This window comes from Bos javanicus, chromosome 3, assembly GCF_032452875.1.
Source record: "Bos javanicus breed banteng chromosome 3, ARS-OSU_banteng_1.0, whole genome shotgun sequence".
Taxonomy (NCBI): Eukaryota; Metazoa; Chordata; class Mammalia; order Artiodactyla; family Bovidae; genus Bos; species Bos javanicus.
Genome location: NC_083870.1, coordinates 107,641,218 through 107,713,306, shown reverse-complemented (window position 1 = coordinate 107,713,306; position 72,089 = coordinate 107,641,218).

The window sequence follows — 72,089 nt, the reverse complement described above, 5'->3', positions numbered from 1 at the left end:
CAAACCATCCAGGGACGCACCTGATTAATCATCTGTGGATAAAGTACATTACTGCAAGGTGCATGTTCTCACTGAAGTGCTTTCGACAAGACCCTGGGCACTTGGTGCAGAGGCTTTCAGGAAAGAAGCTGCTCAGAGGGAATCGAATATTTGGCCTTTCCTGTACCTCACTACTCCCTAAATCTAGAATGGAATGAAATGCCCTCAGGATCAGGGAAAAGAAAAGGTAGGCAGGCTTGACAGTTTAAGCCTCAGTGTGAGGCTGGGCAGATGTCAAGAAAGCTACCTGAACAGGTGACTCTGGGTGGGATGTCCTGTGGGACTCTATCCAGCCACAGGAAGTAGCGAGAGGTAGTGGGAAGGGGCAGGCTTTGGAGAAAGATGGGTTCAAATTCTGGTTCTTTCGTGTGTGTGAGTTTCAGATTCCTTTTCTTAAAATGGAGAGAACCCTATCCTACAGAGAGGTTGTGGGAATGAGCAGGCTTCTAAAATGGTTTCTAGCGAATCTGCCTCTTGGTGTTCATGTCCTCTATAGTCTTCCCCTGAGTGTATGCTGTACCTAAGTGACAAGCAGAATAGCTCAAAAGTGATGGGATGTTGCTTCCAGGATTAGGAGGCTGTGGCTTCCATTTTACCCCACTCTCTCCCTGCCTCATTTCCTTTGCTGTGAACTGCTCTATGGAGTTGTCCACACAGCCAAGAACGAGGGCAGCCTCCAGCCCATAGTCAGCATGGAACTGAGGCTCTCAGTGCAACAGCCCCCACGGAGCTGAATCTTGACAACAACCTTATAAAGGAGATTGGGAGCAGATCCTTCCCCAAGTCAAGCCTGAATCTGACTGCAGCTTGACCAGCACCTTAACTGCAGTTTTTCAGGGGGCCCAGCTGAGCCACATGGAGGTTCCCAACTCACAGAGACTATGAAATAGCAAGTGGTCATTGTTCTCAACCACAGCGTTCGGGAATAATCTGTTATGCAGCAAGAGGTAACGAATATCACTGTATCTTGGATCAGTAGCCAGTCTATACTATCATTAGCAGAGATGGATTCATTGCCTTCCAATCCATTTATAGGGAAGATGGTGGCATGAAGATTAGAGGACAGAGGGAAGGAAGGAGATGACATTTTCTAGGAAATCATGAACTAAGCAGAAACTAAAAAGAGAAGTAGAGCCAAATGCCAACTATTTTGTGACATGTGATCATCTCCAGACTCCCAAAATATTTCATTTGTGCTGTGATTATAGCCCCAGCACAGCGGGCTGTATGTTGTAAAGTTGCACCCTTCTCCCTGAATCCTGTCCTCAAAGAGAGGGGCCATGCTTTCATTTCCTTGGTTCATCATCACACCAAACACCATACTTTGCAAATAATGAAAATGAAACTAGCCCATAATTGTTCTTCCTCCTATTTTTTAAAAAACATTATTCTGGTAAGGTTTTTCTTTCCTATTAAAATGCTCCTCACCTTTCAAAATCCATCTCATATAAGTCAGAAAGAGAAAAACAAATACCATATGATATCGCTTATATGTAGAATGTAAAATATGGTGCAAACTAATATATCTACAAAATAGAAACAGATTCACAGTCATTGAAAACAAACTTGTGGCTGCCAAGAGGGAGGGGAAGACGGGAGGGACGGATTGGGAGTTTAGGGTTAGTAGATGCAAACCATTATGTATAGGATGAATAATAAACAAGGGCATCTGTGCAGCACAGGGAACTATATTCAATCTCCTGGGATAAACCATAATAGAAAAGAATAAAAAAAGGAATGTAAATATCTGTATAACTGAGTCACTTTACTATACAGCTGAAATTAATACAACATTGTAAACCAACAATTTTGTTGCTGTTGGTAGTCGTTCAGTTGTGTCCAACTCTTTGTGATCCCACAGACTGTAGCCTGCCAGGCTCCTCAGTCCGTGGAATTCTCCAGGCAAGAATTCTGAAGTGAGTAGCCATTCCCTTCTCCAGGGGATCTTCTTGACCCAGGGATTAAACCCAGATCTCCTGCATTGCAGGCAGATTCTTTACTGTCTGAGCCACCAGGCAAGCCAGCTATACTTCAATTTTAAATTTTTCAATGAAAAAATTGTAAACCAACAATACTTCAATAAAATTTTTAAACAAAATAAACCCAAACTCATTTCATAAATGTCCTTTTCTACATGGTCTCCCTGACTTCTAGCTTGTTTTTCAGTAATATTCACTCCCTCTGTGATGTTCTTAATAAACTATTTCTTCCTGCTATTAGTACTCACCTTATCTGGCTCTTGGTGAGAATTAGTGTGTTACAGCCGGCTCTCCCTCCAGATGGCAGTCTCCAGGCCAGCAGGGGTAATCTGTCTTACTCACCTTTGTGAGCTTCAGCGCCCACCCCAAGTTTGTGGTGGGTTCTCAGAACCAGTGGCTGAAAGAATATATTACTTCAAACAGTTTTCTAAGATTTGAACAAATGAATCTCTGAGAACAAGATGAAAGGGAAAGTCACAAGTTGTAACGTATTTTTCAAAGCTGCCAGGGCCCACAAGTCCCCTCCAACCCAATGAGATTTGCAGAGCTTGTGGGATCTTGCAAGTTTCTATTCCAGGCATGCTGCGGATCCCTGCTGGTATCAACCTCAGGACAAAGACAATGAAACTGTGAAGACTGCACCTACAATGAGAGGACACAGTGAGAGGATACAGACAGGCATTGTTAGAAACAATTCAACAGGGTACAATAAACACTCACTTCTGGGGTTCATTAATCAAGGCCAACCTATCCTCCCCTGGCCACCCTCCAACCCTCCACCGCCAACCCACCCTCACCCCTGCTCTGACACACCTGCCTCCAACAGGAATTGTTCCGCTCAAAACACAGGTATGTACCAAACAGAACAAAAGCCGCTAGAGATTTCACAATTTTCCTAGTTTTTTTTTCCCCATGCAATAGGTCAGGGACAGCCAAAGATGCCGTAAACAAGTGGAGAATGGAGACTGTCAGCGATGCTTCTCTGATAGCAACAGGCCATTGCTGCTGCTGCTGCTGCTGCTAAATCCCTTCAGTCGTGTCCGACTCTGTGCGACCCCATAGACGGCAGCCCACCAGGCTTCCCCGTCCCTGGGATTCTCCAGGCAAGAACACTGGAGTGGGTTGCCATTTCCTTCTCCAATGCATGAAAGTGAAAAGTCAAAGTGAAGTCGCTCAGTCGTGTCTGACTTTTCGCGACCCCATGGACTGCAGCCTACCAGGCTCCTCCGTCCATGGGATTTTTCTAGGCACAAATACTGGAATGGGGTGCCATTTCTGATAACTCCCACGGCCCATGCTGGGTGAGAGAATGCCTGTCATCTTGGCAACCCTTCCTCCCTGAGCGCAACCCCAGCTCCAGGATGGCTAAGCCCCAGGCTGAGGGAGGACCTGGCCTCTCCACCCCTAGTGTCCCAGTTCCTGGACACAGGGTCTATGCCTCTTTGGAGGCACCAAGTGAGCCACAGTTAGGTCTGGCTAGGAGCCTCAGGGCTTAAGGTACCCTCATCTAAAAGGCTAGTCAGCATTCCTCTATACCTGGGACTCGCGGGAATAACCCAAGCCGGCTGGGGATTGGTCAGCACCCGCCTGCTTGGTGGTGGTTGGTCAGCCCCTGTTCCTACTTGGTGGTGATTGGTCAGCACCCGCCTGCTTGGTGGTGGTTGGTCAGCCCCTGTTCCTACTTGGTGGTGATTGGTCAGCACCCGCCTGCTTGGTGGTGGTTGGTCAGCCCCTGTTCCTACTTGGTGGTGATTGGTCAGCACCCATCTGCTTAATGTGGTTTGCTCCAGTGGCTCTTACATCTCCTGCATTGACAAACAGGTTTTTAATCACTAGCACCTCCTGGGAAGCCCTACAGAACTTTAAGTGAACTTAAAGTGAAAGTCGCTCAGTCGTGTCCAACTCTATGCAATCCCATGGACTATACAGTCCATGGAATTCTCTAGGCCATAATAGTGGCGTGGGTAGCCTTCTCCCTTCTCCAGGGATCTTCCCAACCCAGGGATCGAACCCAGGTCTCCCACATTGCAGGTGGATTCTTTACCAGCTGAGCTACAAGGGAAGCCCTGAAAGTGAAAGTCACTCTGTTACAGTGTCCAGTTCTTTGCGACCCCATGGACTAGTCATGGAATTCTGTAGGCCAGAATACTGGGGTGGGTAGCCTTTCCCTTCTCAAGGGGCTCTTCCCAACCCAAGGATCGAACCCAGGTCTCCCGCACTGCAGATGGATTCTTTACCAGCTGAGCCACCCGGGAAGCACATTAGTATATTTTAAACGCTTATACTTAACAGATTATTGTAATGCATATGTGTTATAATGCAATGTAATCATGCTAGTCACAAAATAATCCCAAGGCTGTGGCGATATATTGATTCACAGTGCATTTCAGATAGGATGGCCCAGTAACAAGACACAGACTAAGGCTGCATAACAAACATCTTCCTCTTTTGGTTGTGTCCATGTTTCTCTGTGATTGGGTGAAAGTCTTCACCTGGAGATAATGTCAAAAGTTTAAACTTGTTGCTTTCTATGAATGAAGGTCTGGGAGCCAAATGGCCTTCTGGGTCTCCTGTGACTGGCCTTGAATTTCAACACTGTCTTAAAGGCAGAGAAGCAGTGCAGTGCAGTGGCTGAAAACGATATTTCCACAGCAATATTACATGGGCTTGAGTCTCAGTCCTGTTGCTTATTAGTTGTGTGATCTAGGGAAAATTACTTAAATGGTATTTACCTCAGTTTCCCCATCCATAATATAAGGATAATAATAGTACCTACCTCCTTGGTTTGCTGTGACTCTTAAATAATTTAATACATGAATCTGGCATTGTTACCTTGAAAAGCAGGGGTTTTAGGTTACAAAGAATAAAAGACATTCTAGACAAAAGAATTGGGTTACACAAAGCCACAGTGATGTGAAAATACAAGAAATATTAGGGGAGAAAAATGTTAGGGGAATTGAAAGTAACTGCTTGTAGCTGGATTATAGATTTCATGTGAGGTAGGGAAAGCCCAGGCTCAGACGGGGAAAAGCCTTGTGCACCAGGATAAAGACTTAGAGTGAATTCTTTAGGAAATGAGGGCATTGGTGAATGTTAAGCATGACCAAATGAATGGGGTCTCAGAATTATGTGACTTACACAGGCGGTACATGGAAGAGTTGGGACTCAAAAGTTGGTCTTCTGCTGCTTTTAAATCTTATGTTCTCTTCTTTTCTTGAAAATGAACTTGCTCTTCTACCTTACCACCCCATCCTCCCACACCACTCACACATACCACCATTCCATCCATCCCCTAGTGAGGCCAGACTGGATTTCCTCAGGAAACAGCTCCCCCTCCATTTTCAGCCATATGGTCCAGGCATTGTTACTGCCTCCACTTCAGGGACTCACACATGAGCCTGGTCCTGCCCATCAGTGTGGTACCCCCTAGAAACAATTCAAGCATCATCATCATCACCACCACCACCATCCATAGTATCTGAGCCCTTAGCATGTGCCAGGTGCTGTTATGAAAGATTTCTGTGTATTACCTCATTTCATCCTCATGACAACTATCGAGAGAAAGCGTGACTGTTTTTTTCTAAAGGCATTCTTACTCCAAAGTCCATCTGCTTTACTATTGTTGGCCCATTGGTCTGGAGGGAGATTGTTACCTCCCCAAGAGGCTGCTCAGGAGAAGCACTGGAACAAGCTACTCTCATATCACCTGGGTTACTCAGTCCCATTATTTAAAACAAATACAGAAACCAAGCCCATATTGTCCTTCCTTCTAAAATAAGTCAAACCTCAAATATATGAAATATATACTTCAGTTCAGTCCAGTCACTCAGTCATGTCCAACTCTTTGTGACCCCGTGGGTACATCAGGCCTCCCTGTCCATCACCAATTCCCAGAGCTTACTCAAATTCATGTCCATCGAGTTGGTGATGCCATCCAGCCATCTCATCCTCTGTCGTCCCCTTCTCCTCCTGCCTTCAATCTTTCCCAGCAACAGGGTCTCTTCCAATGAGTCAGTTCTTCGCATCAGGTGGCCAAAGTATTGGAATTTCAGCTTCAGCATCAATCCTTCCAATGAATATTCAGGACTTAATTCCTTTAGGATGGACTGGTTTGATCTCCTTGCAGTCCAAGGGACCCTCAAGAGTTTTCTCCAACTTCACAGTTCAAAAGCATTAGTTCTTCAGCGCTCAGCTTTCTATATAGTCCAACTCTCACATCCATACATGACTAATGGAAAAACCATAGCTTTGACTAGATGGACCTTTGTTGGCAAAGTAATGTCTCTGCTTTTTAATATGCTCTCTAGGTCGGTCATAGCTTTTCTTCCAAGAAGCAAGTGTCTTTTAATTTCCTGGCTGCAGTCACCATCTGCAGTGATTTTGGAGCCCAAGAAAATAAAGTCTGTCACTCCGTTGTTTGCCCATCTATTTGCCGTGAAGTGATGGGACTGGATGCCATGATCTTAGCATGAAGTGAAGGTGGAGTCGCTCAGTCGTGTCTGACTCTTTGCGACCCCATGGACTGTAACCTACCAGGCTCCTCCATCCATGGAATTTTCCAGGTAAGAATACTGGAGTGGGTTGCCATTTCCTTCTCCAGGGGAACTTCCTGACCCAGGGATCGAACCCAGGTGTCCCAAATCACAGGTAGATGCTTTACCATCTGAGCCACCAGGGAAGCCTAGTGATCTTAGCATGATCATGATCAAATATATGCTTACTATAGGAATTGTGAGAGTTGGACCATAAAGAAGGCTGAGCACCAAAGAAGTGCTTTTGAATGTGGTGCTGGAGAAGACTTTTGAGAGTTCCTTGGACAGCAAGGAGAACAAACCAGTCAACTCTAAAGGAAATAAACCCTGAATATTCATTGGAAAGACTAATGCTGAAGCTTCAATATTTTGATCACCTGATGCAAAGAGCTGACTCTGGAAAAAACCCTGATGCTGGGAAGGACTGAGGACAGGAGGTGACAGAGGATGAGATGCTTGGATGGCATCATTGACTCAATGGACATGAGTTTGAGCAAACTCTGAAAGACAGTGAAGGACAGGGAAGCCTGGAGTGCTGCAGTCCATGGAGTCATAAAGAAACAGACATTACTTAGCAGCTGAACAACATAGAAACTGAGGGACATACACACGTTTATTCCTCAAACATCCATCATTCCTCCTGGGCTGGTTTCCATGCACAGTCTTTATAAATACAAAGGTGAATAAGGCAAGAGTTCAGCCTAGGAGCAGCAGCACAGTCTAGTGGGAAGTCAGGCTCTGCAGTGGTTAGCTTTTGAGCAGCAGATCCAAACCCTACCCATGGGACTGTCTGTCAGATGCAGAGCTCCAGACTGGCTCCACTCTGGCTGCTCCCCAAATCAGAGTGAAGCAGCAGGGAAAGGGTGGGTAGCAGTCACGTGGGCAGGGTCATTGTGCCCTGATGTGCCATATGACTGGGACCCTACTGATAAGCTACTCTGACACTTTCTAATTTGCACCAAAAGCATGATGCATTTGGCTTACAAGCTGCACACTCCTTAAAATGAGATCCAAGTCCATATTCTACCTTGGAAATTAAGTATTACTTAGTGAATTTTTAAAGCCACATTCTTTATCAATTGCAGGAAATTTGGAGGGTGGGGAGAGGGGAACGCAAGGAGAAAATCAAAATCACCCATCACCCTACCACCCAGAGGCAACCACTGTTCACTTCCTTCCAATCCTTTCTATATACATTTTTAACACAGTTGAGATCATACTGTATAATCAATTTTGTATCTTGCTTTTCAGAAATGTGAATTTAAAAGTCAAGCACCCAAGAACCCCAGCTATCTCATCAACACTTCAGATGCCTCAGAAATGCATTGGAATTTTTAAAAATTGATTCTACAAATCTCCCCCCTCCACTTCTCTCCTGACCACGTGGGATTTGCAGCAGGATACACATGATATAGACACATCCCCTGAAGTGTAATAGATTTGAATTGCACACAAGTTGGTGAATGAATGTCTAAATAATTAGGAGGTTAATTAATCTAAAATAGAGAAGGATGAGAGAAATTTGAAGCTACAGATTCAATACAGAGCTCTGCAAGCCTGTCTTGCCAGTGAAAATATGGAGAGGTGAGAGACTGCAGCAATTGAAGACAGTAACAGAGCCAGTTACTCCAAAAGGTCAGATTTCTCAGGACCTGTCCACTGTGCTGTGAGGTGCTGGTGGTCAAGAGGTCTCTCAGTAGGCAAGATCAAGAACACAGATGCTAACACAGGACAATCTAGGCTCAAATTCAAGCTTTGCTGTGTATTAACTTTGTGACTTTGGGCAAATTATTTAATCTCTCAGAACCTGTCTTCTTTCTTATGTATAAACAGGGATGATGTTAATAGCATCCACCTCACAATGTTGTTGTTATAATCAGCTCAGTTCAGTTTAGTTCAGTCACTCAGTCATGTCCAACTCTTTGCAACCCCATGAACCGCAGCACACCAGGCCTCCCTGTCCATCACCAACTCCCAGAGTCCACCCAAACCCATGTCCATTGAGTCAGTGATGCCATCCAACCATCTCATCCTTTGTCATCCCCTTCTCCTCCTGCCCTCAATCTTTCCCAGCATCAGGGTCTTTTCAAATGAGTCAGCTCTTCTCATCAGGTGGCCAAAGTATTGGAGTTTCAGCTTCAACATCAGTCCTTCCAATGAACAGTCAGGACTGATCTCCTTTAGGATGGACTGGTTTGATCTCCTTGCAGTCCAAGGGACTCTCAAGAGTCTTCTCCAACACCACAGTTCAAAAGCATCAATTCTTCAGTGCTCAGCTTTCGTTATAGTCCAACTTTCACGTCCATACACAACTACTGGAAAAACCATAGCCTTGACTAGATGGACCTTTCTTGGCAAAGTAATGTCTCTGCTTTTCAATATGCTATCTAGGTTGGTCATAACTTTCCTTCCAAGGAGTAAGCGTCTTTTAATTTCATGGCTGCAATCACCATCTGCAGTGATTTTGGAGCCCAAAAAACTAAAGTCAGCCACTGTTTCCCCATCTATTTGCCATGAAGTGATGGGGCTGGATGCCATGATCTTCGTTTTCTGAATGTTGAGCTTTAAGCCAACTATTTCACTCTCCTCTTTCACTTTCATCAAGAGGCTTTTTAGTTCCTCTTCACTTTCTGTCATAAGGGTGGTGTCATCTGCATACTTGAGGTTATTGATATTTCTCCCAGCAATCTTGATTCCATCTTATGTTTCCTCCAGCCCAGTTTTTCTCATGATGTACTCTGCATATAAGTTAAATAAGCAGGATGACAATATACAGCCTTGATGTACTCCTTTTCCTATTTGGAACCAGTCTGTTGTTCCATGTCCAGTTCTAACTGTTGCTTCCTGACCTGCATACAGGTTTCTCAAGAGATAGGTCAGGTGGTCTGGTATTCCCATCTCTTTCAGAATTTTCCACAGTTTCTTGTGATCCACACAGTCAAAGGCTTTGGCATAGTCAATAAAGCAGAAGCAGATGTTTTTCTGGAACTCTCTTGCTTTTTCCATGATCCAGTGAATGTTGGCAATTTGATCTCTGGTTCCTTTGCCTTTTCTAAAACCAGCTTGAACATCTGGAAGTTCACAGTTCACGTATTGCTGAAGCCTTTCTATCATCACCCAGAACATAAAAACATACATGTTATAGTTGTATAATGCATGCCAACTCATTAGAAAAGACCCTGGTGCTGGGAAAGATTGAAGGCAGGAGGAGAAGGGGACAATAGAGGACGAGATGGTTGGATGGCCTCAGCGACTCAATGGACATGAGTTTGAGTAAGTTCCGGGAGATGGTAAAGGACAGGGAAGCTTGGCGTGCTACAGTCCATGGGGTCACAAAAAGTCGGACATGTCTAAGGGACTGAACAACAACCCATATATGTGTGTGTATAGATATGTATGCATGTATATTTCATTAAATCCAAGGAAAGCAGTCATTTTTTCCATTCTATTCTATTTCATTTCTGGAAATACTGATTGCGCCTCACTAAAATGATTTCATGACTCACTGTGGGGTTGCAGTACTTGGCAATTTGAAAAACACTGGCCTAACAGAAAGCACACAGATTTTGATGTTAAAAACAAAACCAAAGAACAAACAAAAAATCCTTGGAATCAAATCTCACCTCTGTCACTTACTACTATAGGGACAGTTTTTTGTTTGCTTAAAAAAAAAAAAAATCTGACCTTCAGTTTCCTCATCTGTAAAACGAAGACATTTTATGACTATCTTACCAGTATAATATGCTATGATACAGGACTTGGCACTCAGTAGGTACCTCATACCTTGTAGCTTTTGTGATTGATCTGCTTTGCGATGCAGACAGGACTCCAAGAGAAGCCTGCCCCCATTACCAATGCCTCTGGGACTTCCAAATGCAATTACCATGGGGCTTTGTCTTGAGGCTCCGTTTGGAAGCTGCTTCCGAGGTCTGTGATACTCTGACTTAACAGCACGCTTCCAAGTCCTGCTATTTGGATTTGATTTTTTAAAGTACTTCCTTTATTTTAATTCAGACCCCAGGGACCTGGAAAGTACACCACTGCTTTTTCCCAATAAAAATCAGGCCAGCAATAAGCATATTGCATTTGAAATGGTGAAGCTGGACGCGCCTTCAAAGGACACCGCATTAGGGCTTGGCTCACTCCCAGCCTGTGTTAGAGAGTCGATTTCCCTGGAGGAAACTCAGCCACGTTCTTGCAGGCTGGTGGGCTGAAAGAAACCTTGGCTCTAACTGTTTTACAACTGGGCCAGTGAGACACTAAGGGGAGAGAGAAGCTATCTGAGTGATGTCTATGGCAGGTTGGGATTCACATCCTACAACCCATCTGCCCTCCTAGAAGCCCTGAGCCAGAAGGGATCATCTACCTTCTTGGTCTCCCCAACCTGACCCCAGGAAGGCTCAGTATTCAACAAGCCTCAGTTATCAGAGACATTTTCATTCCTGGGGAGGACACACTCAAGGTGGCTATACTTATATAACAACTTCAGTAGAAAAAAAATTTTTTTATAGCATTTACTAGACGCCAGGCACCATTTAAATTGCCTCACACATCTTCACTCATTGAATTTTCACAGTCCTAGGAGGTAGACATTATTACCATTAACTTCATCTCAAGGTTTAAAAAACTAAAGTGCAAGGTGGATGGAGGGGGGCATTAGGTGATTTGCCCAAATTCTTCTGTCAGACCTGACATTTGAACCCAGGTAGACTGGCTCCTCATTGGAAAAGGCCCTGATGCTGGGAAAGACTGTAGACAAAAGGAGAAGCTGGTGGCAGAGGATGAGGTGGTTAGATAGCCTCACAAACTCAATGGACATGAACTTGAGCAAACTCTGGGAGACAATGGAGGGCAGAGAAGCCTGGCATGCTGCAGTCCATGGGGTCGCAAAAAGTTGGGCAGAACTTAGTGGCTGAACGACAACAGACTGGCTCAAGAGCCTGTGTCCTGAGTTAGCATTGCCCTTTAGTTATGATGAATAACTAAACTTTTGTGTGGATTCACCAGGAGCCAGGCACTGTCCTAAGCCCTTTAATTTTTTTTAAATTTTTTGAAATACAGTTGACTAACAATGTGTTAATTTCTGCTGTACAGCAAAGTGATTCAGTTATCCTTTTCATATCCTTTTCCTTTATGATTTATCACAGGGAATATAGTTTCGTGTACTATACAGTAGGACTTTGTTGTTTATCCATTCTGCATATAGCTAAACCCTTGATACGTATTCACTTAGTCAATCTTCACAACAACCTAATGAGTAGACGTGTTGTTATGCTTGTCTCCCGTGCAGCCCTATCCCTGTGCCCAGAGCTGCTGTACATCTCACGTCGTACGTCACATCCTTGGTACTTATTTACCTTCTAACTGGAAGTTTGGACCTTTTGACTGTCTCTATCCAATTTCCTCCTCCCTCCACCGACTTCTGGTGACCACAGATCTGAGGACCTGTACAGAACAGAAGTGAACTTATGACATGAAGATTCTTAAACCAGAAGAAAGAGAAGCAGTAATAAACATAAAATTTTATCAACAGTGTGATACCTTGATTTTACCTATCAGATTGGCAAGGAATAGAAGGGATGACAGTACTTAGGGTCGGAGAGGGTATATGGAAACCCACACGCTTATGCTCTGCTGGATTCAGTGTAGACTGCTACCACCTCTCTGGGCGATAATTTAGCAATGAGTATCACAATTTTTAAAATATGCGTACCATTTGATTCACCCAGTTCTTAAAATTTCATCTAAGGAAATAATTTAAATAGCATGCAAAGTTGTGTGTTCAAGGATATTCACTGCAATTTTTTTGGTAATAATGAAAATTAGAAACAATCAAATATGCAACAGTAGGTGGTTGGTTAAATAAAATGTGACAGTTCCATATAATGGAGTTCCATGCAGCTATTTATAAAACCAGTATAGATATATAAAAAGTTGAATGACATACTGCTTAGTTATAAAAGCAGTATACAAAAGAAAAAGATGTATGCATTTTATATACACATGACATACATATATATAGAAATGGTGAAAGATATTTTATCTGTGAGTCTAAAACTGGAAGCATCTAAACACTGGAACATAGGACACAGATGGAAGTTCTAAAATCTTTAGAATAGAAAGTTTTATTCTGAGTGCTTTTTTACAATTCTTCAAAAAATCCTATCCCTGTAATAATTAATGACAAGTTATAGACGATCCCTGACTTAGAGTGGTTTAACTTAGAATGTTTCAACTTTAGGGCGGTCTGATACACATTCAGTAGAAACCACATTTTGAATTTTGATCTTTTCACAGTCTAGAGATATGCAGTGCTATACTCTCTCATGCTGCTGCTGGGCAGTGCCAGCCAACTTCTGTCAGCCTCACCATCACAAGGGTTAACAACGGATATGCTTACGATCATTCTGTATCCTGTCCGCCATTCTGTTTTCACTTTCAGTATGCTGCTGCTGCTGCTAAGTCGCTTCAGTTGTGTCCAACTCTGTGCGACCCCATAGACGGCAACCCATCAGGCTCCCCTGTCCCTGGGATTCTCCAGGCGAGAGCACTGGAGTGGGTTGCCATTTCCTTCTCCAATGCATGAAAGTGAAAAGTGAAAGTGAAGTTGCTCAGTCGTGTCCGATTCTTAGTGACCCCATGGACTGCAGCCTACCGGGCTCCTCTGTCCATGGGATTTTCCAGGCAAGAGTACTGGAGTGGGGTGCCATATTCAATAAATCACATGAGATAGTCAACATTGTATGTAGCAATATAGGCTTTGTGTTAGATGATTTTGCTCAACTGTAGGCCAACAGAAGTGTTCTGAGGACTTCCAAAGTAGGCTAGGCCAAGCAACAATGTCCAGTAGGGTAGGCGAACTAAATGCATTTTAGGACTTCTCTGGTGATTCCGTCATTAAGAATCTGCCTGCCAATGCGGGGGACATGGGTTCTGTTCCCGTCCCAGGAAGATTCCGTGTGCTGTGGTGCAACTAAGCCCAAGTGCCACAACGACTGAGGCTGAAGCTCCAGTACTCTGGCCACCTGATGTGAAGAGCTGACTCATTGGAAAAGACCCTGATGCTGGGGAAGATTGAGGTCAGGAAGAGAAGTGGGCAATAGAGGATGAGATGGTTGGATGGCATCATTGACTCAATGGACATGAGTTTGAGCAAGCTCTGGGAGATAGTGAAGGACAAGGAAGCCTGGTGTGCTGCAGTCCATGGGGTCGCAAAGAGTCAGACACGACTTGTCAACCAAACTTGTGATATTTTCAATTTGCAGTGGTCTTATCAGGACACAAGCCCACTGTAAGTGGAGGAGGAGCTGTACTGTGATGCCCAGAGGCTGATGTGCATCACTTTTGGAACAGACTTGCTTGGACAGGGTGGAACACGTGGTCACAGGTAGATCAGAGGACTGTGATGGAGACCATTTTGCGTAGTGAGGATCCTGCCTCCTGGCGGAAGGTCACTTACTACCCAGCTGAAGAGTGTCCAGATGCCTCGAGTAAAAGGAAATTTGAAAGGAAAGATGTGTTAAGAACAAGCAGTTGCTGCTGATGTAACTTTTAAAAAAGAGCTGCAGTTCCTCAAAAGCTGTTACAGAAAACCCTAATGATATGTGATTTTTACCGCATCTATAGATCAGGAAGGATTTCCTTATACATAATAACTTGGTATGCTTTTTATTATTGTGTAACGCTTCTTAAAAAATGTTTTCCTAAAGAAAACAGTACAAAAATTCATAAAGAAAACAAAGTAGTGCCTTTACGTTATTAAATATATAGGTTTGTGTAGGTTTCTTCCCTCAGATTTTCAGGTAAAAGGAGACATTTTCAATGGATACAATTTGATGACATTTATAATCAATACAATACACTCACAGGGCATAATTATATTAAGTAATTTTTTACATTTAATTATTTCTTAGTAAATACTACGTATCATATCTTCCATTTTAATGTATTTTGCCATCACTGTGCTCCTTTGAAGTTAAGAATCTAAATCCCAGCAATGTTGTTAATGCAAAATAAATCACATTCAGCCCTTCTAGGTATCTAAGCTGTGTTGTTGTGTGTGTGTGTGTGCGCAGTGTGAAAATTTTAGCAGTAGTTGTCTGTGGGTGATTTAAATTATTTTGGATAATTTTCTCATAAGTATGTTTAAATCCTATTTCGAACCCTTACTCCTCTTGTGGCAGAAACATAATCTTATTCAGATCAAGTCACTGGGGCTTACAAATTACCAAGCCGCAGAGGCCTCTAGCCCACTGTTGTCGCTGTCTCTCTGGTCACTTGGTCACTTCTATACCTTCATTGCCCGAACTAGGGTGAACTCTGGGAGGCCCTCTCAGGCGCCGCCACCCATTTCCATGCACAGCCACCTCTAGTCAACTGCTTCCCACCCTGCAGGAAAATTCTCCCAGGTTCTGCTCAGAGGCAAGGCAAAAGAGATCTATGTCCTTGTATCCTCCAAGCTCAACAGGAGTGGCTGTCATCTCTGCCATTGTGATGCTCCACCTGGGGTCTGGGTGGGGCCCAGGCGGGGCGTAGGGGTCCTTCCACCTTCTGCTCACTCAACATGTTCGCTTTTTCTCTCTTCTCTCTGTTCCGCTTTCCCTTTGTCTTGGTCCAGAAAACGTTATCTAGTCAGAGAGGCGGATGCTGGCAGGAAAAACAAAACAAAAACTGATTCTGATCAATCACATATGTTCCTAAATCATTTTTTATTTTTGTAAGTAGAACCTGAAGAATTTCACTCTCTTGTTCTGATTATATGCTATGTCTTGTTCTGATTATATGCTGTGTTACGTGTCTTATTATACATGTATTTAGTTAACTCAATTTCCATAAATAAGTTATCTACATAGAAAACAATGGAGCTTATGCTCAATGTACTTTTAGCTTGTGTAACTATTGTGTTATTCTTATAATTATTATAAAATGATGCGTGAATGATAATTGAGTACTTTTTTCCTCCCTTTTCCTACCCAGCATTCATCTTCTATTAACTCTGCAGACCCTCAAAACAACTCTCAAAGTAAGTGCTTCTAAAATTTCCACAATGAAAATAAGGAAACTGACTCAAAGAGAGATTATATAACCTGCCTGAAGCCAAACAGCTTGTTAGTAAAAGAGCCAGAATTCAAACCCAGGAGTCAGGCCACATGGTCTATGTCTCTCCAGACACTGCAAAATTTAACCTAAAATTAGCGAATGACATTGTGTGCCAACAGAGGTGAAGCATCACCTGGCAACTTTAACAGGTTCAAGCCTGGGAGTGGAACTCAGGTCTTCTGACTCCACAGCTCTCCTTTTTCCTGGGTGTCTCTGCTTTCTGAGACTGACAATGCTGATGACTTTGCCAACTAAGACCAGTGCAAAACTAACCGTCACTTCCAGACAAAATGTCTGGAAAAGCTTTGCTCTGATCTGTGAGTCTAGTCCCTAGTGGAACTGTCATTGCTTAAGATTCTTAATAGACACTGTATCCGGTCCAGCTCTCAGGTTCAAAAAAATAACTGCTCAAGTACAAGACTGGGAAGGGGAAATTTAGCCACAGACAATGAGAAATTCCCGGTAGGGGTTTGGACTGTACTGGAGCCAAGAATGAGTCAACATTCTAGATGTGGGTTCCCTGATGCTCTGGGGCTGTATTCATGCCAGATTCCCAGTGTCTCAAACAAGGGACCCGAGGGTCCTGTGTTTATCTGTCTTACCTGCGCCTACACTCACTTTCTCTGTGCTTCAAAGTGGCCACAATCACTGGAGCCCTTGAGCACTCCAAGCCCAATGGGGAGAGGGTTGAGCCATGTCACAGGAGAACAGGGAAGGATCATACATCATTCAGGGGACATATCGTTTGCAAAACTCTGAAGGGCCATCATGAGAAAGAATGGGAACACTTGGCCTGTGGGGTCTAAAAGAGCAAACCTGGAGCTAAGAGGCAAGAAAGAGAGCGAGAAAGAGAGAGAAGAACCCAAATAAGATATTTAAATGCTCAAGCTATGGAGTTAGACAGCCTGGATTTGAATCACCACTTAGCTGTTACTTAACCCCTCTGTGTGTCAGCTTCCTTGTCTGTAAAATAAGAATAATAAAATCATCTACCTCACAGAGTTCTTCAGAGGATTATATGAGATAATCCATGTAAAGTGCTTAGCATTTGGCATATGGAAGTGCTCTAGAAATTCTATCTGCAGAAATTATTATTATCACAGTGGTACTCTTATTGTCAGGGTGATTGAACACTGCGGCACACTGTCTTAGGTAGTAACAAGCACTGAATGTGTGTAAACACACATTCAAAGACTGACCACATGATGAAGATGCATAATTTAGAGGCAAGCCTTCAGGTTCAGGGAGAACTAAAACATCTCCTGGGCTCTGGATGTTTCCTCTTTTTAGTCCACTCAGATTGCTATAATCAAAATACCACAGACTGGATGACTTAATAAACAAAGGAATTTATTTGTCACAGTTCTGGAGGCCAGGAGTCCAAGATCGAGGCACTGGCACGCTAGTATCCTCATATAGTAGAATGGATGAGGGATCTCTCCAGGGTCTCTTTTATAAGGGCACTAATCCCATTCACAGAGGCTCCACCCTCAAGACCTAATCACCTTCCAAAGGCCCAAAACTTCCAAATACCATCACACCAGGGGTTAGATTTCAACATATGAGTTTGGGGAATGCAAAAAATATCTGGTCTCTAGCACCCCTACTCCCATTTCTGAAACCCTGGGAGCAGCCTCACATGCCTGATGATATTGTTTCAGTGAGAGTTGCCAAGTCAGTCACCAGGAACAACCTGGCCTTGGTCCAGCAGAGATGAACAGAGAAGGCTCATTCCCTGGCAGTGACCTCCGGAGGTAATGATAGCAAAGCACTCAGTAAGCACCATCACTCTGCCCAAACAAGGTGCAACAGTGAGCTCCTAAATACCCTGGGAGTGCCCTGAAGAAATGCAAACAGAAGCATTGAGCCAATGATCTGGCTGCTGAAGATCCTGCTAGCCTTGGAGTCTTAGGCTCATATCTGTGAAAAGCTAGGGAGTGAGCACAAACTTAATGTTGAAATCTGGAGGAGGGTAATCCTGGACTGATAAGGAGGGGATGAGGGGATTGGGGGAAAGTGCCCCCTGAGTGGGAGGGGCTTAGAGAGGACGGTTTCTCTGGACCAGGTTTCTGGAAGGTGCCCATCTCACCCTCACCATGCAGGTCTCAGTCCTCAGCAGAGAACTTTAAATGTTTGCAGAGAGGATCTCAGTGAGACAATGGGAGTCCAGGGCAGCCTTCCTAGAGTGCATCACAAGCAATGCAACTGGCTGCACTGTGCCAAGAGACTGTGAGGGAGGACGTATTCTTCTCACTTTATCAGGGCAGCTTCCGTAGGATGTGAGGCTGGCCCAGGACAATTTTAGGACCAGCAACAGGAGCCTGCAACTACGGTGATATACAACCTTGCAGCCAAAACATTTTCATCCGTTAATGATCAACTAGTTAATTAATTAAATGATATTTACCGACTACCTATTGTGATTACTAACGTGTCAACTTGACTGGGCCACTGGCTGTACAGACATTTGGTCAAACATGATTCTGGGTATGTCTATGAGGGTGCTTGGAGGTAAGATCAATATTTGAATTGGTGGACTGAACAAGGCAGATGACTCTCCCTAACAAAGGAGTGCCACACTGTGCTAAGTGGCTTCAGTCATGTCTGACTGTTTGTGATCATGTGGACTGTAACACACCAGGCTCCTCTGTCCATGGAATTCTCCAGGCAAGAATACTGGAGTCAGTTGCTGTGCCCTCCTCCAAGAGATCTTCACAGAGTGTATACAGATGCCTTCACATGAATACAGATACATATAGAATTTTTAGGATTCTTTAAGATTTGAGTCTTTGACCAAAATAGAGTCCTGACCTTTAGGCCTGCTGGGGTCCTGGATTCACGTGACTCCTCAGACAGAGCCCATGCAAGAAGAATGCTTCTGCACCTCTGCAGACAAGACTAGAGAAAGACTCCCAGTCAAGGTTTCTTTCTGCTTGGTAAGGAGCACAATAGACCTGAGCTCTGGATCAAACCTGCCTGGGCAAGAAGACTAGTCATCAGGCCTGTGGGTGACTCAGGCCTTTGTGGCTCCTCATACATGGGGCCATTGTAAGAGCTGCCTTCCTAGTTTCTGCCAAATCTCCAAAGTCCAGGTGTTGGGATTTCTCAGGCCGGCTCATGGTCTCTGTCCATTGTCCTGACCTGGCTCCCTGAGCCAACAGTAGACTTTATTTTACAAACACTTATGGAACTATCGTGGACTGGAACTGTATTAGGCATGAGGAATTCAAACATAAATAAAATACAAGCTTTTTCACAAAGTCCTGGACTATGGTTTTTCCAGTGGTCATGTATGGATGTGAGAGTTGGACTATAAAGAAATCTGAGCACTGAAAAATTGATGCTTTTGAACTGTGGTGTTGGAGAAGACTCTTGAGAGTCCCTTGGACAGCAAGGAGATCCAACCAATCCATCCTAAAGGATATCAGTCCTGCGTGTTCATTGGAAGGACTGATGTTGAAGCTGAAACTTCAATACTTTGGCCACGTGATGCGAAGAGCTGACTCATTTGAAAAGACCCTGATGCTGGGAAAGCCTGAGGGCAGGAGGAGAAGGGGACAACAGAAGATGAGATGGTTGGATGGCATCACCAACTCAATGGACATGAGTTTGGGTGAATTCCAGGAGTTGGTGATGGACAGGGAGGCCTGGCGTGGTACAGTCCATGGGGTCGCAAAGAGTTGGACATGACTGAGTGACTGAACTGAACTGAACACTAACTTTAATCCATTCATATGTGACTGATCATTTCCTGAAATCAGATCTTTTTCTTTTTTTTTTGTAAATTAATTAATTTATTTTAATTGGAGACTAATTACTTTACAATATTGTAGTGGTTTTTGCCATACATTGACATGACTCAGCCATGGGTGTACATGTGTTCCCCATCCTGAACCCCCTTCCCCCCTCCCTCCCAATTCCATCCCATCCCTCTGGGTCATCCCAGTACACCAGCCCTGAGCACCCTGTCTCGTGCATTGGACCTGGACTGGTGATCTGTTTCACATATGATAATATACATGTTTCAATGCTATTCTCTCAAATCATCCCACACTCACCTTCTCCCACAGAGTCCAAAAGTCTGTTCTTTACATCTGTGCCTCTTTTGCTGTCTCACATATAGGGTCATCATTACCATCTTTCTAAATTCCATATATATGTGTTAATATACTGTATTGGTGTTTTTCTTTCTAACTTACTTCACTCTGTATAATAGGCTCCAGTTTCATCCACCTCATTAGAACTGATTCAAATGTATTCTTTTTAATGGTTGAGTAATATTCCATTGTGTATATGTACCACAGCTTTCTTATCCGTTTGTCTGCCGATGGACATCTAGGTTGCTTTCAGGTCCTGGCTATTGTAAACAGTGCTGTGATGAACATTGGGGTACACGTGTCTCTATCAATTCTGGTTTCCTCGATGTGTATGCCCAGTAGTGGGATTGCTGGGTCGTATGGCAGTTCTATTTCCAGTTTTTTAAGGAATCTCCACACTGTTCTCCATAGTGGTTGTACTAGTTTGCATTCCCACCAACAGTGTAAGAGGGTTCCCTTTTCTCCACACTCTCTCCAGCATTTATTGCTTGTAGACTTTTTGATAGCAGCCATTCTGACTGGTGTGAGATGGTACCTCACTGTGGTTTTGATTTGCATTTCTCTGATAATGAGTGATGTTGAGCATCTTTTCATGTGTTTGTTAGCCATCTGTATGTCTTCTTTGGAGAAATGTCTGTTTAGTTCTTTGGCCCATTTTTTGATTGGGTCGTTTATTTTTCTGGAATTGAGCTGCAGGAGTTGCTTGTATATTTTGAGATTAATTCTTTCTCAGTTGCTTCATTTGCTATTATTTTCTCCCATTCTGAAGGCTGTCTTTTCTCCTTGCTTATAGTTTCCTTCGTTGCACAAAAGCTTTTAAGTTTAATTAGGTCCCATTTATTTATTTTTGCTTTTATTTCCATTACTCTGGGAGGTAAGTCATAGAGGATCCTGCTGTGATTTATGTCAGAGAGTGTTTTGCCTATGTTTTCCTCTAGGAGTTTTGTAGTTTCTGGTCTTACATTTAGATCTTTAATCCATTTTGAGTTTATTTTTGTGTATGGTGTTAGAAAGTGTTCAGGTGTCATTCTTTTAAAGTGGTTGACCAGTTTTCCCAGCACCACTTGTTAAAGAGATTGTCTTCTCCATTGTATATTCTTGCCTCCTTTGTCAAAGATAAGGTGTCCATAGGTGCATGAATTTATCTCTGGGCTTTCCATTTTGTTCCATTGGTCTATATTTGTCTTTGTGCCAGTGCCATACTGTCTTGATGACTGTAGCTTTGTAGTATAGTCTGAAGTCAGGCAGGTTGATTCCTCCAGTTCCATTCGTCTTTCTCAAGATTGCTTTGGCTATTCGAGGTTTTTTGTATTTCCATACAAATTGTGAAATTATTTGTTCTAGTTCTCTGAAAAATACTGTTGGTAGCTTGATAGGGATTGCATTGAATCTATAGATTGCTTTGGGTAGTATACTCATTTTCACTATATTGATTCTTCCAATCCAGAAACATGGTATATGTCTCCATATATTTGTGTCTTTGATTTCTTTCATCAGTGTTTTACAGTTTTCTATATATAGGTCTTTGATTCTTTAGGTAGATTTATCCCTAAGTATTTTATTCTTTTCGTTGCAATGGTGGATGGAATTGTTCCCTTAATTTCTCTTCCTGTTTTCTCATTGTTATTATATAGGAATGGAAGGGATTTCTGTGTGTTAATTTTATATCCTGCAACTTTACTATATTCATGGATTAGCTGTAGTAATTTTCTGGTGGAGTCTTTAGGGTTTTCTATGTAGAGGATCATGTCATCTGCAAACAGTGAGAGTTTTACTTCTTCTTTTCCAATCTGGATTCCCTTTATTTCTTTTTCTTCTCTGATTGCTGTGGCTAAAACTTCCAAAACTATGTTGAATAGTAGTAGTGAGAGTGGGCACCCTTGTCTTGTTCCTGACTTTAGGGGAAATGCTTTCAATTTTTCACCATAGAGGATAATGTTTGCTGTGGGTTTATTATATACGGTTTTTATTATGTTGAGGTATGTTCCTTCTATGCCTGTTTTCTGAAAGGTTTTTATCATAAATGGATGGTGAATTTTGTCAAATGCTTTCTCTGTATCTATTGAGATAATCATGTGGTTTTTATCTTTCAATTTGTTAATGTGGTGTGACACATTGATTGATTTGTGAATATTAAAGAATCCTTGCATCCCTGGGATAAAGCCTACTTGGTCATGATATATGATCTTTTTAATATGTTGTTGGATTCTGTTTGCTAGAATTTTGTTAAGGATTTTTGCATCTATGTTCACCAGTGATATTGGCCTGTAGTTTTCTTTTTTTGTGGCATCTTTGTCTGGTTTTGTTATTAGGGTGATGGTGGCCTCATAGAATGAGTTTGGAAGTTTACCTTCCTCTGCAATTTTCTGGAAGAGTTTGAGTAGGATAGATGTTAGCTCTTCTCTAAATTTTTGGTAGAATTCAGCTGTGAAGCTGTCTGGTCCTGGGCTTTTGTTTGTTGGAAGACTTCTGATTGCAGTTTTGATTTCTGCGCTTGTGATGGGTCTGTTAAATTTTCTATTTCTTCCTGGTTCAGTTTTGGAAATTTATACTTTACTAAGAATTTGTCCATTTCTTCCAAGTTGTCCGTTTCAGTGGCATATAGCTGCTGATAGTAGTCTTTTATGATCCTTTGTATTTCTGTGTTGTCTGTTATGATTTCTCCATTTTCATTTCTAATTTTGTTGATTTGATTTTTCTCCCTATTTTTCTTGATGAGTCTGGCTAATGGTTTGTCTATTTTATGTGTCTTCTCAGAGAACTATCTTTTAGCTTTGTTGATTTTTGCTATGGTCTTTTTTGTTTCTTTTTCATTTATTTCTGCCCTAATTTTAAGGATGTCTTTCCTTCTACTAACCCTGGGGTTCTTCATTTCTTTTTTTTCTAGCTGCTTTAGGTGTAGAGTTAGGTTATTTATTTGATTTTTCTCTTGTTTCTTGAGGTAAGCATATATTGCTATAAATCTTCCCCTTAGCACTGCTTTTACTGAATCCCATAGACATTGGGTTGTTGTGTTTTTATTTTCATTTGTTTCTATGCATATTTTGATTTCTTCTGTGATTTGTTGGTTATTCAGAAGCATGTTGTTTAGCCTCCCTATGTTTGTATTTTTAATAGTTTTTCTTCCTGTAGTTGACATCTAATCTTACTGCATTGTGATCGGAAAAGATGCTTGAAATGATTTCAATTTTTTTGAATTTCCTATCCTGGAGAAGTTTCCATGTGCACTTGAGAAAATGTGAAATTCATTGTTTTGGAGTGAAATGTCCCATAGATATCAATTAGGTCTGACTGGTCCATTGTATCATTTAAAGTTTGTGTTTCCTTGCTAATTTTCTGTTTAGTTCATCTATCCATAGATGTTAGTCAGATTTTTTTAAGTGATCACCAATCCCACTCTTTCCTGCCCTTCCATAAGTAAGTTTGAAACCAACAAAGATATAAGACATAAGATACATATGGAAATCAAAATATTATCTTTGAAGGTGATTTGAAGAACATGCCTTTAGACTTGTGGCCACAGGTAGGCTTCCCAACACTATACTTCAGGTATCAGTTTACCCATTCAGTAACTGGGATGACCACAGTGTACTTGCTGCCCAGGGCAAGGCTTGCCTGGGAAACTTACTACCCAGTGCACACTAAGTCATTTCAGTTATATCTGACTCTTTGCGACCTCATGGACTGTAGCCTGCCAGGCTCCCTCTGTCCATGGGATTCTCCAGGCAAGAATACTGGAGTAGGTTGCCATGCCCTTCTCCAGGGGATCTTCCTGACCCAGGTATCAAAACTGTATTTCTTATGTCTCCTGCATTGACAGGTGGGTTCTTTACCACTAGCATCACCTGAGAAGCCCCTACCACTTGCTCACCATCAGGAAGAACATATTTAAGACCTACTACCACCCAGTACTAGGTCCCAAATATGTCATGCCTGAAGGTGGATCCAAGAAAATACAGAGATGGCTGAGCTGAGCATGCTCACTCAGTTCCTTTTCTGAAACTTGCCCATCAGATAAAACTTCCTCCTCCAGGGACTAGTTAATAAAGGTGCATAAAGGCCAGAGTGTTACTTCTGCTGACACTCCTGAACTTAAAGACATGGGATGAAGGGAATGAATGTTCTCTAGACACTTGGTACTTGCTGAAGCTCTAAGATTAAATTATATGAAGATGGATGTCATCATCTGCTAGGGCTGCTATAACAAAATACCATAGATTGAGTGGCTTAAACAACAGACATTATTTCTCATAGTTCAGAAGGTTGGGAAATCCAAGATCAAGGTGCTGATATCTTCAGTTCCTGGAGAAAGCTCTTCTTGACCTTAGACAGTCACCTTCTCACAATGTACTCACATGTTGGAGAGAGAGAGCTCTGGTCTTCCTTTTTCTTCTTATAAGGGCACTAATCCCATCATGGAGACCCCACCCTCATGAATTCACCTAAATCTAATTACTTCCCAGAGGTTCCACCTCCTTAATACCTCCACATTAGGGGCTAGGGCTTCAACATATTAATGTGGGGAGAACAAAAACATTCAGCCCATAACACTGAACAAGGGACAAGAAGGCTCCTGCTTTCCATGGAAACCACAATAAAAAGAGCATTGGATCTGGTGTCCAGATATCTAAGTTTAAATCCTGACTATATCATTTACTAACCAAGCACGCGTGGAAGCTCAATCATGTCTGACTCTTTGCGACCAGAGTCTGACATGACTCTGGACTGGGCTCCACCAGGTTCTGCTATCCATGGAATTTTCTAGACAAGAATACTGGAATGGGTTGCCATTTCCTCCTTCAGGGAATCTTCCTGACCCAGGAATCCAACTTGTGTCTCTTGGGTCTCCTGCATTGGCAGGTGGATCCTTAACCACTGTCCCACCCCAGAAGCCCCTACTATCCAGGCAACTTTGAGCAAATCATCTTACCTCTGGAGACCATACACCTGTCCTCTGAGAAACAGGGATAATGATGTTCAGTCTTCTGCAGAAGGTTGTTGGGAGGATCAGTTTGAGTTTGGATACAGACAGATGAAAGGGGGTTGTAGCTGTTATTGTTGTTATTTCAGTGTCTTCTAGCCTCAGTATCCTTTGTCCTGAGAAGGGGAGTGCAGTACATGAGCCTGCCTGCCTTGAAGTCTTATCTGAACATCATTTTGAACTACTTGAAGAAAGGAGACAACTTCCACCCACAAGGTCTGTCTTTTCTGTTTTATAAGGTCTCTCATGAGCTTGTTCAAGACCAAACCGCTGGACTGGATGTTGCAGTTCTCTAGCTTTGCAACAATCTCTAAGCCCTTGAGTGGCTCAGAGAAGACACTAAACTAAAGCACTTTTGGTCTTTTTCTTCTGATCTACTTCCTAAACTGCACTACACTACACCATACACACACATGCACACACCAGAGAATCCATTTCAACTCTAATGGCTTAGTTGCTTTTCAAGTACAGAGAGAATTTATAAACAATTCTTTAGAAGCTAAAGGAAGAAGAAAATATCTTGTATTCTGCTCAGAATGGATTTTTTAAAAAATCTGAGTTAAGGTTTCTCTTCCTCTGAGATACGTTATGATTATGATTTCTCTCTTCTTTTCTCCCAATGGTTTCAAGCGCATCAAATACCCTATGTAGATCTTGATGGTGCTGCTTGCTGATATCTGGTTCTCCTTCCAGACACATCATAGGATTGCCTTTCCTGACTCCTTGTGGCTGGATGCCACCAGGGGGACAGCCCTCATCAACATGTGGTCAGCAAAATGTGCTGCTTCTGGACCAGATTATTTGACTGTTTAGATGTCACTCAAGTCCTCCAGAGCTCTATCCTGTGGTGGTGACGGGCAATGTTCAAGATGGTGGCTACTCCATCATGTAGATCAAGTCCCTCAAGAGGAGACATGAAGCAGAGCCTCCCGCTGACCAATAAGCAGCATGTTGATGAGTAAGAAAGTAACCTATTGTCATAAGTCATTAGAATCTAAGAGTTGTTTGTTACTGCAGCTTAACTAGCCTATTTTATCAGATCTACCCCTAACAAATGAAAAACCGAGTGTCCTGATGTTGTTCTATGCGCTTAAGAGTCCAAGTTGGCCATCATCAGAGACTGGAAATGTCCTAGCTCTATGTTGTCCACTGCATGGTCTGGCTTCAAAAGAAGACCCTGCTTCCCAGAGAACTGATTTAGCCTTTGCATTAAACATCAGGCTGCTTCCTCTACCGCATGGCAGGTTTTCATCTCCTCTGAATAATTTTTTAGCAACTTGAGAAACTGCAATCCAAACATATAGTATTTTTGGCTGGAAATTAAAACACGTCACTTTTAAAACATAAGCAGCATGCCCTGAATGTTTATGGTGAAAAGCTCACTCCTGGCCAGACTGCAAAGCTCACATTACCGAGAGGCAAACCCTGGAGCATGCTAGCAGTTTGCCTCCCAGTTCGTCCTTCCTACACAGCGCGATGACTGTGAATCATTTCTCCTCTGGCACATGGACTCCCAGGCTTTCTCTCTGCTTCAGATCTGAGAGCGACTGGCCAGAATTTCCCCTTGCTGTAAGGGGACAGCTGCAGCAATGAAGAGACAGGTTTCTGTCTCCTGCACTGCCCAGGTGATGAGCTGATGCTGCCAGTTCTAAGAAGTTTCAAAGACACCCCACTGAAGGCTCAGCCACCGAGCTTCTGGTTGGGAGAGCTACCTTATTCCTTTGTTTGCACATCCATTTATTTAGGCAGCATTAGTTAACACCTGCCATGTGCCAGTTCGCCGGGAAAGGTGTGGGGAGGGACCCAAAGACAAAGACAGCATCACTCTGCTTCTTAGGAGACTGTAACCCAACATTTGAGGCATCTTGCTAACACAGGTTGTAAGAGAGAGACCATATTCAATGGAAATTTAGAGGCAGGTGATGTGGCAGAGGCTCCATAAAGGGAAAGGGAAAGACAGGACATTTTGGACTGTCTGTTACTTACCTTTCATCACTCGACTTCTACCACCCCCTATTGGGCTGGTGTTTCATGCATCACATGTGAACACTGAACTTCAGAGACATTAAGGGCTTCTTCCAAAGTCAAGTTGGAAGAATCACATTTCACTGGCAGTTTCCTCTGACTCCAAAACTGGCCTCTGTTGAATAATTTACACCTCTTTAAGCCACAATTTACCCTTCTATATAATGAAGATAGAATAAAAGACCAATCTCCTAGAGTTGTGTTGAGGATTAAATGAGATAATTCATGAAAATAAAGTTCTTAGTCTGGCACATGTGCCCATAACTGTTAGAATAATAGTATTCTATGGGCATCTGATCTATTACAGATACTTGGCTGGTTCTCACAAATATTATTCTTATCTTCCTTTTAGGGATAAGGAGAGTGAAGCTCAGATAAATTAAAAACTTGTTTAAAGAAAAATTGAAAAAAGAAAGTGAAGTAGCTTAGTTGTGTCCAACTCTTTGGGACCCCATGGTCTGTAGCCTAGCGTGCTCCTCCATCCATGGGATTTTCCAGGCAAGAGTACTGGAGTGGGTTGCCATTTCCTTCTCCAGAGGATCTTCCTGACCCAGGGATCGAACCTGGGTCTCCCACATTGTAGGTAGGCACTTTACCGTCTGAGCCACCAGGGAAGCCTTGCATAAAATCACCTAATTGATAGGTGATTGTGCTGGGGTTAAGACTGAGATCTGTCTGACTAGAACATCAATGCTCTTTCTGACATGCCAGGTGTCTTCCAAAGCTAAGTCAGAAGACCAGACGTCCCCAGGGAATGGATGGCATCCATCACTACTTTACGTGTTGGATAAGACTCAAGAGATTAGTCTTTGCATTGCTCCAGCAATGGGGATTTTACCAACCCTATGACCTGGGCAATCTATTTAACCTCACTGAGACCTTTTTCCCCCATCCATAAAATGAGGATAAATAATAAGACCTGCCTCTGTTGAGAGGATTAAATAAGATAATGCATATGAAGTGCTTAGCAAGATGCCTTTCACACAGAAAAATCTCAGTGATGTAAATATTGATGATGATTGTGATAATAATGGTGATGATGATAATCTGGCATCACTGACACAGCCCAGGTGACGCACTCATAGGAGCTGCCACAGAAAAGGGGCAGTGGCATTTACTCCAAGACTATTGCCTGGGCCTGCACATACTTCTGGCTAAACAAAGACTGTTTATGATGCAACAAGTGGAGGAGCTGTAGAGAATGATGAGACCTACCAGAATTAGCTTGCTAAGAACATGCATTTTCAAGGCATTGCTTCTTTATGTGACTTCTTAAAATGTTGGTTGGCGACAAAGCCAGAATTCTCTTATCAAAATGAAATCTGCAGAATACAATTTTCAGCTCAAACAATGTGGTTTATACAAAGCGCCACCCTTTCAAGTCAGATGAGGAAATATAAAACTGTTCTATAATGGATATATTGTTTGCACACAAAAAACCATATGAATCCATGTTTCATGCCAGGCCTCATTTGGCATCTTCAGTAAAAGGGGAAAACTCTTTTTTCTCCAAAGGAAGCCCCTAAAGGAGACCTCAGCACCATCTCAACTGTCCCCTTGGCTTCTCCCAAAATGTCAGAGACCACACCTACCTCTTTACTCACTGGGATGCCAGGTTGCCAGGAGACAGAGACCTGCACTGATCACCAGTGTCCTTTTCATTAAACTGAGATGACTATGGCATTGTTCCCTTCAGCAGTGAATTCAGTTCTACAGAAATGTTCTAAGGGCTCATTAAATGCTCAGTACTGCACCAGGTACTGATATGGTATACTGTGAGAACGCCTAGAAAGGTAAGACCTCATCTTGATCTCAATACACTCAGCATCTACTCACATGGGGAAAAGTCAATCCCCTGTTCAGTTCAGTTCAGTCACTCAGTCATGTCCAACTCTTTGCCACCCCATGGACTGCAGCATGCCAGGCCTCCCTGTCCATCACCAACTCCCGGAGTTTACTCAAACTCATGTCCACTAAGTCCATGATGCCATCCAAAAAGGCAAATCTTTACTGTCACAAGACAATCCTGCAGACAAGCCACGGTCTTTCCCCACTCCTTTACTGGGTGTCAACTGTGTGCCAAGGGCAGTGCTAAGTGAGGAGGAGAGAGAAGCCAAGTCACCCTCTCTGTCCTCAGGATCAGAGCCCAAGCACTTTAGAAACTCTGTGGAATGTGAGAGAGCATCTAACTAGGAACCGGAGACGTGATTTTGAAAGGTCTTACAAGAATGGTAACATTCAGCTCATGGTAGTGCTTTCCATTTAAGGACCAGGACCCAAAGTCACCAGGCAAGTTCTGATCGTGGGTTGCACTCATTGACTGCATAGAAATTCATTACCTACCTTTGAACTTAGAGCCACTGCAGGCCACTCTTATCATTTGGAGGCTATCAGCATTCAGCACCCACTTCCTTTCAGCTCCTGGGTTTCCTAAGAGTATTTTCTCTTATGTGAAAGCTTGTCTGGAGAGAGGAGAACACACCCTCTTCAAGATATAGGGGGACCTTGGTCACTCCTCTCCCCGCCCAGGCTCAGGCCCTCTAAAAAGAGGGGGGATTTAGAGGATTCCAACCAGGCTGAGAACAGGAAGAAGAGTCTTCCAGAAATAGCACATCAAAGGCCTGAGGCAGGAATGAGTTTGGCAGAGTTCAAGGAATGAATAATAACAAAGAGAGCAGAAGGGTAGGCTGGAACCAGATTCTGTAAGACCCTGAAGTCATTGCAAGGGGATGAGGCATTTATTCTGAAGCCTTTAGAGAGTTAGCAACAGGAGAATGGGGTATGACTGCTTTATTTTGTAAAGTATCCCTCTGGTTGCTGGAGGGAGAATGGAGTGTGGAGGAAGAGGCAAGGCAGGAAGCAGCGGGGACTTCCCTGATGGTCCAGGGGTTAAGACTTGGTCTTCAAATGCAGGGAGTGTGGGTTTGATCCCTGGTCAGGAAGCTCAGATCCCACACATCTTCAGTTCAGTTTAGTCGCTCAGTCATATCCGACTCTTTGCGACCCCATGAATCGCAGCACACCAGACCTCCCTGTCCATCACCAACTCAAGGAGTTCACTCAAACTCATATCCATCGAGTCAGTGATGGCATCCAGCCATCTCATCCTCTGTCGTCCCCTTCTCCTCCTGCCCCCAACCCCTCCCAGCATCAGAGTCTTTTCCAATGAGTCAACTCTTCACATGAGGTGGCCAAAGTACTGGAGTTTCAGCTTTAGCATCAGTCCTTCCAAAGAACACCCAGGGCTGATCTCCTTTAGAATGGACTGGTTGAATCTCCTTGCAGTCCAAGGGACTCACACACCTTGCTGCCTCCCAAAAAACAAAACATAAAAAAGAAGTAATGTAACAAATTCTATAAAGATTTTAAAAGATGGTCCACATAAAAAAAAAAAACAAACTTAACTTTTGCTAAGAAAAAAAGAATAAACTTAAAAAAAAAAATACAGGAAGCAGGGAGGGGAGTCCTGCCATGGTCAGGGATGAGAGGTGACAACAGGGGGAGAAAGAGCTGAACTCGGGATGTAATTGACAGGAAATGTCCATTGGACTTGATTGTTGCTGTGAGAGGTGAAGGAAAGAAGAATCCAGAATTACTCCTAGGTGTGTAGGTTAAGCAAGCAAATGAACAGTGCTCTTTAATGAATAATAGTGGAGAATGCTTTCACTAGGGGCAGCTCAGAGAAGATCATGTTTCGAAAGAGAGGGAAAAAGAAAAACAAAAAACAGATTTTTCACTTTCAGCTTTTAAAGTTTGAATTGTCCAAGAAATATTCAAGTAGAGACATCCAGCAGGGGGTTGTTATCTGATCCTGGAGTACAGTGTACAGGAAAGAGGTACAGATTAAAAATCTGTCTTCAGCATCTAAAGGATACTTAAAGCCAAGGAATGGATTATCCCCTAATGAGAGAAACAGAGGTCCAGGATAGACAACAAGATCCTACCGTAGAGCACAGGGAACTATATTCAATATCCTGTGATAAACCATGATGGAAAAGAATATGAGAAAGTATACATACATATAAACTGAACCACTTTGTTGTACAGCAGAAATTAACACGACATGGTAAATCAACTATACTTCAAAAAAATAAATTTTTTAAAAATGAATAAGAGGTTCAAGGGCTGGACCTTAGGGTAATCTGACACTTAGAAGTCAAGCCTTCTGTAACAAGAAGAAATCCTTCATGGGTCTTCTCCCTTCTCGTGTGCCCCGCTGCACTGCGGGATCAACCGCGGAGGGAAAGAGCGAACCCACAAGACAGTTTTTAACTTCATTTGAATACTGTGTGTACATAATTAAAAACATTTGGCCCCCAAGATTAATAACCCCTTTTACATCTTCCTTTGACAGTTGCTCTGATTTGTCGGGCGGGACTGGCGGGCTGGGTGCTTTTTGAGTTGATTAACACCTCCACGTTGCTTTGAGCAAAAGTGTGGGGCGGCGACAGAAAAATGCCACATTGCAGATGCCCGACTTGGGGATGGGACTCTGACTTCACGCCTCTCGCTAGAGGCAGAGACTCACTTCTGACGGAGGGAAAGTATTACAAAAATATATATGTAACACATATTCTATTCCTGATTTAGGTCTATAATCTTATGAGCCAGACTGTAATGAATAAAGTTATAATTAGCTGTAGATGAAGAACACGCAGCCGTGTTTTCTAGGGTGCACTTTAGGGCTCTGATCCAATCTGCACATTTACAAGCTGTGCTATTTGCATCGACTGCTACGGACTCCACTCAGAGACAGAAGAGGCTGCATTACTGACAGTGTGTGCAGCTTGCTTATCTCTCTACTACACCCCGTGGGGGCAGGGAAGTGCAGGAGGAAGGAACAGCCAGGAAATCCGGAAAACACTACCCCATCCTCACAGGATAGCTCCCCAAATAGCAGCATCCGTGTCTAGTCTATGCCAGAAAACCTGTGGCATTCTCCCCTAACTAGATCTACAGATCTACTAGACGACATGGATGGAAATTGACATGAATTGCTGTGACATGGGCTGTGTGACCTTAGGCAAGTCACTTCCCCTCTCTGGGCTCTGGTTGTCCATTTGCAACCAGAGGACTTGACTGTCTCTAAGGACCTTTCCAGCCTCAGCATCCTGAGGGTCTATGATTCTATCAAAAGAGAACCAAGTAGGGTGGTTAGCAGGCAAGGTCCATGCTGCCAAGGAGTCTTGCTACCCATACCTTCTCTGTGTTTTGATGCAGAATGAAGCAGTGTGCTGGGAAATGTTTAACAACTGGCTTTCCAGTGAAAAAGCTTGGATTTGTAGTGTTTGCCAATTTCTGAGGTGTAAATACTCCCACCCCAGAGGATTTCAACCTACCCACATGATGTCCCTGAATAAGGAGTTGGGAAAAGATGCACAGACTGGCCCTCAGAAGCTGGCACTCTTGCTGACTGTTGCTCAGCACTTATGGTATGTGTGGGAATAACTGGCGAGTCACCCTTTCTCTCTTCTCCTCCACTTCTTCTGGTCAAAAGATTTAAGTAATGGCTAACACCACATGGCAGGTAGGGAAGACACTGCCTTTGATCCCTCGATGAGTTCTCCTGCAGTATGACTCTTGAGGTGACTGTGGGCCATGGCCTCAAGTTTAAGGGTACAGGCTCTTGCCAGACACCCAGGGTCCAAATTCTGGCCTTTTCTCTTATCAGCTGTGTGGACTTGCTCAAGTGACAACCTCTCTGATATGAAGTGGGGATAGTAAACACACTTATTTCAGAGGTATTATCATAGTTCAGGGCACCACAGATTGGGGGCTTAAGCAATTATGGTTTATTTTCTCAGTTCTGGATGCTGGAAGTTCAAATCAGGTTGCCAGCATGACCATGTTCTTTCGAGGACTCCTTTCCTGGCTTGCAGACAAGCATTTTATTGCTATGTCCTCACATGTTGGAGAGAGACAGCTCTGGTTCTTAAAAAGGCATCATTTCTATAGGATCAGGGCTCCAGATTTAGGAGCTTGTCTAACCCTAATCACCTTTTTAAAGCCCCTATCTCCAATACAGTCACATGGGGAGGTTAAGGCTTCAATATATGAACTTTCAGTTCAGCTCAGTCACTCAGTCGTGTTCGACTCTTTGCAACCCCATGGACTACAGCATGCCAGACTTCCCTGTCCATCACCAACTCTTGGAGCTTACTCAAACTCATGTCCATCTAGTTGGTGATGCCATCGAGCCATCTCATCCTCTGTTACCCCCCTTCTCCTCCTGCCTTCAATCTTTCTCAGCATCAGGGTCTTTTCCAGTGAGTCGGCTCTTCACATCAGGTAGCCAAAGTATTGGAGCTTTGGCGTCAATCCTTCCAATGAATATAAAGGACTGACTTCCTTTAGGATTGACTGGTTTAATCTCCTTGCAGTCCAAAGGCCTCTCAAGAGTCTTCTCCAACACCACAGTTCAAAAGCATTCATTCTTTGGCACTCAGCTTTCTTTGTATTCCAACTCTTACATCCCATGCACGACTACTGGAAAAACCATAGCTTTGACTAGACGGATCTTTGTTGGCAAAGTAATGTCTCTGCTTTTTAATATGCTGTCTAGGTTGGTCATAGCTTTCTTCCAAGGAGCAAGTGTCTTTTAATTTCATGGCTGCAGTCACCATCTGCAGTGATTTTGGAGCCCAAGAAAATAAAGTCTGTCACTCTTTCCATTGTTTGCCCATTCATTTGCCATGAAGTGATGGGACCGGATGCCACAATCTTCGTTTTTTGAATGTTGAGTTTTAAGCCAGCTTTTTCACTCTCCTCTTTCACTTTCACCAAGAGGCTCTTCAGTTCCTCTTTGCTTTCTGCCATAAGGGTGGTGTCATCTGCATCTCTTAGGTTATTGATATTTCTCCTGGCAATCTTGATTCCAGTTTGTACTTCATCCAGCCCAGCATTTTGCATAATGTACTCAGCATATAAGTTAAATAAGCAGAATGACAATATACAGCCTTGACGTACTCCTCTTCCAATTTGGAACCAGTCCATTGTTCTATGTCTAGTTCTAACTGTTGCTTCTTGACCTGCATACAGATTTCTCAAAAGGCAGGTCAGATGGTCCCATCTCTTGAAGAATTTTCCACATTTTGTTGTGATCCACACAGTCAAAGGCTTTAGCATAGTCAGTGAACCAGAAGTAGATGTTCTTGAATTCTCTTGCATTTTCTATGATCCAACGGATGATGGCAATTTGATCTCTGGTTCCTCTGCCTTTTCTAAATTTAGCTTGAACATCTGGAAGTTCATGGTTCACATACTGTTGAAGCCTCACTTGGAGACTTTTGAGCATTACTTTGCTAGCTTGTGAAATGAGTACAATTGTGCAATAGTTTGAACATTCTTTGGCATTGCCTTTCTTTAGGATTGTAATGAAACTGATCTTTTCCAGTCCTGTGGCCACTGCTGAGTTTTCCAAATTTGCTGGGGTATTGAGTGCAGAACTTTAACAGCATCATCTTTTAAGATATGAAATATGAACCTCCCCAAACTGAACACAATTCAGTTCATAGCAATATACCGGGATTAACTGAGTTAATATATGTAATGGGTAGGCACTCAGTGGATGTTAACTGTTGTTATATATATATATATATATATATATATATATATATATATATATATATGGATTTTCCAGGTGGCTCAGTGGTAAAGAATCCACCTGCCAAAGCATGAGATGCAGGAGATGAGGGTTCGATCCTTGGGTGAGGAAAATCCCCTAGAGAAGGCAATGGCACCCCACTCCAGTATTCTTGCCTGGAGAATCCCGTGGACAGAGGAGCATGGTAAGCTATAGTCCATGGGGTCACAAAGAGTCGGACACGACTAAGTGACTTCACTTTCACGCATTGGAGAAGGAAATGGCAACCCACTCCAGTGTTCTTGCCTGGGGAATTTCAGAGACAGAGGAGCCTTGTGGGCTGCTATCTATGGTGTCGCACGGAGTCAGACACGACTGAAGTGACTTAGCAGCAGCAGCAGCATATATAAATGATTATGAATTTAACTTTGAACAGTATCAAAGATAAGACAAAAGAAGGAAAAAAAAAAAACAAAAGAAAAATAACTTCGGCACAAATTTTGTAAGTCTAAAATTCTATTTTTGGGCAAGAGCCTAAGACCCTGAATCAACAAGTGTCTAATCTGCTGATCAAGTCAATCTAGCTATGGGTCTAGAAGCTCTGCACTTGAATTTTGTGTTGTGCTCTGGGAGGGAGTGATGAGTCTTTTATTTATTTATTTCATTAAGTTCTCACTCTGCCAAGCAAAATACCACTTTCCTCATGCTTATTATAACTCCAGTCAATTCTCTTGACAACCCTGAGAAACAAATGGAAGGCCCATTGTTCTCATTTTACAGATGGGGAAACTAAGACTCTTAAGTATCAGGACCTGATCTGGAACGTGAGCCTCTTGACTCCAGGGCTTCCCTGAAGGGTGTCAGTGGAAATGACAGATGATATTCTCGTAGCCACACACACACACCGTCAGCATGGGGGCTGGGGAGAGGAGAGAGAAAGGGGGGGTGTTGATTGCTCAAACATTTTTATCTTTCTTGGGCTTCCCTTTAAAAGTGTGTTAGTCACTCAGTCCTGTCCAACTCTTAGCAACCCCATGGATTGTAGCTCACCAAGCTGCTCTGTCCACGGAATTCTCCAGGCAAGAATACTGAAGTGAGTAGCCATTCCCTTCTCCAATGCATCTTCCAGACCCAGGGATCGAACCTGGGTCTCTCACATTGCAGGTAGATTCTTTACCATCTGAGCCACCAGGGAAGCCCTTTCCCTGTCCTCTAATCAACAGGGTAGAAGTATGGCCCTTTGAGCATAATGGCATCATCCATGACAGTTAGGACAACAGCTTATGCTGAAGACAGGAAACTTCCCTTGGCATCCTAAGACCTGGGAGATATTTGTCAGAACTTTTAGAATGGTTAGGGGGCTTCCCTGGTGACTCAGATGTAAAAAATCTGCCTGCCAAAACAGGGAACTCAAGTTCGATCCCTGAGTCAAGAAGATCCCCTGGAGAAGGGAATGACAACCCATTCTAGTATTCTTGCCTGGAGAATTCCATGGACAGAGGCACCTGGAGGGTTACAGTCCATGAGGGCGCAAAGAGTCAGACATGACTGAGCCAGTAATACTTTCACTTTAGAATGATGGAAGGCACCTTGCTGCCCTGGTCCAGGTTCTATGTGGATTTGGGGAATCCTTTTTATTGCATTCCCTGGGGCGTGCTGGTCTTCTAAAGGATGCTCTGATTTCCCAGAATGGGGCCAGGTGTGCTGGCTGGAACTTGGTAGGAATCAGAAGGGGGCATTCTGGCTTCTGGTCTCCACTCTTCTGCTGGGGAGCCACTTCATCCTAGACCAGCCTCTACCCTTCTCCTTACTGGGCCTCCTTGTTTCATCAGTGTGGAAAGAGGAGGGGGCACTTCCAGCTTTGAAATGTCAATGATTCTTTCACAACACCTTCACATTTGCCAAGGATCTTGGCAATGTTAACCGGATATAGGAGTCCTCAAAATGTGTGCATGAATCAGATCCTTGCTGTGCATCCACGTGGTGTAAAGCAGAGGGTCAGGCAGAATGTGACTAACCAGCCTGTAATTCATCATAAACTCCTAGATGTTTACAGAAGGCAGGAAGGGAGAAAGAGGGAGAGAGGAGGAAGAGAGGGAAAAGGAAGGAAGGGAGAGAGGGAAAGAGAACAGAAGTGGTTCAGAGCAGGCACACAGCGGTTGGAAGCTGTGAGTTTGAGCTTCCTCTCCTCCCCAGCAGCATGACTTTGGAGAAGTCACTTAACCTCTCTTGGCTTCAGTTTTCTCATCTGTGAAATGGGGATAGAAAGGCCTACCTCACAGGGTTAATGGAGAACTGTTAAAAAAACAAATTCAGCCAAGTACATTTTAAAGATCTTGTTGATGCTATTCAACAATTCATGAACCAAGCAGCATCCCATTTAGTGGGTAGAAAGGAGCTCCAGGGAACTGTGCAAAATGAAAGACTTTTATAGGTAGAAGGCAGCAGGGACAAGGAAGTTATACCAGGTTGATTATTGCAAGGTTCTTTTCCTTTCATGGATGACAAGAATCTCTCAGATTGACCTAACTTAAGGTTCCACTGGACTAAGTTAAGGTTCCATTTCTGGGAAGGCCAAAGTTGTAATTAAATCCCATTTGGGGCATGCTGTCTTGGTTTTTTGCTGTTGTTATTGCTGCTGGTATTGTTTTTTAATTTTTATGGGAGTATAGTGGATTCACAATGTTGTGTTAGTTTCTATTGTACAACAAAGTGAATCAGTTGTACATATTTTTATGTTGTCTTGTTTTTAACATGACTCCATGAAATAAAGTATTTGAAGGGCTCAAGATGTTGCTGGGTGCTTAATATTCACGCCTGAGTGTTCAGTCACTCAGTCGTGTCCAACTCTTTGCAACCCTATTGACTGCAGGCCTCTAGGTTCCTCTGTCTATGGGATTCAACAAGCAAGAATATTTGAGTGGGTAGCCATTTCCTTCTCTACGGGACCTTCCCAATCCAGGGATTGAACCCGCGTCTCCTATGTCTCCTGCATCTCCTGCTTTGGCAGGCAAATTCTTATTAATAAGGGGGATTAATAACTCAGTAAGGTATGAAGCAAAGAAAGAGAGAGAAATGAAAGGCTGTGGGAAGATGGGGAGGGAAATAGGATTGAACCCCTGCTCAGCTTGGACCAGGCCTTTCCACATGGAGCACCCCGAGAATCACAGAAAAGTTGATCCTGAGTGGAAACTGAGAGATGGGGCTGCTTTTTCTTTTTCTTTCTCAAATTTGGAGACATGAAGCGAAGCCAGAGATGGGGATCCACTTTAGACTACCCCAGATTTCAATTGCTGCTGCTTATGCTGCTTTAAAATATACCCCCAAATAATCAGCTACACCTCACCTGAGACCCGTGCTCACAAACACAGGGCACGCACCTCTCCTGGCATTTTCAAACGCTCTCTTGCACACCCACAAGCACATCCACATGCATACCCAACGAGGTCTGAGCGGCCAAGGTCACTGCTTCTCCTTGTGAGAATCACAAGCAGTTACCCTTTTACCACGTTGAATTGATTATCTTAGCATTATTTTCTCCAGCTCCCCCCACCCCCACTAGCCCCAGTTCCTCTGCTACATGCTGTCAAAAGCCCGAGCTCCTCTCTTGCGTGGCACTTGACATAGCTCATCATACAGTGGGATGTTCACGGTTATTTGCCTACTATCCGCCTCCCCTCCTAGGCCCTGCTGCTTCAGAGTCTGGGGGACCGAATAGGTTGGGCTTCTCCTGCACCTTGCACCGTGCCCAGCATGCAGTAAAAGTTTCAGAAACATATGTCAAATGTTGAAAGGAATAAGTGAGCACAGCAATGAGTCTTTCCAAGTGCAAGGTCTCAAAGCCTCAGACACTCTCCTTTACCTGTACGATATACCCCAGCCCCTGTGTCTAGGGCCTCCACCCTCTGACTCTGTTCTGTAGCATCCTTGGAGTCCAGCCTTCTCCCATGGCAGTGGGAGAAGGGCCTCTCTCCTGGCAGACTAGACAGGGACCCCACTGCGGCCTTCTCAGCTCCACGCTGGGATTTTTATGTCTATTATTATTAGGATTCAACTACTCCCAAGAGGTCTCCAGGCCAGGGACCCCCTTTTCCTCTAAACCTTCCACCCTGAGCACTGCCCTTTGTCCCTTTCCAGCCTGACTCAGGCCTCAGATTCCCTCGAAAAATTTTTTTTAAATCTCTGCCCTCTTTCAGCGGACTCGGCTGTCTCTAACAAACAGAACATGAGCGGCTACTGCTGCTCCACCTTGGAGCAGCACTGGGGCCTCTTGGGGAGCCCTGGCTGCCTCTGTCCTTGCCAGGCAGGCTCCCCTGTAACACCCATCCCCTCCAGGCTGCCTGACCCCCACTCCCAGAGCTGGGCCATCCTGCCCCCCTTCCTCATTAAGTCAGCGGCTATCGCTTCCTGGAGCCTAAGAGGCGACAGAAGCAGCTGCCTGGCTTTGCAGATCTGAGCTGGCCCAAGGGGTTGATTAGCATATTGTTGTAGGGAAGGAGGTCTGGAGCAGCCTTTTTCTTATTGACAGTAAATAGCGTTACCTAAAGGCTCTCCTACCCCTTTAGCCGGCCAAAGGCAGCCAGAAAAACACGAAACACTCTCCTCCTCCCTTTACTCCTCTGTCCTGGTCGCCCCTTTGCCGACCCCCTCCCGTCCTCTCCCCTCCCCTCCTTTCCCTTTCTTCCCCCCTTTTCCCTGTTCTCTTGCCCTGCTCACCTTCCCCCCCTCCACCCCCCATGCTTGCCTTCTGTCTCTCCTTCATCCCCACCTTATCCCTCTTGTTGCCTCCCCTCCTTCTCCCTCTCTCTTTCTCTCCACCTCCTGCTATCTCCACCTTAAATCCATCCTTTTAAAAAACGGCAAACACAGAAGTCACCAAGGAAAAGCTTCTCATCTCCTAAAATGGAGATGCGTGCCTCCCTTACAGCTGGGGGCGACTTCACTGGCCCTCCGGACCAACTTCACTCTGTCTGGAAAGCCACCGGAATGACAAATCTTTGGACAAATTACTGATTTCTCATCTAATTTACATCCAATTAGTGTGAGTGAAATGAATCATGTGGTCAGCCCCTCAGGGGAAGCATTGAGATAACAAATGCCCAGGGCTTCTTTCCTGGGGAACTGACGGGCCCTTGGGAAGTCCATGATTTACCCCTGGGTCAGAGGCCCCCTCCCTTCCCCCAGGCAGGTTACCGAGCCCATAGATCACCCCACCCCCTCCCTGCAGCTCGGACAAGCCCAAGGGAAGGCAGGTTGGTAAAAAATGGGTGGGTGAAAGCCACACATCCTGTTGATCCCCCACCATGGAGGTCCGAGTCAGGTTAGAACCAAGCCATGAGTTTCTATAGCAAGTGCCCATTTGTGGGCTCGAGGCCCTCATACAGAGAATCTCTGCCATCGCATCAGGACCTCATGAGGCGGGTGGTCCAGGGCTCTGATGACCCAAACTGGCATTTGATGCCACTCACCTTGTGCCAGGCCCTGCCTTTACTGCTCTGTAGCGTCTTAACCCTCTTAACTGTCACAGCAGAAGGACCTGAGGAGGCAGGTACTACTAAGACTTTCACTTTCCAGGGACGGAGGGTCAGAGAGGACTTGCTTAAGGTCACAGAGGAAGATGCAGAACTAATCTGTGTGTGACACCAGAGTCCAGGCACTTAACCATTGTGCTCTGTGGGCTACACCCATTTTGCAGAGGAGGAAAACTGAGGCTCGGAGGGGCCGAAGTCATTGCCCAAGGTCACCGCGCAGTTTTGGCAGAGAGGGAAGGTCAAACCCTGCATGCGAATCAGCCCGCTACTCAGGACATGGGTGGAACCCCTCCAAGTCCAGGCAGGTGGCCACCACTGCTGGGGGTGAATGCAGAGAGATTATCAGAGACCCTCCCAGCTACTGAGAAAAAAAAAAACCAAGCACACACCTTGTAATGACTGGGTCATCACTCGCTTCTTCGTGCACGGAGAGCAGCAGACGGAATTCAGAAATGTTTTTCTAAAACAAGAAAAGATTCCTCTCCGAGATGGTTTGAAGTGGGAAGCAGGGGCGCGCGGGGGGGTGGGGGGGTGCGGAGCGGGGGGCACGGGTTTCTTGTCTGAACAGTGCAGGAGCTGCGTGTTTGGGATGAGTTTGATCTTCCTGTGTAAACTTGTTTCTAGTCTGCTATTTAAAACCTGGCATATGGATGGGATCTCAGCTTCCAGTACTGGCAGTTCTTAACATTCACAGCGACTAAATAAAAAGGGAATTTTAAAAACCAAATGCAGTTTTACCCCATAACGAGGCAAAGAAAGAACTACTAAGAAGTTAACAACTTCCAAACTTGGGCCCAGCTTACCTCTAAATGTGGAGGCCTCTCTGGCGCAGAGTGGGGTGGGGAGCAAAGGGACCAGCATTTTCTGAGGACCTAGCAGAGGCCTAGGTTTTTGTGCTGGGGCTCAACCTGCGGCTCAGGGTTCAGGTTAAGGGCACAGTCTTTGCAGTCCGCCAGCCAGGCTCTGAAGCCCAGCTCTGCCACTCACCACCTGGGTGACCTTGGATAACTTACCCTCTCTGAGCTTCAGTTTCCTCTGCTATAAAACACGCCTGAAATAGGACCCTAATCCCAGTTCTGCCACTTAACTAGCTGTGTGACTTTGTAGAGTTTCTTAAACTCTTGGAGCAGGCTGTTGTGAGGTCTGTGTGAGCCAGTGCTTGTAACGCATGGAGCATGAAGCCCGGCACACGCTAACTGGGCAAGACACCGTAATTATCAGCCATAATGGGGGCAATGGGTATGAATTTCTTTATTTTTCAGCTTCTGAGCTTACAGACAATGCTGCACATGGAGGTGGGTGTCCAACATATCTCTTTCGAGGGGCTGAAGATAAACTGTGATCCCAGGAATGTGGTGAGCAGAATCGAAAGAGAGGCCTGGGGTGGGTGGATGCGGAGAGAACAGAGCCTGGAGAGAAGGAAGCGGGACTCCCAGAGGCAGAGGACTTGCATCACCGCAGGCTGGAGTGATGCAAGCAGGTTCCAGGGAGGGCAAGTGGGGTCATTCTTCTTTGGGTCCCCAGTAACAACAGCAATTAAGTGCTCACTACATTAGCCTGGTGGCTCAGATGGTAAAGAATCTGCCTGCAATGCAGGAGACATGGGTTCGACCCCTGGGTTGGGAAGATCCCCTGGAGAGGGGAAAGGCTACCCATTCCAGTATTCTAGCTTGGAGAATTCCAAGGACAGCGAGCCTGGCGGCCCATAGTCCACAGGGTCACAAAGAGTCGGACACGATTGAACACACATTCAGGTGCCTGCCGCTGAACTTAATGCTATGTGAGCTTAGGTTTCTTCTGCCCCACATGAGCCTCAGCGCGTGGAAATGGTATTATTAATTTTGAATAGGAAACAGAGACTCATAGAAGTCAAGGCCCAAGGTCACATAGCTAGACAGTGAGAGACAGGACAGGAACACCAACCCAGGGAGTCAAGCTCACATTACTGTCTTAAGAAGCAGGTCTTGGCTCCAGGGCGCACCCTGTCACAGAGAAGAAAGAATTGTACCTGTGATGAGATAGAGCAGAAATGGTCCCTCTGGTCCAAGTAGACCATCCAGTCAGTTCAAAGTCTCCTGCCAGCTCACTAGGAGCAGAGACCGTTCAGACCCATTCAGAACTCCTGGTACCCCAGAGCAACCCCCTCAAGACACCAGCAAGAGCCCATTCATCCCTTGACCAGCCCTGCCAAGCGGGCCATCACGCCCTAGATGGGGGCTGCTCCAAGCAGAGTGACAAAAGCTGCTTTGTGTGACCTCAGTTTCTTGTTCTGTAAAATGGGAAGATCACGGCACCTACATCAAATGCTTGTCCATGAGGGTGGAGTGGAGCAGCTGGAGTTCCCCATTCTACAGTTGCTGTTCTCAGTGATGAAACCGAGGGCAGAGCAGCAGAATGAATCTCTAACCTGAAGCAGGAGACATGGCCCCTACCAACTATGTTAAATTGAATGGGCGTAGGTAGGCTGAGCTGTCTGGGGGGCGGAACTCTGGTCTGCAGAACTCCATAAGGTCCTGGGTCATGGCTGACTCGAGTGTCCCCAGACATGTTGAACTGCCCTGCTTCTCGGGGGCCGCTCCCAGATACACCTCACCCCAGCTCCCCATCTCTCCAGAGCATCCTTTGGGAGGAAGAGCTTCGCTGTGACTCGGAGCTCTGCCCCCCCGGCACAGAGGACGCGCCTGCTCGGAGTCCCTGCTTCAGAGCCTGCCACTGTCAAGACTTATGGCCGCTGCGTCTCTCCCCCTTGCTGGGTCTGGCTACATCACTTATCTCCCCGACGCTGACCTGCCAGCAGCTGCAGGAGGCTCTCTCCGGTAAGATTTGATTAATGAGGTTCAGCAGCAACAAATCAGTCTTATGGAGCAGCCCTCCCCTCCCGGGGACACACTCTCGCAACAGCCGCTGCATACAAACGGCCAGGCTGGTGTGGGGCTGCCTCCCGGCCCTCCTGCCAGTGGCCTCTGGCTCTGCACCCCGCGTTCAGTGCGCCAGGCCTGGCTGGACTCAGCGCTCACCCACCGGTGTGAACCGTGGCCCGGTGCAAGCAAGAGGTGTTTGCTTTTTTCCCCATATCTTCAAGATAATAGCTAATTGTTATAGTAATGTAAATCATAAGAGCTACTATTTCTGGACTTACTGGGTGTAGGGTACTTTGCTAAACACTTGATGTGATTTTATTTAATTAAGCCTCTCAATAACCCTAGGGAGTGGAGTTTTTATTATCCCCATTTTACAGATGAGACAAGGAGGTGTGTGTGGCCTGATAACTTGCCCAAAGTCACACAGAAAGGGGCACAATTGGGGTTTGAACCTGGCCTTTAATTATACTTCTTTATTTGTTTGAAGTCTTAAAACTCTTTGGAAACATAAGGAAAGCTATAGTTCTTTTCCTTGGAAAAATGAACATAATATATACATGTGTTAGTTGCTCAGTCGTATCCGACTCTCTGCAACCCCATAAACCGCAGCCCACCAGGCCCCTCCGTCCATGGGATTCTCCAGGCAAGAACAGTGGAGTGGGTTGCTATTTCCTTCTCCAAAAGGAACTACAGAAAGAAAAAAAGTGAAGTCGCTCAGTCGTGTCTGACTCTGCGACCCCATGCACTATATAGCCTACCAGGCTCCCCCATCCATGGAATTTTCCAGGCAAGAGTACTGGAGTGGGTTGCCATTTCCTTCTCCAATGCATGAAAGTGAAAAGTGAAAGGGAAGTTGCTCAGTCGTGTCCGACTCTTCTCGGCCCCATGGACTGCAGCCCACCAGGCTCCTCCATCCATGGGATTTTCCAGGCAAGAGTACTGGAGTGGGGTGCCATTGCCTTCTCCTAATATATACATACTGCCATTTAATTTTAGTATTCTCAGACGCACCTACCTTCAACCATCTATCCCGAGGACCCCACCATGCCACACTCTGTGAAACGTAGGCACAGTCCTTACCCCTCTGGGCTTCCATCTCTCCTGTAGGACAGGGGACTGGGAGGGGTCCCACCTCCACCAGCCCACCCCTTTCCTACTCTTTACATCAAAAGCATGATACCCAAATTCCGCTTCCCAGTCTTATCTGCTCGCTCCCATCTGGAAAGTTTGTATCCTTGGAAGGCAGAACTGTTTTTCTCTTTGGGTTTCCAACCACTATATGTACATCACCCCACCCCACCCCTTCTCCTTACCCCGACCGTTTTATTGGAACTGTTTGCTTCTCAAGTAGTTACAGGAAGCCTGTGTTCTGTCCATTCCTTCGCAGCATAATCCACGCATCATTCAAGTGCATGTCCCTCCAGCCATCGGTGACCCCAAGTCACCTTCCCAGGAGCCTTTCTGGAGTGGGTGTCCTGCTCAGCTGCTGCTCAGACCCCCCACAACTCCTCTCCCTGTCTCCCCCAACCACCAGGCCTTGATCCCCACGCTTTCTTTGCCAGCTGAAGGGGCTGTAGATCCCCTGCTCCAGTCCCCTCTTTACCTTCCCCAAAGCCTCACATCCCAGAAACATTTGTCAGGGATTTGCCAATAGTCACTTTTTCATCTGCTGGGGCAAGAGTCATCTTTGCATATAGATGTTTTGTAATAGATGCTGCATTGATTATGTAAAGTTCTTTTGGGAATCGGCTGGCCATTTCTGGGTCCTCACTGACTGGGTCCACCTCCAACACACGTCTCGAATCTCCTGGGTGAGGAGCATCAAACCACCTGAGCCAGGGTCCAGCTGGAGGGGGCACAGCCCCAGATGGTCTCATGAGTGAGTGACAGGGACAAATGATTCTACCCATCTGAGATGGACTCACATGGCCCGTTCTACCTGGGACCAGCGGGCTGAGGAAGGTCCATTGAATCTGAGTATGACTTGTTCCTTGTTTGGAAATACTGATGACGATTCTGGTGATGAACATGTTTTATACTTTGCAGGGTACTACGTAAAGTGGGTTCCTCTGTGAGCCACATTACCCTCACTACTGTGGCGGGGGAGGCTCTGTTATGATGGCCCCTTTATACAGATTTGGAGAGTACAGCACTGGGAAGTGATTTGCCCAGGATGGCACAGTTCACACGCGAGAATTCCAGCCTTCGAGTCCAGCTCATTCAACTACGAAATTGTGCTTTTCCTCTTACATCATTTTGTTCAAAAGCTCACAGCGGGAGAGGGGGATTTATCAGATGCTCCCCCAGTGCCAGTGCCCTCCAGGAGCATGCAGGAAATGGCATGGAGTGGTGTGCATTTGTGCTGGGGAGAGGCGTGAATAGCTATGTGCGGGCTGCCTGGGAGTGGTGGGGATGTGTCTGCAGTGGAGCATGCCCGTGTGTGGGTTGGGTGAGTCTGAGCGAGTGGAGTGTAAGGGGGGCTGAGAGCCTGCCTGTTGGGGGTGTGTGGTGTGTGGCATATGTATACGTTCGATGTGAGCCTCCCCTGCTTCCTCCTCTGGTGGATCACTCTGCACTTAGTCTTCAGAGCCCAGAGCCTATGAGCTAAGTCTCTTGTTGTTACTGTCATTGTTCAGTCTCTAAGTCTTGTCCAACTCTTTGTGACCCCATGGACCACAACACACCAGGCTTCTCTGTCCTTCACTAGCTCCCAGAGTTTGCTCAAACTCATGTTCATTGAGTCAGTGATGCCACCCAATCATCTCAACCTCTGTCACCCATTTCTCCTCCTGCACGCAGTCTTTCCCAGCTTCAGAGTCTTTTCCAATGAGTTAGCTCTCCGCATCAGGTGGCCAAAGTATTGGAGCTTTGGCATCAATGAATATTCAGAGCTGATTTCCTTTAGGATTGACTGGTTTGATCTCTTTGCTGTCCAAAGGACTCTCTAAGACTCTTAGGACAAGAAGACCCAATGGCTCACTCTATGCAGACCATCTGGGAATGCCTATAAAACAATGCTAAAAGAAAAAAAAAACAACCCTGCCCAGTCTCCCTCCAAATAGGTTCCCTATAATCTAAAAAATATAACAAACTAGTGACTATAAAAAAAAATAAAGAAGACACAAACTAGTGGTTACCAGGAGAGAGGAGGGGGAGGGCCACTATAGGGATGAAGAGTGGGAGGTACAGATTTCTAGGTGTAAGATAGGCTACAAGGATATATTGTACAACACTGGGAATATAGCCAATATTTTGTAATAACTGTAAAGGGAAAGTAGCTTTGAAAAAAATTTTTTAATTTTTGAAAAGGCTCTCCCTGCAAGCTCAGGACATGACCCAAGGGTTGGGAGTTGCTCTCTGGAAGTACCTTTAGGATCAATAATCAGGTCACCCAGAAAAGAAGGCCTTGTAGGTGTGGAACGTGGACACAGAAATATCCCAGTAGAATCAGACCAATTGTCCCAGATGGCAGAAGTCAGGTGAGGGAAGAGCAGCCATAACAAATCCCTGTGGGACACAGCGCCTCATGCCACTGTGCCCAAGGGCCATGGGGAAGTATGCAGGATGCTAAGGCAGGTGCTGGGGATCCTTTGTCCCAGGGAGACTGAGCCCCGCATGGGGTCTGGCGGTTGGCCTCCCATTGGAAGGCATAATAAGTGATCCCTGGACTCTCCCTCTGGCAACCTCCAGCTTTTGGGCTGACAAGGTCCATAAGGCCGCCTCACGGATGGCCCCTGACATCTTGCAGTGCCAGGGTCAGCTCAGAGAGAGGCCTGGAGGTACCCCTTCTGCCCGCCTTCCTGGCCTCTGCCTTCATGGTACACTTGCTGGTTTCAGCTGGGCCCAGACACTCTGAAAACAGCCCTAAACCATTCATGACTCTGTCTATAGCTGAGCTGTGGGAGGGAGATGGAGTCCAGTCAAGCTGCTGGGGTACCTAGTAGGGATAAGCCACAGCCAGCAGAATCCCCTTTCCGCCTGCCCCGAGGCTGGCATCCCCTACAGCAACTCTGGAGCTCTCCCTGGAGCTTCCTGCTCTGGCTTCTACCTGAACTTGGCATCCCCACGTGCCAATTAGAGTCACACCTCCCATTTAACCAGAAGCACATTTTCCAGCTTGTTCCTCCACCAGGCTGGGCTCCAAATGCCTCTCGTGGTTGTTTCCTGAAATCAAATCCAACCTCAAAGCATGAAGATTTGCCATTATTAAAGACGAGCAAAAGCATATGCCCCGGGCTCTGGAGAGAATTTCTAATGAGGATTCCAAAGATCACAGCCGACTCACGAGCTCTTGGAATCCGATGGGCCCTTAGCAGTCGCGGAGCCCTCTAATTACGCTCCCTACACCGCTCAGCTGTACCCACCGCCAGGCCTGAGCCACGTGGCTCCCACGACAGTAGTCTGTGTGATCTAGAGATGGCGTTTAAAGCCAGAGTATACCGGGGAAAACCAGGCATGGTCAAAATGACCTTTACCAGTCCCTTAGGAGGGAGACCCATCTCAGTAAATCCAGAACGGTGGGCTTTCCTTCAGTGTCGGAACAAACCACTTTTCTTTGGGTTAAGCGCCAGATGAGGTTGTTGGCTTGATGGGAGGGGCTAAGTTACGGGAGAGATGCATGTCGTGAAGTGCTAGAATCACCCTCAGGGTGATACTCACAGGAGAAGAGGTGCAGAGAATTGAAAGCCACTGAGGAAACAGCAGGATCCCTCTCCCATCTTGTGCTTGTTTTAGGCCCAGCCTTGAGTAAGATGGGTGTGGGAACCCCCACTTTAGTCTTTATACACACTCTTTGTTATTGTTATTATTATGATTATTATGCTGTGTGCACACACATGGTTTAATTCAAATACATGAAGTGTGATCTCTCTGGGAGACTCATTCTGTGCCTGACAGTATATTTACATCCTTCAAGGCTACTTCCGCATTCCAAATGCCACTTCTTCCAGGTGGCTCTCCCTGATTGCCTTGGCAGGAACTGGTGTCCCACAACTACGCACTCCTGCAGTTGATTGCCCAAGTCGCCCTGTGCCTCATATCATGGCAACTATGTATATGTCTTATTTCCTCAAATAGGCCAGGAAGTCTTCTGAGGGCAAGGTCCTTGCCTGTTTCTGCTGTGGTCCCAGTGTCTCCCACACACTCCCAACAGCAAACGTTGATTCAAAGACTAGATATATGAATGAATGAACAACAAAATTGGCTCATCTTGGGGAGTAAAAACATCTCTGCTTTGCTAATACCAAAGTCCTATGCTCCTGGACTTAAGACACTCTGGAGTGAGAATTCCCATTTTGACCTGACTGCTAGTAGCTCAGCTGGTAAAGAATCCACCTGCAATGCAGGATACCCTGGTTCTATTCCTGGGTCGGGAAGATCCCCTGGAGAAGGGATAGGCTACCCACTCCAGTATTCTTGGGCTTCCCTGGTGGCTGAGATGATAAAGAATCCACCTGCAATGTGGGAGACCGGGGTTTGATCGCTGAGTTGAGAAGATCCCCTGGAGGAGGGCATGGCAACCCACTCCAGTATTCTTGCCTGGAGAATCCCCATGGACAAGGAGCCTGGCGGGCTACGGTCCATGGGATCGCAAAAAGTCAGACACAACTGAGCGAATAAGCACACAGCACACACCCACATAGTTTCGATGTTGTTGGTGAGTGGGCCTCTATGCCATCTCCACTGCCTTTCTCCTCGAAACTGCCTTCTCTACTAGACTCCTTCCATTCTCCTTCTTTTTAAACATGAGCTGCGCTGGGTCTTGGTTTCAGTGCACAGGCTTCTCTACTTGCAGCACGCAGGCTTAGTTGCCCCTCGGCATGTGGAATCTTAGTTCCCTGACCAGGGATCAAACCCGTAGCCCCTGCATTGGAAGGTCGATTCTTAACCACTGGACCACCAGGGAAGTCCCCTAGACTCCTTCCATTCTAATGCACCATGTGGTACACACCTGCCCAGCAATAGGAGCAGAAGGCAGGAAGAACAAACATTAATATCCCCATTTCAAGCATAAAGAAACAAGGTTCAAAGAGGCTCATGTCTGGTCTGCAGTCACATGGCTCCTGAACAGCATGGCCTGGATTTTTGTGAACCGAACGACATCTGCTTTTTCTTCTCTTTTTATTTAATCACATGTTACCTCTGGATACAGATGCCATTCCGCTCATAATAGGAATCCAGCTGTGAAGGGAGCCCCACCCCTCCCAGACCAACAAAAGGCCAGCAGGCATGGTCCTGATAACTCTTGTCCCATGGGAGTGCACGGTAGGAAAAACAATTTTGGAGTCTCCTCGTTGAAGGCCTGCATGTGGGTGGCAGCAACTCCAAATGTCCCCTTACAGAGGCCCAGTCACCTCCCTGACCCTCTGCCCAGGTCCCTTGAAAGTGAAGGTGAAAGTCGCTCAGTCACATCTGACTCTTTGCGACCTCATGGGCTATACAGTCCATGCAGTTCTCCAGGCCAGAATACTGGAGAGGGTAGCCTTTCCGTTCTCCAGTGGATCTTCCCAACCCAGTGATCAAACCCAGGTCTCCCAAATTGCAGGCGGATTCTTTAAAGCTGAGCCACAAGGGAAGCCCAAGAATACTGGAGTGGGTACCCTATCCCTTCTCCAGTGGATCTTCCCAACCCAGGAATCAAACCCAGGTCTCCTGCATTGCAGGTGGATTCTTTACCAACTGAGCTACCAGGGAAGCTCCCAGTTCCCTTGGTATGCTGAAATTTCTGTTTCTGTCACTGCACACCACTGGCTGGGTCCCCTTTCTTACTGCTTCTTCCCACCCATTTGCCTGTGACCGAGCTCTGTCCCCAGTCCCCCCAGAGGGATGGAACAGCACAAGGAACGAGGCTTTGGAGCAAACCTGGATTCAAATCTAGCTCAGCCTGTTTAGTACTTGGCTGACTGAAAAGTCACTTAGCTGCTCTGAGTTCAGTTTCTTTTTATATAAAATCAGAATCACAACACTCACATCAAAGCTTTGCTTATAAGATGTTAACGACATGTGTAGCTGAAATTCAGACCTGTGTGGAGGGCTGCTGCTCAGCAAGCTTCAGCATCAGACCACCTTGGTTCTACCCCCATCTTCTACTCTAATCCACCAACTGTCTGTCTCTGGGAAAGTTACTTACCATCTCTAAGCTTCAGACTCCTCACCAGTAAAATAGGGATAAAAATAGTACTTCACTCGTGGGGCTGCTTTGCGATGAAAGGAGTTAATTTACATTCACAGCTTAGCACGGTGTCTGGCACTTAACCAGGACTCAGTAAATGTTGCCCATTAATTATTAGCCAGTACTAATTTTGCTGATAAACTGGCGGACAAGTCTGGTAGGAGTTTGCATGAGGTTTTGACTAAAGGGGTAAGAAGGAAAGTACGGTAACATCCTGAGGTTGGTCCTTGGAGTAGCTTGGGGCCAGATCCCTGCTGAGGAGCTGACAGAAGGCAAATGAAAGTGCAGAAGCAGATGTCAGGTACCCGGCCAGAAAGGGTGATACAGGATGGTGCAGTGCACAGCATCTCTAGGGAATCTAAGATATCTGTTTACTAAGCAGCTACTGTGTTCCCAAGCTTGTGCTTGGTGCTGAGGATTGAGTGATGAATGGGAGACACAGCCCCACCCTCCCCAAGCGCACCATCTGGAATTGCCTTTGGAGCTGCACCACACTCTGAGGCACCCCCGCCTAGGGGCAAATCCTAGAGGTCTCAGGCAGGAGGATATGCCCTCCTCAGCCAGGTCCAGGCTGCAGACGTTCCTGGAGGAGTTTAGAGGCGCAGATCAAGAAACTGATGCCCCAGGGGGGCTTCCAGAAATAATAGGTGAGATCGTGAAAGGGCAGACATCCTATAGGTGGGGTGAATTTAGGGCTATGATGCTGAAGGAGCTATGTTTTTACCTAAGAGCCAGAAAAACGGGGGTGGAACAAAGGTGCAGAATGGGGGGCTGCATTCTCAGAAAGGGATGGTTTAGGGCCCTGGGCAGGGTCTGCCTGTAGACCCAGACTCACTGGATACACCTCCCACCCACCACGATTCCTTCTGCACATGCGTGTTTAAAACAGCCATGCACACTGAGCTACCTGCTATGCACTCAGCAGGCATACACCAGAGAATCCTCTCCACCCACATGCCACCCCCTTCCCATACCCCTCGCTCTAGCACCCTGTGGGCTCTGGGCCCCCAGCCCCAGCACTGCCACTGAACTAGCTATGTGACTTAGTTGAGTTCCTTAAACTCTTGGAGCCTCAGTGTCCCTTTTCTGTAGAACAGGAACTGTAAGAGTCCCAGATCTCACAAGGTTGCTGTAAAGATGAGATGAACTCATGTATGGCGGGTCCTTAACACTGTCCCTGGTACCTATGAGGGTTCACCCTCATCCCACCCCACAGACCACGGGTCCCTCTGTGGAACCTGTGTCTGCCAGCGATCACACAGCACACATGGCACACGCTGCCCTGGACATCACAGCGTCCAGCCCTGGAAGACCATCCCACCAGGCTAGGGTACTGCCCCACATGTCACCCCCAAAACTCCAGGTCTACCTCCCTTCTCTCAGGGATCGTCTGGAAGGCCCAGTGGAGGCAGATTGGCCAGGAGTGCCCGTAGAGCCCGAGCCACCAGACGTGGCCTACGAGCAACTCTGCAGGTGGGGGCCAGGCAGGGTGACGCCAGGCCCAGAGGTGCCTCCCTCCCCTCCAGCCCATCCCTACAGGAATCACTCAAGACTCTAGTCTCACAGCTGCTTCCCCACCTTCCCCCATCGCTCTCTACAGCCTTTGTTATCTCAACTACTTTAAGAGAGTTCTCTTTTCTCCCCCTCGACTCCTCTGATGTTAATCTCTCTCCATAAATCATACCCTCTAATCTTTTCATCACCTTTCTCTGATTAAAGCAGCCTGGGGGTTGGGAGCCACAATCCTCAACTAAAAAGCTTTGATGTCCAAACTCAGGCCTGAGACAGGGCAGGGTGGCACTGGCTCGTGGTCACCAGCCTGCATGGCATGCCTGGCATATGCACTGGCCATGCGGCCACGTTCCTGAGTTGTCCTGGGCTACCGGTGTGGCTCGGCACCTCGAGGATTTCACAGATCTCTTCATGAATATTTCTCACTACATACTGGATGTCATTATTCTATTGAGAATCAATTAGCCCAAATGTTGTTATGACAGCTACAGAAAAATGATATTTTTAGCTTTGCTTTATGCTGCTCTGTCTCTTCACAGAATTATTGAAAACCTTAAAACTGATCTAGCGGCGACACGGGCCTCCGTGGCAAGCCGGGAGCGATTGATCTGGGACTAGGGAATTCTGGGGAGCGCTAGGCTTTTCTCAATGAAGTAGGAGCTCGTTAGAAACAATTCCTGGGATGCAAGGCAGAGTGTGACCTCAGGCAAGATACTTAGCCTGTCTGAACCTCGGTTTCTGCATCTGTGAAATGGGAATAACAATCATCGTCGCCTTCGGTGTTGAGATGAAGATGAAACGTGACAAGGCATAAAAAGCACTTAGCGAGGCATGGGACAGCACCTCCGCAGGCATTCAGTGTGTGAGTGGCCCTACTGCCTGAGGGCTAAGCAGGGGGTCCTGCAGCAAGGCTGTCTCAGTTCAAGCCCCAGGTGACCTTGGATGGATCACTTCACCTCTCTGTGCCTCAGTTTTGTCCTGCATAAAATGGGATTCATCATACTTGATAATGTTGTTGTAAGGAGTAGGTGAGCTAATATAAGTAAAACACTTAAAAATCCTACCTGGATAAAAAATGTCAGATCTTTTTAGTGCAGGATGACTGCCACTGCCTTCTGCTTCCCACCTTTCTTCAGCTGACCCCTTAGCCCAGAATCTTTCCCTTCCAATCCTTGTACTTTATATCCACTGAGTGTTAAAATCTAGCTCAACTGTCACCTCTGCTGCTATGCCTGGTAGATGGGGACCGGGACACTGGTTCCAATAATCTCTGGGTGAACATGGACAAGGCAGTTAACCTCTTTGTCTTAATTTCCTGGTTGGTAGAAAAGGGCTAGTTAATCATTTCTTTACCCCTGAGATGAGAGGCTGGCCCTATCCAATTCTGAAGCTGGGTAGGTGATTCTGCATGCAAACACCAGTCTCCCTGGATAGCTTCTAAAGATCACCTGCACACTTCTTCCCCCACCAGGAACAGTATTAGGGATTTACAGTAATCAGGGAAGTTGTTTTACGGCAAAAAGAAAAAAAAAAAAAATCATCTTTGGCCAGAAGGCCCCGGAATAGAGTGAGAGGAGGAGGCTGTTCCAGAATACCCCCTGCAGCCACGTGCTCTGCCAAGACCGGAGCTGGTGTCAGGAGAAAGGTGCTTGCCATCTGAGCACCTTCGCTTCCAGCCAAGTCACACCCCACTCTCTCATCCAGCAGGTTTTGTCCAACTGGAATTAAACAGCATCTGATGGCTGACATCTTTTAGCAGAGAAATGGCCAGAGGAGCAGGTTGGGAGGTTCCCCGAGGGACCCCAGGGCACTCTGTATCCTCTGCTTGCCACCCCTGGTTCTCTGCCTGAATGAATCCTTGCTCTATTCTAAGGCTCAGTGTGAATCAACCCTTATTTATACAGCCCCCAGGGTCCCTTCATTGGGGATTACCTTCTCCTCCATCTCATGTCCCCCACTGCACTCTTTCTGACCACTACTGTAACCCTTGTCATAGCCACTACCTCTGAGCCCAGTTCTTTGTATGCTGGGCTGTCTTCCCTGCTGGACTGTTAGCAAAAAGAGAGTCAAGACTTAGCTCTTACACACTGAGTGTATTTGCTCTGTCTTCCTTGCCTCAACACTGAGCTGCTTCCCAGGCATAATTGTTCTCTCTGGAGACTGTCCCACCCTCTGCTACTCTCTCTTTGGCCTCTGGAAGAGTACCCTGACCATCTTGTGTTCATGATCGCCCCGTACAGCTGTGCAGGCTGTTCACTGCACAACTCTATGGCACCATTCACGGAGACCATGTGAGCAATGATCCTGTATGCCACAGTGGCCTGGCCTGTGCTGGGGACTTTTAAAGAGTTTTATTGATTTGGGGATACTCTGACTTTTGAAGTCCCCACTGTACATAAAAACATGCCCGTAGACTTCAGTGAATATAATTTCTGGCTGTAAAATTTTTTTTAATTTTTGTAATTTGACTTTTGAAATGATTTGGCTATGAGTAGCTGATTTATGTCTGGCAATTTCTCAACAGTATTTCCTGAGGATTCTGGAGAAAAGAGAGAATCAAAGCTGTAAATGGGTTTCAAATGTAAAGGAGTCTTTATGAATTTAGCCATGAACAATGTTGGCCTGATGTTTTATAGACATTGAATTAAACACTTATTCTTTTTTTCTCTTGCCATTTTCTTTTCACATTTGGGGGTCAATAATAATTTCTTTCAGGATTCAGACTTTTGCATAGGCCTCAAGCATGAATGCAGGCCCTTCCCTCTTTCTCTCCAGAAGACAGACCGATCTATAACTTTGAAAGACACTTTCCTGATAGATTAATGATAAGCAGGTGGTTCCATGCTCCCACTTATTTTTGCAGCTTAAGCACAGTTATTAACTGCTCCCTCTCACTTCTGATGATGCCAGTGTATTTGAAAGTATATGATGCCAATACTTTCAACTGTATGTCACCTTGTTTATAGGGAAGAAATTACCATAGAGAGGAGGCCAGTGGAGGCCCAAACCTGCCCCAGACTCCGTTTCAGGACAGGCTAGAGGCCTTTTTCTTGGTCGCTCCTATGGGGTCCAGGGAAGCTCACCTTCCACCTTTGCATCTACCCCATCACCTCTAGGAATGTACCAGAGATTGCCACAGCTTGCACCGCAGACAGAAAGTCTTTTTCTTCGCCCCCATCTAATGCCTGCTTGCCAAAGTCCTCATTTCCTGCGGCACAAATGACATCTTTCTTAGAAGACTGACAATGGACATTTTCATTTCCTTTTGTGAAAACCCCACTCCCATCCACAAGGAGATGCTCCAGGCCTATGACCCCAACAATACAATCGCAAAATAGTTCTGCACTGATACACATCCCAGAGCCTTTAATCTACATATCTTTAAATCTAAACTCTTTCACAGAATAAGGCAGAATATCAACAGATCAGTCCATCAATCCCTCTTTTAGCACCAATCAGATTGCATTATGATTGTATCCATGGGTCCCCCTCCCTAGACTTGGTTCTCAGAGAGAGACGTGGAGGCCTCATTCATCTTCGCCTTCCCAATGCCAGTCCCATCCTAGCACAGTGAAATGTTTACTGAAGAATGAGGGAATGAGTAAATATGACAGCAATTTTCTGTTAGACTGCGACCTCCTTGAGAGCAAGGACTGTGCTTGTTCATTTCTGTCTCCAACATAGTATGTGATAGCTAATGGCAGAGGCTCAACAGAGGACAGAAACTCATGCAACATTTGATTCAATGGTGGATGGATGGATAGATAGATGGATAGATGGACAGATGGATCATGGAATAGATGGAATCATGGGATAGATGGATCATGGCTGGATAGATGGATGGGTTGAATGCATACTTAGGTGGGTGGATCTTTACCCTGAGAGACTGGTGTCCAGGGAGAAGATGCAGCTGCATTGACTTTAATAGATTCTCAGGTCTCAGCTCCAGTTCCCAGGAGGCATGATTAACCTATGATTCCCTTCCTTGGATTCCCCAAAGATTTTATATATCTTTGTAGCAAACTCCTTTCTGTTTAACACAGTTCCAGTGAATCTCTGATTCTTCTCACCAAAAGAGTCTGACTTAGGTGGGAACCCTGATTCCAGGTTCAGGGATGGACAGTGAATACTTCCTTCTTGAGTGTGCATCTTAGGAAGCATGGCAAATTCACTCATTCTCATGATCTTCCCCAAGATAGTGCTAAAAGGCTGGGCTGGTTATCAGAACCATAGTAGCTCAGTTGAGTTTAATAAATCTGTTTTTTTTTGGGGGGGGGCGGGGGGGGATGTGGAGTAGTTCCTGTGCAAGTCTGTGCCAAGTGCTGGGTGGACTTCTGTGAACAATCTGGTCCTTAAACTTGAAGTAGTCCATCAGCTCCTAGCATCAACTCCAACAGTTGCTGTGGCATTTCAGGTAAGTTGCCTTCTGTTCTGGGTCTCAGTTCTCTTCTATGAAATGCAAAGTTGGAAGGAGGGCATAGAGTCTTTCCTGCTTTAAACTTTTGAGGTTATATGACTTGCTCAAGGGGGATTCCCAGGTGGTGTTAGTAGTAAAAACCCACCTGCCAAAGCAGGAGACATAAGAGACACAGGTTCCATCCCTAGGTTGGGAAGATCCCCTGGAGGAGTGGATGACAACCCACTCCAGCATTCTTGTCTGGAGAATCCCAGGGACAGAGAGATCTGGTAGACTACAGTCCATAGTGTCACACAGAGTCGGACACAATTGAAGTGACTTAGCATGCACACACGCACACTTGCTCAAGGTCACTGATACAACCCTGCTGTAAATGCTCCCATCCCTTGGTGGGATAACAGGTGAGATCCCATCCCTTGAGCTTACCAATACTGATACAAAAGCCCACCCTCTTCACTAGCTTCCACAAAAGCACAGAGAACATGGTGTGATTTTATCATTTTTCTGAAGATGCATGGGTTCGCCCACTCCCATAATTCATGTTTTTCCTGCCACCCAGAAATCCTTCACATTTCCACATGTCTAAATACAGATCAGTGTTTCCCTAGTGGTCCAGTGGTTGAGTCCACCTTGCAATTCAGGAAACACAGGTTTGTCCCTGGTCTGGGAAGATCCCACATGCCATGGGGCAACTGAGCCGGTGCACCACAGCTACTGAGCCTGTGCTCTGGAGCCCGAGAGCAGCAGCAATGCAAGCCCGTGCTCTAGAGCCTGTGCCCCACCACAGGAGAGGCTGCTGTAGTGAGAAGCCTGCGTACTGCGACTAGAGAGTAGCCTTCATTTGATGCAACTGGAGAGGGCCATGCGCAGCAACAAAGACCCCGCACAGCCAAAAGTAAATAAATCTTAAATTAATAAGTACAGAGCACCCTTCCAGGCCAGTCCTGTCCTGCAGGACACTTTCCCTGCTTCCTCTTTTAGAAATGTCCTCTCTCTCCCTCAAAGTTAAATGTCTCCTGCCTTGCATTTCTCAGGTCCTGTCTCCCTGGAGTGATGTGGCTTCTTCTGCAGATGATGGGTTCCCAGAGAGCAGACAAGAATGGCTCTACTCAGCCCCTCTGTTCCAGTGAAAAGCTCACTCAGGGCTCTGCACACAGTGGGCACCACTGAATGTTTCATGTTAGGGACAGCCAGCCAGTGATCTTCATGTTGCTATAGAAAGGCACTTTATGACCTATTAAATGTTCGAAAATCATTATCAGATTCTTAAAAAAGCCAATCACAAAACAGCAAGTATTATTTGATATAACATTTTCTTTAAAAAATATATTTGAAAGAGCACAGGGAGATATCTGTGTGCCCAGGATATTCATTCAGGCAGCAGGATTTGGGGTAAATCTTCTTTCAGCATGTCTTTCTAAATGTTCTAGAATGAGCATGTATTACTTTCAGGATGGGAAAAAAAGAGAAAAGCTATTTAAAATTAAATAAGTAGGACTTGCCCAGTGGTCCAGTGTCTAAGACTCCATGCTTCCAATGCAGGGGGCTTGGGTTCCCTCCCTTGTCAGGGAACTAAGATCCCACATGCTGTGTGGTGCGGCCAAAATTTTTGATAAATTAAAATAAAATAAATAAGCAAATGTTTACTCAGTGAATGAAAGAACAGGGCTCTACTGTGTTACCAGAGACTAATTTGAGCTGAATCTTAAAGCGGAAGTCATCCCCTGCTGTCCAAGTCCCCCTAACCATCCATACATTGCTGCCAGAACCCCAGAGAAGCTTCTAACTGTAGAATTGCTTCTACGGAGTTTGCTATGACCATCCTGCTTCAGTAGGAGTCATAGTGGTACCACTTTTGCTGACAGCAATGATGAAAACCCTTCCATGTATACAGGACTTTACAGTTGACAAAGCAATGCTACGTACTCTTCCTCATTTTCTCCTTAGGATCCTGCAAGGCAAGTATTAATGCCTCCTAATAACAGATGAATAAACTGGGCCTAGAGAGAATAAAGAGGTCAAGGTCAAAGTTATGCAAATAGCAAGGGGTAGACGGAGCTTCCACCCCTACACCTCCCCATCACTGTGCATAAAAATTCCCGGGCTAACAGATCAGACTTGGTATCTGGGCTGACAAGGCACCAACATTTTTCATGCCCCAGAGCAGTTCAATTCCCAGGAAAGCAAGTTTTGGGGACAGGCATTTCCTATCCGGAGTCTGCAATTCTCAGGAGCACTTCAAGGAAGGTCCTTCCACGAGAAAACCCTGTGTGGGGCGTGTGTCTGCATTGGCCCGTGATGACCACTGTCTTAAGCAGCAGCACTGGCTGAAGGCAGGTGCATTTCTTCCAGAGATGCAGACAGCATCTGGAACTGGGGCAGGAATCCAGTCTCCTGAAGAAGAATCAGGGACTCCATTCTCGTGGGCTGTATTCTAGGAAGAAGCAGCACAGAGACAGCCCCTCAAGCCAAGGTTCTCATGACCAGAAACAACTTCCTGTTCCTGAAAAAACTCTCTGACCTTCATGTGGCAGGATCCTCAGAAATTCCCCATTGGCTGCCACGGTCCCAACAAAAGTCCAATTCTCTGCTCCCCTACACAATTCATGTAGATCCATTGGGACGTATCTATAATTCTATTTTCTGTATAAAATATAATTATGATAAGAAAAAATAAAATACAAAGTACTAGGGAAGAAATATTGAGTTTGTACATAACTTCCAAATTAAATCTTTTCAAATGTCTTAATGAGAAATCTCAGTTTTCTCCCAGAAACATTTTTTTTCAATATCACATATAAAACTGGAACTGATTACACACAATTGATCAAATGACTCCACACAAATAATTTAATTTAGAGTTTTAATGAGGATCTTTTCAAATTCTTAACAGTTACTATCAACAAGAAAGTTTGTTCTCACATGTAAGTGATGAAATACTTAAAATCATTTTAAACAAGTATTCAATGCAATGCAGTGATTGAAATTATATTTACAGAATCAAATAGGTCTTTTCTTTATTGGCAAAAGTAATGTTGGAATTTCTTGTGTTCAAGCAAATGGCTGTAGGATCCAGTCAAATTTTTTCACACCAAGTATTTCAAAATGATGCAACTCCATTCTGCAGACTAGGCATGCATCGTGAGAGCTGTCAGGCTGCAGAGAGTGGGGATGCCTCTAGATGGACAGAGCAGTCAAGGAAGGACTGAAATGTCCTGATACATGTGAAACAGAAAAGCAGGGTCACCGCTGGAGCTTCATCACCCCGCTATCCCCCAGCCATGATCCCACCCTGGCCTAGAGACCCCATGGGCACCTGGAACACAAACTCTAGTTACTCCATAGGCCCCTTGTTCACCACAGGCAGGGACCTACTCCCAAACTGACAGATGTAGTACTTGTTCAGGCAGAGAGCACCTCCTGGACCACATCTAGCCCATCCCAGTCTACTGGCCACTTGCAGGAACCTCAGAGTCCCATCCAAGGAACTCCAGCCCCGACTGTTCTCTACCAGAGATCACCAGCTCATGAATTCCAGATGTTCCAGGACCACCTGGCTACTCTGAGGGTAGGAGGGGATGGTATTTCTTGGCAGATCAAGTGAGCAGCTCTGGTTTAGAGTTTCTACCTACTAAGAGAAGCTAGAAGATCTAGAATTTTCCAGGAAGAATTTTCAGCGAGCTTCCGATCAGTGGTGGAAGGCGAAGACTAGGAGAAGGAAGCCCAGGGAGGTAGTAGAGAGAAGAAAGCAAACTGGGCTCAGGCCGAGAGCTTCCTAGGTGTCTCTAGAGGTAAAGAACCCACCTGCCAAACACAGGAGACGTTAAAGACACAGGTTCAGTCCCTGGGTCTGGAAGATCCCCTGGAGGAGCATATGGTAACCCACTCCAGTATTCTTGCCTGAAGAATCCCATGGACAGAGGAGCCTGGCAGGCTACAATCCATAAGGTTGCAAAGGGCTGCACAGGACTAAAGCGACTTCACATGCACACGCGCCAGAGTTAACACCATTGGAAAGTTTAACCTGCCCTGGTTGTCCCAAAAGCCACAGGGATGACGGGGGCTTGGTCCAGGTGGGATCCAAGAGCCCTTCCTCCCACTTAGGGCCCAAAGACCCTCTCAAAAGACCTGAAAGTGCACTAGGGCCAAGAATCAGGCCCAAACCATGATGGAGATACCAGTCACGGAAAGGTGAGGCACGGCTGCTTTCGGCGTCTTTATTGGCTCTGCTGAAGAACGGAAAGTGGAGAGACAGGGAAAGAAAATGGAAGGAGCGATTGCGGGGATGGTGCGGGGTGGAGAAGATCTAGTGGGGAGGGAGACAGCAAGATTTAGGGAAAGGCAGGAGGAAAGAGAGGTGCAGAGCGGGACTCGGGGGAGAGATGGATGGAGAGAGGCAGAAATGGACGGAGATAAAGAGACGAAAGAGATGGAGTGAATTGGAGGAAGGCAGATGCAAAGAACCTAGAGGGAGAGAGAATCTCCTAGGATGGAGAGAGAGTCTTAGAGGTGGAGGGAGGAGGCAAGAGCCGGCCCGGAGCAGAAAAACCAGAAGCTGGGGAGACGGAGAGAGGGAGACTTAGGATCTGCCTCGGTTCCTCAAAACCAGGTTGCGAGCGCCCTTTGGAGAAGTCGCGCAAGTGCAAATGTAAAGAGGCCCTGAGAACACTTTGTGCAAATAGCAGGCCGGGAAGTGCTGCGCCCGCGGAGCTGCCGGGCACCTCGGCGCCCCCGAGCCCTGGGCTGCGCGCTAATTCACTTTGCTGTCACCTCCCGGGCAGGGGCGGGCAGGCGCTGGCAGCCGGAGCGGGCCAAGGGCAGCGGGGCCTGCGAGGGCCGGGGCCGTGGCCCTGCCTAATGGAGCAGAAGACAGATCAGCAGAAGCAAGGCAGGTGGGGCAGGAGGCGGGGTACGGGCCCCGGGGTGAAGTCAGGGGAAAAGCTGTAGGGGCGCGAGGAGGAAAGGATGCTGGGTTCTGCTCTGGGCTGAGTCCTGCGCTTCTACCCGCTGGGGGCGAGACTGAGCAAGACCTCCTGAGCCTCAGTGTCCTCGCCTATGAAAAAGGAAAATAAAGCCTTCCCTGGCTCTCAAAGGGTTTTTGTGAGGCTGAAAGGGGAAGGGGTTTGGAGAGAAATAAAGTTCACAAATGCTAACTAATGAGCTAAGTGCCTGGCATCACTCTAAAATCTTCACCTACATTTGCTTGTGGGATCATCTCAACAGTTTCACTTATGCCCATTTTACAGATTATAAGATCAGGGGAATTCCCTGGTGGTCCACTGGTTAGGACTCCTTGCTGTCACTGCCCAGGGCAAGGTTTGATCCCCGGTGGTGGATCTAAGATCCCATAAGCCCTGCGATGTGGCCAAATAAAAAATTAAAAATTAAAAATTCAGGCACTTAGCAGTTGAATTACTCATCCAGGGTCACACAGATTGTATCTGGTTGGTGAACCTTGATAATTTGGCTCCAGAGTCCAAGCTAAACTATAGAGGCATATATAATAATAGATAACTATAGAGGCAACTATCAGTTCAGTTCAATTCAGTCGCTCAGTCGTGTCCGACTCTTTGCATGAATTGCAGCATGCCAGGCCTCCCTGTCCATCACCAACTCCCAGAGTTCACTCGAACTCATGTCCATCAAATCCGTGAAGCCATCCAGACATCTCATCCTCTGTCGTCCCCTTCTCCTCCTGCCCCCAATCCCTCCCAGCATCAGGGTCTTTTCCAATGAGTCAACTCTTCGCGTGAGGCGGCCAAAGTATTGGAGTTTCAGCTTCAGCATCAGTCCTTCCAATGAACACACAGGACTGATCTCCTTTAGGATGGACTAGTTGGATCTCCTTGCAGTCCAAGGGACTCTCAAGAGTCTTCTCCAACACCACAGTTCAAAAGCATCAATTCTTCGGCACTCAGCTTTCTTCATAGTCCAACTCTCACATCCATTCATGACCACTGGAAAAACCATAGCCTTGACTAGATGGACCTTTGTTGGCAAAGTAATGTCTCTGCTTTTCAATATACTATCTAGGTTGGTCATAACTTTTCTTCCAAGGAGTAAGCGTCTTTTAATTTTATGGAGGCCCAAAAATAAAGTCTGACACTGTTTCCACTGTTTCCCCATCTATTTCCCATGAAGTGATGGGACCGGATGCCATGATCTTAGTTTTCTGAATGTTGAGCTTTAAGCCAACTTTTTCACTCTCCTCTTTCACTTTCATCAAGAGGCTTTTTAGTTCCTCTTCACTTTCTACCATAAGGGGGTGGTGTCATCTGCATATCTGAGGTCATTGATATTTCTCCCAGCAATCTTAATAATACTGTTATTAATGCCCACATTTTACCGATGAGGGAAAGGAAGTTTAAAAAGCTAAGGCCTTGTCCTATGTCCCATAGGTGGTAAGCAGCAAAGCTAGTACTTGGGTCTTCCAGTGCAGAGGAGACAGTAGAAAAAAGTGGACTGCAGGGTCAGTTGATTTGGGTTCAATGTCTTGCTGTGCCCTGTGTGATGTTGTGAGAGTTGCTTTCGCTCCCTGTGATGGGCAACAACAACCAACTCCACGACATGACTGTAAAGGTTAAATGAGAAAAAGTGTGTGGTGAGCCTGACACGTAGGTGGCACTCAGTCAATTCATTTGGTCACTATTTATCGAGCACCGTGCTGGGTTTTGAGGCTGCGGTGGTGACTAAGACAGAGAAGACCCCTGCCCTAAAGGAATTTGCCTTTTAGTGGAGGAGACAGATAACTAGTAAACCACTCATAGATTGTGAGTAAGGAAGTTAGGAGGAAGAACAGAGTGTTATAACAGACTCATATAGGGAAACCAGCTCTGAGAGATTTGGGAAGACCTTTTAGAGGAAGTGATATTGAAACTGAAAGATGAGATGGAGCTAACCTGGAGAGGAGTTGATAATCATATCCCAAGAGAGAGGACAGCCAGTGCAAAGGGCCTGAGGCAGAAAAGAATTTGGCACATTCTAGGAACTGGTAACAGAAGCACAGAGGACAGTGGAAAAAGAGGGGTTCAGAGAGGCGGCAGGGGCCTGACCCTGCAGGGCCATGTGAGCCATGGATTTTATCCTAAGCTCGATGGGAAGGTACAAAAGGCTTTTAAGCAGGATGATATGGTCCAATTTACACTCTCAAAAATCACTCTGGCTGCCAGGTGGAGATTTGAGAGGATTGAGGGTGAAAGCAGGAAGTTGTTAGAAGGTGAGTGTCTATCCAGGTTTGAACAAAGAGGTGTCAGGGGAGATGGAAAGACACAGATGGATGCAAAACTATTTTATCATAATAGAAATGCAAACTGCTGCTTAGCTTTTCATCACTGATCAGTGCTGTCTGGTCTCCGACTGAGTTTCCAGGACTGGTAGAACAGGCTTCACCAGTTCCACTGGGAACAAGGGGCAGTCGCTTCCAGAGATCTTCAGCTGACCTCCCTGCCTGGTTACTTCCTACACTGAGCTGAGGGTCAGGATGGCCCATTGCCCTGCCAAACGCTATAGATCAACTGGCAGATATTGGGACTGCGGGCACTGACCTCAGGACCAGAGATCAGCTAGCTGTCATCCATGCTCCTCCTGTCTGCTGGCTTAGGCCCATGAAGCTGCAGGAAGTGGTCAGCCATGGTCCCTGCCCTCAAGGTGGCATTTTGGAGGAGCAGGTCACTCTAGAGGAGATCTTAGGAGAACACACCAAGGAGTATTATCCTGTTGTGTTTCTTTAAGTATTTGTTGTTGAAATGGAAGTTACAATCCAAGCTAATTTGAATAACAGAATCCCAGGAAAAACACCCTCTAACCACAAAAATGAATATTCAACATTCCCACCTTATCTTCCTTGCTTTGTAGGGCTGTTTCTCAGCTGCATATTAAATGGGCCCTTCATGTGAAGCTGGCACAGTGGTAGTTTTGCAAGACAGAATGCTGCTGGGCTAAGGTGCTAAATTCGGAACAGAAGTCATTCTGGGTCCCCAAAATTTCAAGGACCTTACAGGGACAGGCGTAGCACCACAAGAAAGGTAAACAGACGGGAGAAAGTCTGGATCAAGACCATGGAAGGTGTTGAGTGAAAATGGAGTGTTTCTGACCAGCTCCCACCAGCTCAGAGGTCAAGCCAGTCCTGGCCTGGCTGGGACTCACAAGGAACCCCCCAACTCCCACCCCAGAGAGGAACATCTGATCTGTGGTGGTCTCACAGGGTAGCCCCACTAAATGAGTACTGTGCACCCACAAAAGCCCCTGCAGAAAACCCACAGGTGTGTTTACACTGAAAACTGAGAGTTCCCTGGATCCAATTGGTCCTTGGGAAACACTCAAGACATGGATGCTCTGATAATCTACTTGTTCTGGCCAGACAGAGCTTCTTCATACTCTGTACACAGGTTAGATGCCTCATACTACAAGGGTTCCATGAACACAGCACTAACTTCCCCTGTCTCCATGACTTTGCGTTTGCTATGCCTTCTTGCTGGAATGCCTTTCCTTCCAGCTGGACTCTTGACAAGTACCTGCTCCAGGTCACCTCCACTGACATTTCCTGACACCTACTTCTGCCAGGTTCCCACAGAAGCTACATACTGGACTGTAGTTACCTGATTTCACGTCCTCCACCAAACTTAACTGTAGGGTCCCTGAGGGAATCTCTGCACTTGCACTGCCTGGTCAGAGCCCTGCACAGAGGGCTTGGGTTAAGACTTGTGTGTGAGAAGAAGAGAAAAAGAGTCAGTCTGATGGGTGACAGAATCAGGATCTCAAGAGGTCTAACTTGTCAAATCCATGAGCTTAATCCAACAGGAAGACATTTAACAGAAGTAAATGTCATATTCTGCACCTGTATTTCAAACCAGTGACTTCAACACAGGAGAGGAGCCAAGGGTGAACAGTCTCTTTCATGAAAGGAAAGCCTAGGGCTCCCCTGGTGGTTCAGTGGTTGGGGATCTGCCTTGCAGTGTGGGGGATGCAGTTTTGGTCCCAGGCCCAGAAGCTAGGATCTCACACACAAAGTGACTGGGCCCGTGTGCCACAACTAGAGAGACCATTGAAGCCCATGCTCTGGAGCCTGCCCGCTGCAAGTACTGAGCCCACACATCACTAGAGAGTCCCTGCACTGCAATCAAAGATTCCCTGTGATGAAATGAAGATCCTGTGAGCCACAACTAGGACTGGATGCAGTCAAATAAATAGATATTTTTAAAAAAAAGAAAAGCCTGGTGCCGTGGGCACTGACAGTTGTGGAACAGGCTGCTGTGAACACCAACATCATCTCACGCAGAATTAAGAGAGGTGTTGTGCCTACAACAAGGGGCGGAAATATCCTGATGAATTCCAAAGAGACTCCAAATGATAACTGAAGAGGAACATCTCAAGGAATAAGATTAAAATCTTCAGGTCTCCAAGGAGTTGGCCAAGAGAAGCAATGGGTTCTGTGGGACTTCAAGAAGCAAAACAAGGCTGATGGTTGGAGGTTCAGAGTGAGAAGAAATACCGAAGGTCAAACTTGTCCTAATATGGGTGGAAGTAAGCTCCCCATCTCTAGAGGCATGTAAGCAAAGGCAGGATGGACCACTTGGCAGGGATGCTGTAGAGTCTTGCTACTTCTCTGGCCTCCTTTCCTACCTTTCTCTTCCCTGTTCCCTGTACTCCAGACACACTAGCTTCTTTGCTATTTCCCAGCCATACCTGCCTCAGGGCCTTTGAACTTATTATCCCCCTTGCCTGGAAAGCTCCTCCCCTAGATATTGGCATATCCCCCTCCTTCATTTCAGTCATATTTCTGCCCATCTGTCATCTCCAGAGAGGCACATTCCCTGACTACTCCATTTAAACCAAATATCTGTTGGTTTATTGCCTTCCTCAAGATCATGGCATCTGGTCCCATACCTTCATGGCAAATAGATGGGGAAACAATGGAAACAGTGACAGACTTTATTTTCTTGGGCTCCAAAATCACTGCAGATGGTGACTGCAGCCATGAAGTTAAAAGATGCTTGCTCCTTGGAAGAAAAGCTGTGACCAAACTAGACAGTATATTAAAAAGCAGAGACATTACTTTGCTGACAAAGGTCCATCTAGTCAAAGCTATGGTTTTTCCAGTAGTCATGTATGGATGTGAGAGTTGGACTATAAATAAAGCTGAGTGCTGAAGACCTGATGCTTTTCAACTGTGGTGTTGGAGAAGGTTGTTGAGAGTCCCTTGGACTGCAAGGAGTCAGACCAGTCAATCCTAAAGGAAATCAGTGCTGAATTGGAAGGACTGATGCTGAAGCTGAAGTGCCAATACTTTGGCCACCTGATGTGAAGAACTGACTCATTGGAAAAGACCCAGATGCTGGGAAAGATTGAGGGCAGGAAGAGAAGGGGACAACAGAGAATGAGATGGTTGGATGACATCACTGATTCAATAGACATGAATTTGAGCAAGCTCCGGCAGTTGGTGATGGACAGGGAAGCCTAGCATGATGCACTCCATGGGGTCACAAAGAGTCAGACACAACTGAGTGACTGAACTGTAACTTGTACCTCCCACTATACTGTGACTACTGGTCAGAAGCACCTTGGCTTTACTCACTGCTGCATCTGCAGTGCCCAGAAGGGCCTGGCACTTATTAGGTGGTACTCATTAAATATTTGCCAAAAGAAAGAAAGAATGATCTCATTTATTCTCCACAATAATCTTTGCTCAGTTTAGTTCTTACAAAAGCTTCTCTTGGAAGGATATGATGGAGGAAATCCATCACCCATGGCATGTCCAATGGATGAGATATAGAGACATGGAAAGAAGGTAATTCACCTTGCACCTGCCCTGCCAGGCACTGGGCCAGGAGCTTCATATACATTCTTCCTATACATTGTTTCCTTTCATCTCTTCAAAAATACTGTAAAGTGGGATTATTCCCACCCAGACTTCAAAATCCAGAGTCTTTAGGATGCAACCGCTGCAAGCGACGAAAACAATGCTTGCTAATGGAGGCAAAAAGAAACTTCAGTGGAAAGAATGGGATGGTGTACAGGATTGAAGGAAAGACTGGAGAACCAGGCTTCCCAGAAGATGGGGAACAGAGATGACCCCCCAGCATCGTGATCAGGGGAGGTGAGAATAGACTGCCAAGCTCATGAACAGTGTGCATGATGGGCGACGGGGTGGCCTGAAGGAAGGGACACATCATTACCAAACAGACAGACAGTGGGTGCTAGACAAGCACACACAAGATCAGACCCTCACAGGCCATGGGTCCAACCTCCTGGTTTTGCAGAGCTCAGAGAGTTCCAGTGTGGACACATGGCAACAGACACAAGCCTCCTGGCTTCAGATTTGGTGTGAACATCAAGTCTCATCAGGGTTTGGAATCAAGATCTTTTTTTTTTTCAAACAGGCCCTCAAGAAACAACTCTTGTTCTTATCGTATTTGGAGGTCTTACCATCACCACAGACTTTCTCTGATTCCAGGCCTTAAAACCCACCCACATGAAGGCTTTCATAAACTTCTTTCACTGCAACTCTGATGGCCACCGGATCTCCAGTGAGAAGGAGTGTTGCCGACTTCAGGAAGTGACTGTCATAACTCATTTATTTTCATGTCTGTTATGAAGCCCTCCCGGGGTGGTGTAATCCACAGATACAAGCCCGCTTCACCTCTACTAGCAGGGTTTAAAAAATGAAATTAGACATGTTTTTGAGGCAAAATCTCTCACAGTTAACTCCCTGGTTCGGCACAAATTCTCTTAGCATTCGTGACCAAAGGAGACTCCTCCAAACCATTTCCTGTCATCTCCTCTAGGCTGTCAACTTTGATTATTCCTTTCCTGGTGCTGTGCCTTGTCTTATACTAAAGGAATAATAAATACCTCCTTCCCCCTTTCTGAATCTAGGACTCTGGCACTTTTCCTTTCCTGCTCTCCACAAAACTTTTCAGAAAAATCGCAGAGGCTGTAACAGCAGATTCAATAAATCACTGGGGAAGGAGATGGGGACTATTTCTAGGCAGTGACCCAGAAACTGGCTGGTTGATCCAACACTTGGTGAGGCCCACTACATGCCAGGCCTTCCCCTGTGCCCACCTTGGCCCCTGCACTGGGCCATTTTTTTGTTTTATTTTTTGATGTGGACCAGTTTTGGAGAAGGAAATGGCAACCCACTCCAGTGTTCTTGCCTGGAGAATCCCAGGGATGGGGGAGCCTGGTGGGCTGCCGTCTATGGGGTCGCACAGAGTCGGACATGACTGAAGCAACTTAGCAGCAGCAGCAGTTTTTAAAGTCTTTACTGAATGCATTACAATATTGCTTCTGTTTTATGTTTTGTTTTTTTGACTGCAAGACATGTGGAATCTTAGTTCTCTGTCCAGGGATCAAATCCCCACCCTCTGCATTGGAAGATGGAGTCTTAACCACTGGACCACCAGGGAAGTCCCTGGGCTGGGCCATTTGCCACCATGTTTGGCAAGCATCCATCCCCCAGAACTGCTCTCTGTAGTCCCCCCAGGGAAGACAGATTGAATGGCCTCTTTCCAACTCTCACCCCAATTAACTTCTTTGGCAACATTTCTTCACCCTTTCCCCCATGTCTTCATCATCTGAGTGGGGAAACTTTGTTTTGAGGACCACTGACCTCAGTATCCAGGGTTTCCCAGGTGGCTCAGTGGTAAAGAATCCGCCTGCCAATGCAGTAGACACAGGAGATGCAGGTCTTCCTGGGTTGGGAAGATCCTCTGAAGGAGGAAATGGCAATATGCTCTAGGATTCTTGCCTGGAGAATCCTGGACAGAGGAGACTGGCGAGCAACAGTCCATAGAGTCACAAAGAGCCAGACACAACTGAGCAGCTGAGCACAAGCACAACTTCAGTATCCAGAACAGTATCTGACACACAACACTCAATAGTGTTGAGTGGATGAATGAGTGAGTGAATGAATGAACAGATCTCGCATTCTCTTGACTCACACCAGCATTTCTGAATTCTAGCACAGTGCCTGGCACAAGAGTCAGCATTTTAAAATGTGCGACGTGTTTGAATGAAATCCTCCTCCTGCCTCTCTCATGACTCCTTGCCCCTCTCCCCAAAGGAATGTCATCCTCTCCTGCCTCACTTTGCCCTTCATTCTTTGCTTGCATTTCTTGGGGTCCTGTCCTTGCTCCTCTACCCTCCTATCCCCCACAGAGAGCATGCTCTGGGAGTGATCTCATCCACCTCCACACTTTGGACTTGCATCCCCACATGGATGCATAAACCTGAAAGTGGGAAGAGAAAAGGAAGCAAAGTGGAATCGTGGCATTGGAAGTCCTCGGGCGCCTCAGAGCTTGGCAGGTTGAAGGCGTGGCAGAATAATGGATTGAGCATTTAATTTTCATGTTGTTTTCCTGATGTCGGAGAATCAGAGACCAACGAGTATTTTATTCTCTGTAATTTTTCCTCACCAATTCTAAGAAAATACCCAGGACGTTTTGCCTTGGGGATGTGGCATTGGCTGAGCTGAAAGCAAAAGTAGCCTGGAGCTTGGCACTTGCCTTTGGAAAAAACAGAAACTCGGTGAGAAAATGATTCTAGATCAGGGTTTTTCAACCTCAACACCATTGACATTTGAGGATGGGTAGTTCTTTATTGCAAGGTCTCCTGTGCAGGATGTTTAGCAGCATCCCTGATCCACAGATTCACTACCCACCTCTCCCACTCCTACAAGTGTGATAACCAAGTATCTCCAGACATTGCCAAACCCCAGACATTGCCCCCCTGGGGCAGGGGGTGGGGTATGCAAAATTGCCCCTGATTGAGAACCACTGTTCCAGATTATTTTTTAAAAAGGAAAGAAAAGTAAGATATTAGGAGAGGCCTTGCAGAAATTGCCAAACTTGGGGATTACATAGCTTCCCTTAGAGTGAAAAGGGGGTTTTGAGGTTCCAGGAATCAGGCACGTCCATCAGGCAGAAACTCAAGATGAGGTTCTATCCCAGGGACCTGGGAGAGGGCACCTCAGTGGGCCCATGGGAGCCACACAACCACTTGGATCTTCTATCTACTAGAGGGGAGGGGTTGGGGGGTACTCCTGGTACTCAGCCAGGCAGTTCTCCAAGGCCTACCCGTCAGAGGGATCAGGCAAAATGCATGAGTGATGGAGGTGGGAAGTACCTTCTCCACTGTGTTACCAAATAGGCTACAACCAGGAAAAAATCCTGGGTCTCTTTTCCTGGCATCCTCCTGGCATAGCATCACCCCCCAGGCCTTCCAAGGTAGCACTGGTGAGTAGAAGGAAGACAGCCTTGGGGTCCCCAGAGGCAGTTAGGGTGTTGCCTCCTCATCCCACTCCGTCCACATGTCTGCTTACATGCTTCTCCTTCTTTCCCCACCTGGGTTCATGGGCCAGAGATTCCTTTCTGCTCTCTGCCTTGAGCTGCTCTTGGCTGCCCCTTGCAGTCAGGAGGCCCTACTGTTCTTTGGATCAAATCTATGGGAACTTTGGCAGTTAATATAAGGATAACTTTTGATAAACTGCCTAATGCATCCCATGAATCCCCTAAATGCCTTTCATCCTCCAAGACAGACTCCTCTGACAAAGACTAACACATTTGCTGGATCTGCGCTCCCTCTCCATCAGAAAGTAGTCCTCTACTGAGTAGAAGAGAATGAACACTATTCTGTGACTGACAGTTCAACCCCACCTCCTCAAGATGATCCAGCACCTTATGGAATCTCCTGCTCCACTGAGTCCTTCTGAGCAAGTTGTTGTTCATTCGCTCAGTCATGTCTCACTCTTTGCCACCCCGTGGACTGTAGCACGCCAGGCTTCCCTGTCCTTCACTATCTCCTGGAGTTTGCTCAAACTCATGTCCATTGAATCAGTGATGCCATCCAACCATCTCATCCTCTGTCATCTCCTTCTCCTCCCACCTTCAATCTTTCCCAGCATCAGGGTCTTTTCCAATGAGTCAGCTCTTGGCATCAGGTGGCCAAAGTACTGGAGCTTCAGCTTCAGCATCAGTCCTTCAGATGAATATTCAGGATTAATTTCCTCCAGGATTGACAGGCTTGTCTCCTTGCTGTCCAGGGGACTCTCAAGATGCTTCTCCAGCACCATAGTTTGAAAGTATCAGTTCTTCGGTGCTTGGCCTTTATGGCCCAACTCTCACATCTGCACATGACTACTAGAAAAACCATAGCTTTGACTACATGGATCTTCGTTGGCAAAGTAATGTCTCTGCTTTTTAATACTATGCCTAGGCTGGTCATAGCTTTTCTTCCAAGGAGCAAAAGTCTGAGTGAGTAATTCTGTCCAAATACATTGAGACTTCCCACCCCATCACTCACATGTTTTGCCACAATCCTTTCCACTGGTGGGCCCTGGGGAGCTTCCTGGCTGCAAAGCAGGAGCCCCACCTATCCCTCCACCAGTGGGTAGAAAATGCAAGTGTTTGTGCTGCTCCCAGGGGGCTGCTGAGCTGCCCTCTCCCGCCATGTCCCTGGGATAGAGCCCCATCTTGAGTTTCTCCCTGGCAGAAATTCTTTCCAACCTCTACAAATTCTTCTCCACTTACATAGATTACCCTAAACCTTGTTCTGCAGAATCTTTTATGATAGGAAAGATTCTGGTCCAGAGACCACACTGGCTATGGGCCAAACCCCAAATCAGAGCCCTTAGAAGGATCTGCAGATCACACTAAACCTGCTTTCCGTCGAGCCTGAGGGTCATGATTCCTGTAGGGCATGTCCAGAGGGGAGTTTATTTCCCCAGACCTGGACAGGCCTTGTTCAGGTTTTCTCCCCTGTCCCCACATCCTTCATTCCCTCAGCTCTGAATACAGAGGTTCTGGAGGCTCAGGGTCTGGTTGGTAATGTAATCCCATAAGTTTGAAAATAACTGATTGTTCATATTGATTAATGGGTTAATGCCAACCTGCAGAACAGTTTAAATGCTCTTAATGTCTGTTTTTCATGTCCTAAATCAGCACACACTTTTTGGGGGCAGCCTCTGTGCTGGGTGCTGGGCACAGCACTTTCCCAGATTCCACCCCTCTGTGACCTGGATAAAGGCATCCAGGGCTGACAAAGCAGGTACCAGTGAGCCAGAAGCAGAACATAAACTCACTGGCTGGAGCAACCAGACAAGATGCAATGTCCTGGGGACCCATTGTGGTCCTGGGACTCCCAGCCCTGCCCTGAACAGAGCTGACACAAAAGGGCCTCCCACCTCCCACAGCCACATAGAAATGCTAAGTAAAGCACAACCGAAAGATTACAAATACTAGTCAAGCTTGAAAGAAAGAACTGAAA